The sequence below is a fragment of the Nicotiana sylvestris genome, chromosome 5, assembly GCF_000393655.2.
Source record: "Nicotiana sylvestris chromosome 5, ASM39365v2, whole genome shotgun sequence".
Taxonomy (NCBI): Eukaryota; Viridiplantae; Streptophyta; class Magnoliopsida; order Solanales; family Solanaceae; genus Nicotiana; species Nicotiana sylvestris.
Genome location: NC_091061.1, coordinates 138,366,374 through 138,438,462, shown reverse-complemented (window position 1 = coordinate 138,438,462; position 72,089 = coordinate 138,366,374). Strand labels below are relative to the sequence as shown.

Sequence of the window (72,089 nt, the reverse complement as noted above, 5' to 3'; positions counted from 1 at the left end):
ATTCTCCTGTTTCAATTATCTTTTGATTTCAAATCATGTCTATTCGAAGTGAAATTAATCTGATAGTTCGATCAGTCCATTATACATGAATAGCTTAACAGTCCACTATAAATAAGCTAAAATAAGGAGTTTATCCAAAACGAAATCCTAAACTAATTGCAGCAAATTGAACTAACAACACAGCAAACTTCAACAAGTGTCAAGTGGTGATTTCGTTTCCAGTTTCGTTTGGTGAGATTACATCAAAACAGGCTTGAAAGTGTACCTGGAATTGAATGAACAGCAGAGAATCAAAGGTCAGCAGCAGTAATCAGTAGAAATAGGCGCAATCCAGGAAATTCAGTAGCCCCGAAGTGATTTTAAAAAAAAAACAAAAACTAACAACAAATCTACCAACTAGCGCCAAAATGAACACAAATGGCAACGGCTCCACTTTGACTTCCAGCAATCCAAAAATTTCCAATAGATCCAATTCAAATAGGCCAATAACCACTAGAAATCATCCAACAGACCTTTGTATTCCCAAATTATCAGAACTGAACCAAAACAATAGGAAAACCAGCAACTGGAGGTCGAAATTCACCTTCAGTTTTAATGTAACAGCAGTTTTGATTTTTTTGGATAATTTTCTAAGGAGACTTTGGTTCTGAATTTGAATCTCAGATCTCAAAGCTGGAGCTAAAAGCTAAGGAGACTTTGGTTCTGAATTTGAATCTCATATCTCAAAGCTTAAGGAAGTTGGGGGGATGTTGAGGCTCTCCCAAAAAACTTCCCAATTAAGGCATTGGTGATGCCTTTTTATAGGCAAAGATAAGGGCAGCCCTCAATTTTCTATTTACAAATCAGTCCCTTAATTCTTAACTTGCTCCTCAAGTTAGTACACTACAAATCTGAACTTTTAACTAACACCCCTTCTAGGAGCTTCTAGTAGTTTCTAAATTCAGGCCCCAAGTGAATCCCCCATATTACCCTTCTATTAACTTGAATTTACTAATCCAAACCCTTGTTGACTGACCCTGGTTAAGCAATCATTCAATGAGTTTTAATCAGCAAAAACTAAATTCAAACTCAAATCCTAACCCCAAACTAACTACCGAACTTTGAGTTGCCAATCACCATAAACAACCAAGAAACTAATCAATTGACCATCATAAACTCAACGTGAAATCAAATTGCATGAACTACTCTTAACGACTAAATCAAAATGAAACAATTAATCGACTAAAATGAGAATTGAACCTACTCGGATAACTCTAATCACCTAAAACTAACATGAAATCCACTGAAGTGAACAAACTATACCATCTGAAGTAAACTATTATTAGCAATTAATCTAACAGAATTAAAAACAGAGATTGAGCTGAATCAGAAAATTTAAAAGACACCTACTAATTTAAAGCTAACCAATCAAAACAACAATCAAACTAAGCTCTGAAATAAGATGAACTGGATTCTATTAGACAAATAACTACTGTGATACAACTTGAACCAGATAAAAATGGAAACACACAAAATTAGACTCCGACTAATTACACAACTAATTAACTATAAAAGAAATGTTAAGAACCCTTAAAGAAAATTACCGACTATTTTTCAAAAAAAGATTCGAACGATTCCAGCGGGATTTGAATGTATTTGACCGTGAATTCTTCATGGGGAAGGTCCAAAGACCATGTGGTATCAGTGTGGGAAGATTTTGTGCATCTAGGGTTTTGGCCGGAAAAACTTAAACTGATATTCGAACATATCTGGTGAGATTCGAAGGACGAGGTTTGGAGGGTTTGAAAGAGGAGGCCAAGTCGGTTCCAGGGTGTTAATTTGGTTAGATTTGGAGAGGATGGTGTTCTGGCCGGAAAACATCAATCGAAGATTCGAACTGTTTGGCTATGATTCAGGGGATGCTATGGCCAGATTCGAGATGAGGGAGAAAAGGAGATCCTAGGGTGTTATTTTGGTCCGGATCGGAGTGAGTACCATCGTCACCGCCGGCGAGCTTGACGGAGCGTATAGAAGCGGTGTCTCTGGGGTTTAGGTAGGGGTGAGGTTTGAGAGACGAGATAGGGGGTAACGTTTGGACATTAATATACTCAACGACCCACACTTCTCATCCGTTCGATCAAGAGACCTCGACGGTCCTGATCTGACGCCCCTCGAAACGACGTCATTTCGTTTAGCTGAGGAAATGGATCGGGTCAAGGGGTTTGGGCCTGGGTCGTGGGAAGGAAAAATACGTTGGGCCTGGGTGAATCAATTGCGCATGGCCCAAATCGTGGGCAGCTCTTTCTCTATTCTTTTTGTTTTCTTTTTTCCTTTTCATTTGTTTCTTTTATCTATTTTTTGTATTTCATCTTGTATATTTTTTTGTATTTTTCTGATTTTATAAAATTGCAACAATTAAAATAAAGTCCTAATATATTTCAAAATTAAACTAATTGATTTCTAAAATTATTTTAAAAACTATTTCGGGACGAATTCACAATTAAACAATTAAAAATGCAAAAGTGAACTATTTTTGTTATTTTCTTCATATTTTGTTCTAAAAAAAATTAACCCCTAATTAATACTAAAATATGAAATTAAATCCTAAATGCAAATGTATATTTTTGTATTTTTCATATGAATTAAAACGCACAGATAAAATGCAACAATTAATAGAAAATGACACCAAAATTCACAAAAATTGTAAAATAATAAAGAAATTGTTTTGTTTGAATTTCTGGGAATAATTTGCTTTGGGAAAAAATCACGTGCTCACAACCACAATCATCAATAACGACAATGGCCTAACACGACCAATGACAATAACTAACACAAGAATATGTACACGTACCTTGAGGTTATGACGTCTTAGTCGGATCCATCCTTGGAGGAGGAAATAAGTAGGGATATCTAGACTTCATGTCTTCCTCGGCCTCCCAAGTCATTTTCCACATTGTTGTTCCTCCAAAGTTCTTTCACGGAGGCTACCTTCTTATTTTGTAGTTTGTGGATTTGTTGGTCTAGGATGGCAACCGAAATTTCCTCATAAGATAAGTCCTCTGTAATCTGTACATCATCTGTGGGCACCACTCGGGTAGGATCTGCAATGCACTTCCATAACATATATACGTGAAAAATTGGATGGACAGACTCTAATCCCGAGGGCAATTCTAGCTCATAAGCTACTTGGCCCACTCTCCAAATGATCCTAGAAGGCCCAATATATCGCGGGCTATGTTTACCTTTCTTTCCAAACCTCATCACACCCTTCATAGGTGATACATTTAAGAATACCCAGTCATTAATCCCAAACTCTAAATCTTGTCGCCGCACGTCAGAATATGACTTCTGATGACTCTGAGCTGTCACCAGTCGATCCCGAAAAAGCTTTACTTTTTCTATGGTTTGCTGAACCAGGTCTGGCCCATGTAATCCAGATTCTCCAACATCAAACCACCCTATAGTCAACCTACACTTCCGTCCGTAAAGAGCTATGTATGGAGCCATCTGAATACTGGAATGGTAGCTATTATTATATGCAAACTCACTAAGCGGAAGATAATCATCCCAGCTACCTTTGAAGTCTATTACACAATCTCGTAACATATCCTTCAGTGTCTGAATAGTACGCTCAGCCTGTTTGTCTATCTGGGGATGAAATTATGTACTAAGACTTACCTGAGTCCCCAATCTTTATTGGAAGGACCTCCAGAAGCTAGCTGTAAATTGAGCTCCTCTATCTGAGATAATAGAAATAGAGATACCATGCAGTCGTACTATCTCCATAATATAAAGCCTTGCATAATCCTCTACGTAATAGTAGTCCTAATGAGCAAAAAATGGGCTGACTTTGTAAGCCTATAAATAATCACTCACATCGAGTCGAACTTACGCTAGGTACGAGGTAAGCCTACGATGAAATCCATATTGATTACTTCCCGTTTCCAAGTTGGAATCTCCATAGCCTGCAATAATCCATCGAGTTTCTGATGCTCAATCTTAACCTACTGATATTTAGGACAATAAGCAACAAACTCCACTATATCCTTTTTAAATCCGTCCCACCAATACACTTCCCTGATATCATGATACATCTTTGTCGCTCCTAGATGGACAGAATAATGAGAATAGTGAGTTTCTCCCATAACCTGCTGATGCAGCCCTGCAACATTAGGGACACATAATTGTCCTCGATATGTGAGGACCCCATCTTCTATAATTTCAAACGGTGTCTTCACCTTCTGAGGGGTGGTATCCTTATAATGAACTAGCACAGTGTAACGACCCGATTGGTCATTTTGAGCAATTGCGCCTGATTCGGTAGTTTAAGGTCTCGAGCAGCTTCACATTTTGTATATCGACTTTTGTGCATGGTGGGATTCAGTTTCCAGATGAATCAGAGTTGAACTAGAAGAAGGAACCTAGTTTTGGAAGTTTAAACAATGAAAATTTGACCGAAATTGGACTTTTGAGTAAACTGCCCCGGAATGGGTCGTGGGTGATCTCAACATCTTTATATGGTGATATTAGACTTAGGCGCGCGTCCGGATTCAGATGTGGAGGTCCGTAGGGTAATTTGAGGTTTTTCGGTGAAAGTTGGAAAAGTTAAAGTTTGAAAAATGGATAAGTTTGACCCATAGTTGACTTTTGTGATATCGGGGTCGGAATGCAATTCCGAGAGTTGGAACCGCTCCGTTATGTCATTTTGGACTTGTCTGCAAAATTTGGCGTCATTCTGGGTTGAATTGATAGGTTTTGGCACGAGTTTTGGAAGTTAGAAGGTTTGAAAGTTCCTAAGTTCGATTCTTGGTATGATTCGATGTTCCGACGTTGTTTGATGTGATTTGAGATCTCGAGCGAGTATGTGTTAGGTTATATGACTTGTTTGTGTGTTTGGATGGGGCCTCGGGGGCCTCGAGTGTGTTTCGGATGGGCTACGGGTCATTTTCCCTTGTTTTTGAACTGTTGTTTTCTGCTTCTGGTATCCTCTTTCGCGATCATGAACAGCCTTTCGCGATCGCAAATATCCTTTCGCGTTCACGAAGCTTTGTTGCTGACCACCTGGAAATTCTTCTTTGCGTTCACGCAACATTCCTCGTGTTCGCGAAGCTCTATTTTATCCCTCATCGCGTTCGCGTTCGCGTCCCCGTCACGTGTTCGCATAGTTATGCAATTCCACACTTCGTGTTCACGTACTACTTCACGCATTCGCGAAGAGTAGTCTCTGGGCCATAATATTTTCCTTCTTCGCGTTCGAGTGCGTGCTGTCGCGTTCGCAAAGCACATCTGGGCAGCCTTCATTTTTCTTCTTCGCGAACGCGATACTTCCTCCGCGTTCGCGATGCTTAAATATCTGGGCAGAATATAAGTTTTCCAAATTGAGGGTTAGGCCATTTTAACATTTATTGAGTTCTAGAGCTCAGTTTTGGTCGATTCTTTGTGAGTTTTTCAAGCAAAACGATTGGGTAAGTGTTCTTCACCTAGAATTGATTATATTCCATGAATTGTCTTTATTTTTATCATTTATTTTGTGATTTGGGTTGGGTAAAATGTTGGTTTTTGAAAAAAATTCCTATAATAAAAAATCATGATTTGAGGGATCAAATGTTATCGGAATTTGATAAATCTTGTATGGTTGAACTCATTTTGGAATGGGTGATTGGATTTTGTAAAATTTGACGGGTTCTGAGGTGCGGGCCCGGGGGTCGACTTTTGGGTCGATTTTTATATTCTTGTAAAGATTGAAACTTTATTATTCAGAATAATCCCTTATTCGATTTATGTGTGTTTTGGAGTTATTATAGTTGGATTTGAGCTGTCCGGAGGTCATTTCCTCCGAGAAGTTCATTTTAGAGTACCGAGTTGTCGTCTTTGAGGTAAGTATCTTGCCTAACCTTGTATGGGGGACTTCCCCTTAGGAATTGAGTCTTCTATGCTAATTGTAGTCCATGCATGCAAGGTGACGAGTGTGTGCTCGGACTTATTTGTGAGAAATTTGCTTCTAAGGTTCTTAGGTCCTTATGTGGAAAGTATCCTGTTATGATTGGGTTTCCTAGTTGCTTAAATTGTCTCTATATACTCCATATGATGTTGTTAGCTTTTCTCTAATTCTTACGTGTTACATTGACCCTTAATTGCCTTAATTGAAATGATTGCCTTCCTTATTATTTTGATACTTCTTGATTGTGAGTTCCTCTTTGACTTCGTGCAAATAGGTTACATGTCCAATTGTTGTGGTTGCCGGTGTAGTTACCACGTGCTTATTATGTCCTGTTGTGTAGTTGATATTTCATTGTGAAGTTATTTATTGGTACAAGTTTGGTTATAGTTGATTCCCTTACTGGGACATATTTAATTCTTACTATTGGTTCCCTTGCCGGGACGTGTTTATTCTTGTTGTTGACTCCCTTATCGGGATATTGTTGTTTCCTTATTATTCCCTTGATGGGGTTCTTTCGTGATTGGTGTTGATTTGTATATTGGGATCGGGTTGCATGCCGCAACATCTCTATATGATTTGGATCGGGTTGCACGCCTCAACAATATTATACGATTTGGATTGGGTTGCACGCCGCAACATCATTATATGATTTGGATCGGGTTGCACGCCGCAACATCACTATATGATGTGGATCGGGTTGCACGCCACAACAGTACTATAGGATTGGGATCGGGTTGCACGCTGCAACAAGAAAGAATAAAAGTGGATATTGATTCTTATGGTGAGAACGAGAGTAAAAGCACGAAGGGTGATACCGTGCACTTTCTGCTGCAGTGTTTATTTGTTGTTATCAATTGAAATGTTTAAGCTGTTTAATCCCTTTATTGTTGTGATCCTTTGAGTTAGAACCCACAATGTTTTCAATACCTCACCGTATTTATATATATATATACACACGTTTCAATACTTCAAACTTCAATAATTGTTACATCCTTAATTCAATTAGTTTTTCAATTATATCCCCTTAAACCGTCTGAGGTTGTATCTTTCTTAAAAAGGAAGTTCTACTAAGTTTTAAGTTATTAACTCCCCTGTTAAAGGTAATAATTCTTCCGATGTTGTATTTTAAATTGAAAGGGATACTTTCTTACTCGAATGATTTCTAAAAACAACTTCATCTTTTCTCGCCGATTTTTCCAAATTTATTTAGAAATTGTAATTTAATTTATATTATGTAAATAGGACTTCTTGAACATCTTAAGTGCATTTGTAAGGACATTTTGTATTGTATATCAAGTGGATTTTGTTGTTAAGAGTGAGATGGAAAATATGCGGGCACAAGGTGCCATATGTGCTGAAAGTTCGAAAGTTGAGATTATGATATGAGAAAGCGAGGATTGAAATGATCGGGATGGTGTATTAAACATGATGTGATTGATTGAGTTGACGTTGTTTTCTTTAATTGGATACATTCTTACTTATCTTCGACTCTGTTATGTCAGTGTTGAATTGCTTGGGTTATCTGATTTACTTGGTTTCCGTTCGTTACTTTCCGTGTTCTCCCTTTATTGTTTATACTGCTTGTACTTAGATTTTCTCTCCTTAGTTGATATTACTTCGTTATCTTTATATTGATGTTTTATTACCATATCCTGTTCATTTTATTTAACCAGTAGGTGTCCTGACTGTTCCTCGTCACAACCCCACCGATGATAGTCTTGATACATACTAGGCACCGTCGTGGTCTGCTCATAGTACACTTCTGTACATTTTTGTGTACAGATCCAGGTGGATTGATAGTATCTGTGCGTGTCGTCACGGTGGAGACTCAAGGTAAACCTGCTATAGCATTCGCAGGTCTCGAAGTCACCTTCATTTGTATTTATTTTCATTTGCTCCTTGTTTTGGGGCAGTGATATATTATTTTGTGTAATTACTCTTAGATAGGCTTGTGACTTGTACCACCGATTTTGGAAATTTTGAATTATCATAGTTGGTTAATTTAAGGTTAGTAAGCATCAATGTTATTTCAGTTTATGTTAGGGTTACCTAGTTTAGAGACTAGGTGTCGTCACGACTCCTTCGGAGGGATTTTTGGGTCATGACACACAAGATCCTCGTATTGGCATTCCTTTACTTCAGTTACTAAAGAGGATGGTAATTCCAATATCACCTGAGTGCAGTAACCGAACTCCGAGACTAGCTAGCTAATGAACCTCATGGGCTATTCCCCTCTTTTCTGGTTGTAAATATGACAGGCTACCCATAGATCTACAGCTGAGGTTGTCTGCTACTACGTTTGCCTTCCTCGGATGGTATAAAATATCAACGTCATAATCTTTAAGTAGCTCCAACCATCTCCTTTTACGTAAATTCAATTCCTTTTGCTTGAAGATATACTGGAGGCTCTTATGATCCGTATAGATATCAACATGAATGCCATGCAAGTAGTGCCTCCACATCTTTAGTGCATGAATCACCACGGCTAACTCTAAATTGTGGGTCGGTAGTTCTTCTCGTGCTTTCTTAGTTGTCTAGAAGCATAAGCAGCAACCTTAACATGCTAAATCAACACAAAACCCAACCCAATGCCTGAAGCGTCGTAATAGATAACGTAACCATCGGTCCCTTCTGGGAGGGTTAAAACCGGTGCTGAAGTTAATCTGTCTTTAAACGCCTAGAAACTCCATTCACAAGCATCAGTCCATTGAAACTTTGCTCCCTTCTGAGTCAACTTTGTCAAAGGTACTGAAAGGGAAGAAAATCCCTCTACAAATCTTCTGTAATAACCTGCCAAACCGAGAAAGCTACGAACCTCCGTCGGTGTTGTGGGTCTAGGCCAAGTCTTTACTGCCTCAATCCTTTGTGTATCCACCCGGATGCCTTCACCCTAAATGATATGCCCAAGGAAAGCTACAGAGTTCAACCAGAATTCACATTTAGAAAATTTTGCATACAACTTCCCTTTTTGTAGAACTCTTAGCACAGTATGTAGATGATCTGCATGCTCAGCCTCTAACGAGAATACACCAATATATTGTCGATAAATACAATTACGAACAGATCTAAAAAGAGCCTAAACATACAGTTCATCAAATCCATGAATACTGCTGGGGCATTGGTCAAACCGAACGACATAACACGAAACTCAAAGCGCCCATATCTGGTCCCGAATGTCGTCTTTGGAATATCTTCCTCCTTAACCCTTACCTGATAGTACCCGGACCTCAAGTCTATTTTTGAAAAACACTTGGCACCTAGCAACTAATCAAATAAATCATCAATCCTTGGGAGCGGGTACTTATTCTTGACCATCACCTAATTCACCTGTCTATAATCAATACACATCTGTAAGGAACCATCTTTCTTCCTCACAAATAACACAGGTGTCCCCTACGAGGATGTATTAGGTCTGATAAAGCCTTTTTCAAGCAAGTCCCTTAGTTGTTCCTTTAACTCCTTCAGCTCTGCGGGGGCCATTCTATAGGGAGGAATAGATATTGGATGAGTATCTAGTAGTAGGTCAATGGAAAACTCAATTTCTCGCTATGGTGGAAGACCCGGAAGCTCATTGAAAACTCATTAACCACATGGATGGACTGAATGGTTGGTGACACTACTTCTATATCCTGAACCCGACCTAAGTGATAAATATAGCCCTTACTGATCATCTTCCTTGCCTTGAGATAGGAAATAAATCTACGTCTCGGCGATGCCGTATTACCTTTCCACTCCAAAACAGGCTCCCTTGGAAATTGAAATCGGACTCTTTGATCTGTAATCAATGTTGGCATGACAAGAAGCCAACCAATCCATACCCATTATATCATCAAATTCTACCATATCTAACTCGATTAGGTCTGCTACGGTAGATCGACCATGAACTACTATTATACAACCCATATATACTTGCTTAGCTATCACTGAGTCCTCAACAGGTGTAGACACCTCAAAAGGTTTAACCAATTTAGGTTTTATTTCAAACTTACTAGCAACCGACGGAGTAATGTATGATAAGGTGGAACCTAGGTCAATCAGTGCATATACATCATATAAGGAGACTGATAATATATCTGTAACAACATCAGGCAATGACTCCTGGTCATATCGTCCTGCCAATGCATAAATGCGGTTCTGAGGACTCCTTGAGCTAGATACTCCGCCTCTGCCTCTACCACGACTCATTGGTGCTTGTGGACCTTGACTAGGGGGGTGTACTGATGATGACAAACTAGCTATAGATCTCGCTGGCTGAGCTATGATTGCATCACCTCTCATTGTACAATCCCTCATAATGTGGCCCGGATAACCACAAGTATAACAAATACTTAATCCAATACGACACTTCCCGGTATGTTGCTTACCATATTGACCACATCATGGCAAGGGTGGCCTCATCTAACTTTACTCACCCCTATACTGGGAACCTGAGGCCCTGAAAATCTGACCAGACCCTGAATATGTGGAACGATCAAATCTCTTATCGCCAAACTGAGGGGGCGCACTAGCCGATGGCTGGGCTGGATACCTCGGGTACTGCTGCCTCCAACCACCTCGAAACTTACCAGAAGGACCCGAAGACCTCGCTTTCTTATTCTGGGCCCTATCATGCTCACGGTCGACCCTCTGTTTCTGCTTACACTTCTCTATACCCTGAGCGTATGCCTGAATACGAGAAATATCCATGTCTGGCTGAAGTGAGACCGACATGCAATCGTTAAGCAAGTGAGTCTCTAATCCCATCAGAAACTAGTGCACCCGATCTTCCATCTTAGATACAATAGGGGGAGCATATCTAGCCAACGAATCAAACTGAAGGTTGTACTCCCGAACACTCATGTTACCCTGCCGAAGGGTCAAAAACCTATCAACTCTGGCCCGTCTAAGCTCTGGCAGAAGATAATGACGAAGAAAAGTTTCTGTAAACTCTTGCCATACTGCTGGAGGGGCATCCTCACCTCTGGACAATTCCCAAGACTCGTACCAATTAACTGCAACATCTCGGAGTCTATAGGAACCTAGCTCAACTAACTCAGTCATAGTGGCCTTCATTACCCTTAACGTCCTATGCACTCTATCAATAAATACATTAGGGTCCTCGTTTGGATCTGCCCCAGTAAATACTAGAAGGTCTAAATTAATGAAGTCATGAACCCTCGCACTAACGTACCTATCTGCATGACCAATACCTACTTCCTGACGCCGAGCATGTGCAACTACTAATCGGGTTAATAGCAGAATAGCATCTCTCATCTCCTGACCCGGTGCATCTGGCTAAGGAGCTGGACGTATATGGGCGGGTGCAGGAGCTGGTGCCCTTCGGAACTCTTCAGGAAAGTGCGGGGTAGGTGAAGTCTGAGATGGAATCTCACTATGAGACTCTCCCCGAGCCCCGGTAACTCATGGCGCTCGACTAGTAGTCTCGCCAGCCACGGACTTTCCCTTCTGGGTGGCTGTACTCTTTGGAGGCATCACTGAAAATATAGCATATCATTAGGAACATAAATTCTTATATTGCACGATCTAAGATAAGAAGAGAGGATAACATCCTATATGTCCTGTAGCCTCCTGTCTATAACTGTGGTACACAACACACCTATAAACAAGACTCTGCTAGACACGGTCTGTAGACAACCCTAGGACAGAACTACTTTAATATCACTTTTATCACAACCAAAACCGATGGGTCGTGACGGGTGCCCGAGTCCTACCTGTCAAACACCCCTAAGCATGCGTCTAAGATATAAACTTGAATAACATCTGCTGAATTACGAGAATAATATACATGAAGAAAACCTGCCCAAAAAGGCATACATACATATACGTGCAACATACATAGGGCGAGCCGACAAGGCTGCTATAGACAACTATATATCTCAAAACTGGAAGCCGGCAAAGCCACATATTATCTAACTAGACATACTCTCTGCAGACCTCTAATCAAAATATAACTATACAAAGACGGGACTAAGCCACATCATACCCATATATATATAGAAACATATTGTACCAAGATCAAAAGCAGCTCTGGATCAAGTGGAGCATGCCAACTCTCGCTGATCAAGGATCCTAAGAAGAGGGACCGTTAGCTTGCCTAACTGCACCTGCGGGCATGAAACGTAGGCCCCGTGAAATAGGGCGTCAGTACGAAAAATGTATTGAGTATGTAAGGCATGAATATCAGTACGTAAAAGATATAGATGAAACATAAAATAAAGAAATCCATCTGTAAATCTAAATAACTTTGTAAATTCTGAAACATTTATAATGTCATGCACGTGCATATAAATGTCATGTCATGCATAGGTATAGGTATATATAATATCATCAAGCCTCTGAGGGTATCCCATCATATCACCTCGGCCACTGTGGGCAACATCATCAACATCTACCAACTGATCAGGTGGTGGTGTGTATATAATGTCGTAATCTCTTTCCCATATCCCTTATACATAATATACATATAAATATATGTATATAATGTCGTCTAGTCATGGGTCAATGTACATGCATAAATAAATAAAATGCATGAAAATATGTTAAAAATCTCAGAATTCTTTTCGGATAAACTTTATCAACTATGTATTATTTTGAGACCCATGAACAGAAGATATAATAATATGTCACATAGGGAATCAAGAACACAGAGACCCCTAATATTTCTATGAATAGAGTCATTTATGAAAACTATGTGTTTGTTTGTTTCTTCTGTATAACTTGGATCATGCCAAAAAGAAAGAAGGGATGGCCCAACATACCTGGAGTAGGAAAAACTTCGTATAATATTCTTGAAGATTGCACCGTGCTGTTAGTTTATGTGAGTCCACCAAACTATAGAGTACCTGGTCTTATATAAGATGATGCAGAGAATGCTGTAAAAACTGAAAGTAAAGAAGACAAGGAATTTTTACGTGGAAAAATTCCACACAATGGGATCAAAAAACCACGACATACTCTTGTTCCTTATATGGAATGTCAAAAAAAGATCGGTAAAGTCGAGAAGTAGAGAGAGGCCAAAGATTATATAAGAGCACAAGAGGCAGATTTGATTGGCTTGGTGTAAACCAAAGTGAGGAGTGGAAAGGCAGCCAGAATTACGAGATGCTTGGTGAAAGAATTAAAGTAAATCCATTACTATGGAGAATGAGTAAATAAGTTTGACGAGTGTAAGGGCTAGTAAGACCTACCCGCTTTATTGAGCATTTTCATTCACTGAAGCAACTTGAACAAAATAAAAGTAAAAGAAAGAAATTCATTGACTTCGAAAAGGAGGTCAATTAAATGAGTACTAACTCTCTTCTATTACTTTGTTGTACCGGGTTAATAAGAGCTGACCCTTTGTAGGCTTTTAGCTTTACTAACTTGCAATCTCCCTATTACAAGCCATTTTGCAATAACCCTAATGCAAAGACTTCAACTAACTTGCAATGCACCCATCACAAGCCACTCTATAACTATCCTAGTTAAAAAGGCTTTAAACTTATGACTATTCCTAGTCACAACATAAACTCGGAAGTTTACGAATTTTGGTTTGTTCCTAAGATAAAGCTTCTAAGAAAGAAAACTAGGAAATATAATGAAGAGCAAATAACAAAATTACAACTCAACTACGGATGTACATAAACTCATTAAGAAACTGATCCTTAGTGGAGTTGTCTTCTTGTTCTTGACACACCAGTGACTTTAATGCCGGATGAATACTGTTGTTGCTTGAGAGAATATAACTGAATGCACAAAAATGGTGTGTCTTGCACCAGGTTGTTTTATCACAATAGATAGTGATGTTAACTCTTTGGTGCACGCTTCTTCCCAATGAGAAGTGATTTTTGTACTGTCTGCACAACCACTTCTGTGCAGTTGCGGTCCAGCTGGATAGTCGGCTTGTACTTTTGTCAGAACACACTAACGGACCAGGTCCTAGTTGTGTTCCTCTTCTATGACAGTTGCTAGATGGTCACTTTCTGCTGCTACATTCCAGCTGTACATTTGACTTGTACTTCTGTCAGAGAACTCTAAGGGACCAGGTCCCTGTTGTGTTTTTCTTTATAATGTTTGCATACGGTCACTGTCTTGTGTTTGTGTCGGAGACCCCTGAGGGACCAAGTCACTAGGTCCTTGTTGAATGTCCTCCTTGTGGTCGTTCATTCATTTGTTGTTTCTCATACTTCGACCAGGTCACATGAAATGTATACCCTGTGGGCCAAGATTCTCTATCTGGTTCTTTACAACAAGTTTGTTAGATCATCAAAACATACGAAGCATAAGCCCAAGATATTGAAAACCCATCAATTTCCCCCTTTTTGATGATGACAAACTTAAGCATGAATAGTATTTGTTTAGAGCCGAAATAACCAGATAAGATACCAGAGCTACACATAGTTCCCCCTTAATCTCAGATCTCTTTTTCCTTTTGAATTCCCCACTACACATAATTCCCCCTTAATCTTTCCCCACTACATATAGTTCCCCCTTAATCTCAGAGTTCAGAGCTCCCCCACTCACACACTTGATATTCTTCCCCCTTTTGGCATCATTAAAAAGAGCTCAAGTAGGTAATCAGCATAAAGAAGTCTAACACAACTAGCTTATGCCACATATGTGCATACAACATGACAGAAAATAGAAGCCAGAGGAACACAGCATGTACACGCAAAAGGGAAGCTGTTTTATTAATGTTTACATTGGACTGAGCAAGTTAGGAGCAGTAATGGATAATATCAACATGCCATCACACAAAAACAAAAGCAAACAAAAATAAAACAGCATCCATACAAGATTAAAGCAAAATAATTGGTCACTAAGAGGATCCTAAGGGACACTAGAGGAAGAAGGCTTGGAAGAAGAGACAGCAATGGTTTTGAGAACCAAGTCCAGTCGAGCATTTGCCGACAGTTGTTCTTCAAGTAATTGTGCTCGAAGTTTATCATTTTCCTTTGCCAGTCGTGCAACTTCTTCATTAACAGAATCAGGTCCTTTAGCTGCTTGACTGAGCTGAGTCTCCAATATGGCATTTCAAGCCCTCAACCTTCTGATCTCTTCAGAAGCTACATTTTGAGCGTTGATCAACTGAGAAATGGTCGAGATGCTTCCACCAACTCTTTCTATACATTCACATTCTTCTAAAGTGGTCTTAGTGAAGGTTTGGTTGGTTGTGCCTACTCTGCGATTCCCCAAGGGGACCTTGTAGAATTTGAACACCTGAGTGAGGAGAAAGCCATATGGTAACCCATGATTCCCACCTTTAAAGGTTGCCACCATTTGCATATGATCTATCATGATTGCTGGCAAATTGATTGGGACAAACTCATCAAGCACTTCTATTAAGACCATATCCAATTTTGTAGAAATAGATCGCCTCTCAGAATGAGGTAAGAGCACCTTATTGACCAGTTCAAAGAGAAGCTGATACTCAAGGAGCAATACATTCTTATGCACATGTTCCCCTTGTTGAATAGCTTGCTCCTTCATGATGGACACCTAAAGTTTACACCGCATACACCCTTAACTGAGGAAATACCTACACACGGAATTCTGAGACCCTTTTCCCAATGTTGAAGCGTCTAGTACAATGTCTACTCTATTTACGAACGCACAAATGTGATCCCCCTCAATAGTAAAAAGAGATGCATAAAACGTTTGTATTGCATCTTCATACACCAGAGGCATGTTCCCTTCAAACAAGTGTTCCCATTGTTGAAATTCCACAATCTTAAGAATTTGTCTCATGCCTGCCATATCCGAAATTGCTGGATCAAATATACGACCCCATAACACTTTCTGAGTTCTTAATCTCTGCTGCCAAAGACCACCATCACAGGGCATGGACCTCAGTGCACCAGGTTCTTTAACAGTTTCCCATTTTTGTTTGCTAGACCCTTCAACAACCTTTCCTTTCCAGCTTGCTATCCCAACAGTATTGTCCTCAGACACGGCTAGCTCAGTTTGACTCTGTTTAGACTTGCTATTGTCCTTCACGAATTACCCTTTCTGTTCCTCAATAGTTTCATCAAAGATCTTTTCCATAGACTTTTGAGCTTTCATAGATTGTTGTACTAAGGAACCAGGTTCCCATGGAGCATCTTTGTTAATCCGGTTTACTAACACACTCTTATTAATGACAAAATCCTTTAGATTCATTTTCCTCTTTTTCCATTTCTCGACACTCCTCTTACTTTTCTGCAATGTGGATTCAAAAACGTGGCACAAAGCCACAAGATTAAGAATGACTCTTAGTCATTTATGCAGGTGGCTACCTAAGGTTATATTGTAATTTAACAAGATAAGACTTGTTATAAGTCTTGTTACATTTTTCATTTGGACAAAGAGAATAAAAACATCCCTAAATCCTAAAGCAAGAGACATACTCCATTTTCCTAGTTCAAAATGCTTCAAAAGGCAGAAGCTTAATTTGTTCCTAATACTTCAGAGAACAAAAGATTGATTTGTTCAAGACTTCAAGAACAAAAGCAAAATTCAATCCGATTTTTGGAGCATCTTTGTTAATCCGGTTTACTGACACACTCTTATTAATGACAAAATCCTTTAGATTCATTTTCCTCTTTTTCCATTTCTCGACACTCCTCTTACTTTTCTGCAATATGGATTCAAATCTCTCCTACTGTTGTGACCTAATAGTGGGTGATTTGAGGAATACTCTACGAGTTTGGAGTGATCAGGAGGTGTAGGAGTGGGTTTGCGTGGAAGAGAATCATGTTCATCAGAAGGTTTTTCTGAGAATATCTCATGAGCCAAGGACTCGAGGAGTGTTGTGGTTCTTACATCTCCTAGGAATGGAATTTCTTCCCCCTGGTACTCAGACGAGAGATATGCTCATTCATTCATCAGACTCTCAGCAGCTATAGCCATGATGTTATGTATTGCTTCCTTTTCTGGTGACTCTTTGAGAGTCACTAAGTCCAACATGGAGGAGTTTAGATACTGATCAGGATCATCCTCAGGGGCTTCTGACACTTGAGGAGTAAAACCTCCTAAGTGTTCTTTGATGAGATCATAGGAGTGACAAGACATAGGGTTTTCAAAATGATGGTAAACAGGGTTTATCAGAAAAGGGAAAATTGTAGGAATGGAGGAGGAGCCAGGAGTGGGTAAGGTAGTAGAAGGCGTGAAATAGTGACGCTCTAGGGATGATTTCAAGGATAATAAGGAAGTGGGAGCGGTGTTAATAGTGAGAGAAGGAGACGATTGTTCGATCGCCATTAGAAGACTACTTGGTATACGAGTAGAGTGAGAGAAAGATATGAAGAGAAGATCTCAGCTATACAAAGGAAATGAAGGTTCATGACTTGCCGTGAGAGAGAAAGAAAGTTTTATTGGAAGAGGGGCTAATGATGAGAAGAGAGAGAGAAACAGGTTCTGAATAGTTCTGAAAATGGATGTAGGTTTGTGGGAAAGTGTTACCGTGCAGAGGGGATGAAGGGATTTGAAAGACATGGCATGACATGCAGACTTTGAAAAGTCGGATGATGTGGCAGTTGAGTTAATTTTGTTAAACAAAAAAATTGTTTTGAGAAGGCATGCAGAATAAGCACATTACTACTAACCTGAGGTACAGGAACCTGATGCCAGAACAATCTTTTTTGAAAAAGGTTTTTTAGCAGCTCCTCCCTCGCAGTTTAGAACTGTACCTTTAGCTTCTATGATCGACATGTGTGTTTACCTACAACGGTATCGATGTGAGTTAGGCTTGGTCAAAAAACACTTTAGCTAACTTTACCTGATGGTGTCTTGCATAGCCAGCTGATAGAGGATCAGGTTCTTCATTAGACTCTTATGACCCATCTTTACCTTGTTTGATCCAGAATATTCTCTACTCAAGGCTTTGATACAGATATCTGGAATTTGGTCTTCTGTTCTGCAAGACTTTTCACAGATCAATCCTTTCTTCATATTGACCTTCAGAAAATAATCTCACCCCTCAATGTGCTTGGTCCTCTTGTTTTGAGATTCTTCTTTAGTTGTTGACGAGGCCATTGAGTTTTGCTTCCTTGTCTCCCAAAGAATGAGGCATGAGTCATGACAAGTGAACCGTTCCAGAAGTGTTTTTCCTTTCCATAGAAAAACCTGCATAGTTAACATCATCATACCCAATAGGATTAAAAACACTGTCACCTGAGGGGTAATATAGGACCAGGTCCTGAGTTCCCTTAAGGTATCTCAAACTTTTGTGGGCAGCCTTCAAGTAGGATTCCTACAGACTTACAATTTGGATTCTATTCAGGAGTGGAGATACAGAAGGGACTAAAGAAAAAGATTTTTTTTTAAATACTTATCTAACTCTAGAATAAAAGAAAGTGATGGCTTGTCACGCAGATGGGAGCCTTTGTGTTTCCAATTTGAGACTAAAGTTTGATTGATAGGGGAGATTTGGAGGTTAATCTGATTTTCCCACACTCTGTGTTCTGTTGCTTGTGGAGTGCCATGAGCTGCATCTCTACTCTTCCTTCAGCTTCAGTGGTAGTATGTGATGTACCAGGTTCCTTGTGAGACGTGGAGAATGATGGTGCATTGTCTTTCGCTAGTCTCCTTCATCTTACTCATTTTATCAGCCTCCCTATTTGAAGCCTCAGATATTTCCCAGGGACCAGAGTTGGTTCAACATATTGATCATTACCGTTTCTTCCTTTGCTAGAGGAGGTGACTTGTTGAATACCCCATGAGCATGTCCTTCCATTGAGTGTGCCCTTTGTTGGAGACTTTGAGGCCTTGCTTTGTCGAGAGTACCCCAGAAGGATTCCTTCGCTCGTATTTTGCATTGAACTTCCCAAGCTGATCCTTCCTATTGTCGAGAACATAGCATTTTCAGTCAAGATGGTTCTCAGATGAGTTGTCTTTTAGTCAAGAGGGCATTTTCTTCCGTCTGGCAGCTCATGGTGGGTTTTGATTCAGGAGGGACCTGATCAGACACCTGTTCACCAAGTAGAAAGTAGTATTTACTACTTTTGCCCAGAATTTCTTGGCGATTCCATAGTCGATGAGCATTGTCCATGCCGCCTTTTCCAGTTCCGTTCTTTCTTTCAACAATATCATTTTGCTGTGGAGTCCTTGGTGTTGAGAAATTGTGCGTGATCCCTTATCCTCTTTTTTTATTTTTGCTTGAATCCTTTTGGCAAGAACCATTAACACCTTGAGAGTCTCCTCCTTTGTTTTGTGAACCCGTGTCCAGGTGACTCTTGAGTTTGGCAGACCAAGGATCAGGTCCTGCTGAGTTAATTTATTTAGAGGTGACAAGCTTGCATATATCAATCCTTCATGCCAAGGTTCCAACTTCACCCATCTCATACCACCAGCTTATGGAGATTCATAGTTAATCGGAGTGGATGTTCTTGTTTCCTTTGTCCACTGAGACCACTTGGCCAGTTATCAGATTGGTGACTGTACTTTTCAAGCCATTCAAATAGTACACATTCCCACTTGAGTGCCAAAAGAACCTTTTCAACTTTTCATTCACTGAGAATGTACCCTCTACTTCCTTTTTAAGGATACATTCCTTTCCTGCAGTGCTTTCAGTGAGAAGAGATTCATGATGTTTTTAGTTGCATGCTTTTAAGGATCTACAAACCATAGTCCATCGTAGTCCTCTTCCTCTCACTATTCCCTGCTCATGCAAATCAAGGGTTAGATTTAGGAACCCAAACTAGTTTGGGTCCCTTGTTATGCTAGAAAGGATGAATGAGGGCTTTCCTAGTCCATGCAGGCAACATCCGCTTCTTGCAAGTGGTATTTGGTCCTTTGTTAGCAGTCACTTTATCAGTAAACACTTTTTTTTCTGAGCAGACTGAACCCTGGCCTAGCAATTTTCTTTAAAATTCCCATTGTTCCCACAGTGGGTACATAGCTAGTTATCATGTGCAGTGACATACTTGATGTGAGGGTTGTAAGGAGTTTTTTTCCCTTTGGAACCTGATACCCTGCTTGTTCCCATTATTGTTAAGATACATGGTAGTGACAGCATTTGAGGACCAGGTCCACTTCAGAGATTTCTCAAGATCAATTCTTACTTTCTCCAATTCAGCTTGAAGTTGCTGATTCTTCTCGAGTTCACTATAGAGATTGGTTTTAACAATAGTTAACTCTTTTTCAAGCATGATGTGAGTCTCACTGGCTACTTCCTTCCCTTTCCCAAGACTTACATTCCTATGTTCTCCATTGAGTCCCTCAATGGTTTCCTCTAGATCGGTGCATATTACTAACAGGTCATCCCTTTCTTCTTCAGTAGTGGCATTTTTTTCTTCTAAGGTGTGTTTCTCATTGCTAAGGCCTTCTATTGTTTCTTTTAGATCAACAACTACTACCATCAGATCGTCTCTCTCATTTTCCACACTAGTTATTCTTTCATAAAAGGCTTCCTTTTCTTTTTCAAGATTAGTTATGGTCTCATTTAAGTCCACTACACAGACCACTAGATCATCTCTAGATCGTTCGGCCTCTCCTAGTTCTATGGTCAGGATCTCTTTATCATTTACAAGGCTATAATAGGCATCAATCAGGACATTAGCTAACGACCTTAGCTTCTTAAAAGAGTAGGATTTTAGACTTCTCTACACATCCCTGAAGTTTACCTCATCATCTTCATCTTCTTCATCATTATTAGACAGAGCCATCAGCGCGAATAGTGAATCGTACTTCGTTGCTTCAGTTTCCACTGCCATTATGGAACTGTTTTCTGCATCTGGTTCCCTTTCGGATTTACTAGAGGAGTCTCCCCAAGCAACAAGAGACTATTTAACAATATTGTCAACAACACTTTTTCGATTGAATCATTTATCTGGAACCAGGTTCCTTTTGCTGCTTTGTCAGGATTTTGCTTATATTGCTCCTATTTTGCGAGTGAGCAGTCTTTGATGAAATACCCTGACTTTCCACATCTGTGACAAAGATCGTCGTTCCTTGTTTTACTTGAACTGTCCCACTTTGGTATACCACCATTTCTTCGAACTATCTTTTGAAATCTCTTAGTAAGATAGGCCATGTCACTATCTTCATCACTTGAGTCGCTGCTTTCAGCTTTGAGTACCTGGTTCTTTTCCTTCTTGGGCTCTCTTCTTTCACTGTCTTTCTTTCTTTTCATCTCCCATGTCTTCAGATTACCAATCAACTCATCCATGGTCAGAGTTTGTAGATCATTAGCTTCAGTGATGGCATTTACCTTACTTTCCCAAGAACCAAGTAGAACACTGAGGATTTTCCTTACAAACTTGTTTCTGGGAATGACATTTCCAAGTGAGTAAAGCTCATTTATGATGGAGGTGAATATGGTGTGCATATCTTGTATAGACTCATCATCCTACATCCGAAAGAGCTCATATTCAGTGGTGAGCATGTCGATCTTGGATTATTTGACCTGAGTAGTTCCTTCGTGTGCGGTTTGTAGAGATTCCCAAATTTCTTTGGCAGTATCACAAGCTGAGACTCTGTTGTACTCATCAGGTCCTATGCCACACATCAAGATTTTCTTGGCACGATAGTTCTTTTATACAGCTTTTCTGTCAATGTCGTTGTACTCTTTTCTGTCTTTCGGCACCATTGGTCCTGTTTCTTCAAGCTTCTTCATAGGAACATGTGGACCATCACAAATGATGTCCCATAGTTCTAAATCTTCTGCCATCATAAAATCATGCATACGGGTCTTCGGCAGCCATAGTACTGACCATTGAATCTGGGAGGTCTATAGGTTGATTGTCCTTCCTCAAAGTTGGGTGGAGCAGCCATTGAGATCCTTTCTAGGTGTTAACCTTTTAGAAAGAACCTGCTCTGATACCAATTGTTAGTTTATGTGAGTCCACCAAACTATAGAATACCTGGTCCTATATGAGATGATGCTGAGAATGCTGTAAAAACTGAAAGTAAAGAAGACAAGGAATTTTTACATGAAAAAATCCCACACAATGGGATCAAAAAACCACGACCTACTATTGTAGGTTTTTAACTTCACTAACTTGCAATCTCCCTATTACAAGCCACTTTGCAAAAACTCTATTGCAAAGACTTCAACTAACTTGTGATGCACCCACCACAAGTCACTCTATAACTATCCTAGTTACAAAGGCTTTAAACTTATGATTATTCCTAGTCACAACATAAACTCAGAAGTTTACGAATTTTGGTTTGTTCCTAAGACAAAGCTTCTAAGAAAGCAAACTAGGAAATACAATGAAAAGCAAATAACAAGATTACAACTCAACTACGGATGTACATAAACTCATTAAGAAACTAATCCTTAGTGGAGTTGTCTTCTTGTTCTTGACATACCAATGACTTCAATACCGGAGAATACTATTGTTGCTTGAGAGAATATCACTGAATGCACAAAAATAGTGTGTCTTGCACTAGGTTGTTTTATCACAATAGATAGTGATGTCAACTCTTTGTTGCACGCTTCTTCCTAATGAGAAGTGACTGTTGTACTATCTGCACAGCCATTTCTGTGCAGTTGTGTTCCAGCTGGATAGTCAGCTTGTACTTTTGTCAGAACACACCAACGGAGCAGGTCCTAGTTGTGTTCCTCTTCTGTGATAGTTGCTAGATGGTCACTTTCTGCTACTACGTTCCAGCTGTACATTTGACTTGTACTTCTGTCAGAGAACCCTATGGGACCAGGTCCCTGTTGTGTTTCTCTTTATAATGTCTGCGTAGAGTCACTGTCTTGTGTTTGTGTCGGAGACCCCTGAGGGATCAAGTCTCCAGGTCCCTGTTGAATGTCATCCCTGTGGTCGTTCATTCATTTGCTGATTTTCAGACTTCGACCAGGTCACATGAAATGTATACCCTGTGGGCCAAGAATCTCTATCTGGTTCTTCACAACAAGTTTGTTAGATCATCAAAACATACGAAGCATAAGGCCAAGATATTGAAAACCCATCACGTACTCTTTTAGAACCGCAAAATTTTTCACTGCTACGATTCTAACAATTTTCGTTGGAAACCTTTGTGGATTGAATTTAGAACCCCAAAAATCGGATTGAATTTTGCTTTTGTTCTTGAAGTCTTGAACAAATCAATCTTTTGTTCTCTGAAGTATTAGGAACGAATTAAGCTTCTGCCTTTTGAAGCATTTTGAACTAGGAAAATGGAGTATGTCTCTTGCTTTAGGATTTAGGGATGTTTTTATTCTCTTTGTCCAAATGAAAAATGTAACAAGACTTATAACAAGTCTTATCTTGTTAAATTACAATATAACCTTAGGTAGCCACCTGCATAAATGACTAAGAGTCATTCTTAATCTTGTGGCTTTGTGCCACGTTTTTGGGGGGTGTATTTTACTAATTTTTATCCATATATTAGTTAACTGGGTAATATCTTGTTACCCTGTAATTAACTAATTATCCGCATAATTTAAAAATTGCCTCAAATTACTTAAAATTCTACTTATTTTTAATATACTTTATATATATTTTATACATTATACTACCGTGGTCATATGGTACCTTGCATGGTACTAGTTCATAATTATCGGGTATTATCGCTCGACCCGTATTTTTTCCCAAATTGGCCACTTTCAACGAAACTCATTTTTTTTAATTTCTGTACCCTTTATCCTTCATGACACTTATTTATCGCTTGTTATAAATTGCGTAAATACGTTAACCTCAAGATAATATCATCCCCGAGTCTACGTCGATTAACTGAAGATGAAACTTTTAACGTACAAAAATGTGAGATGTAACAAATTATCCCCAGGTAGCACATATAATACCTTGCCCGAAAAACCCATTTGGGACAAAAATCGATCTAAGGGAAAAAGAGTACAACGCGTGTTTTAAACCTAAAGTCTTTGTGTTGAAGAATTTCCTGCTGTCTTCGATCGAACACCTGTAATAGGTTAGTGTAGAATATAAATGAAAAAGGGAGAGAGTCATACCTTAGCAATAGTATCGTTTGAGGAGTGATATGTTCTAATTATTTGGTAGTTGTTCGCTATTCATCGTGCCAAGCTTGTAAGATCCCTTTCTGATGACATCGAGGACCTGATATGGTCCTTCCCAATTTGGGCCAAGTTTCCCCTCGTTTGGATCTCGAGTGTTGAAGGTTACTTTTCTCATAACTAAGTTCCCTATTTTGAAGTGTCGAAGATTGGCTCTTCGATTGTAGTATCTTTTGATTCGCTGTTTCTGGGCAGCCACTCGAATGAGGGCGGCTTCCCGTTTTTTGTCTAGCAATTCGAGGCTTATGTTCATAGCCTCGTGATTTGATTCTTCTGTTGTGTGTCGAAACCTAACGCTTGGTTTCCCAACTTCGATCGAGATCAGGGCTTCAGCGCCATGTAATAAGGAGAACAGTGTTTCCCCCGTACTGAATTTTGTCGTTGTCCGTTATGCCCAAAGAACTTCAGGCAAAATTTCTCTCCATTTCCCCTTAGCGTTGTTCAACCTTTTCTTTAGGTTCTGAATGATGGTTTTATTTGTTGATTCGGCCTGTTCGTTCTAACTAGGATGATACGGCATCGACAATATCCTTTTTATTTTGTGATCTTCGAGGAACTTGATTATTTTGTTGCCGATAGATTGTTTTCCATTGTCGCACACTATCTCGGCGGGTATCCCGAATCGGCATATGATGTGATCCTAGATGAAGTTTATAACTTCTTTCTCTCTGACTTTCTCGAAAGCCTGTGCTTCAACCTATTTAGAGAAATAGTCAGTCACAAATAAAATGAATTTAGCTTTACTTGGGGCCGATGGCAGAAGACCAACGATGTCCATCCCCTATTTCATGAATGGCCACGGGGATAGAACTGAATGAAGTTGCTCTCCGGGTTGGTGTATCATCGGCGCATGCCTTTGGCATTTGTCACATTTTTTAACGAACTCCTTAGTATCTTTTTCCATACTACCCCAATAATATCCTGCTCTGATGAATTTGTGAACAAGTGATTCGGCACCAAAATGGTTCCTGCAAGTGCCCTCGTGAATTTCTCGTAGGACGTCGTCGGTGTCTCTCGGACCCAAGCATATTGCCAACGGCCCATTGAATATCCTTCTGTACAATGTTCCATCTTCGGCTAATGTAAATCGTGGTCTCTGCTTCACCTAAAGTTCGGCTAACGTAGTAAATAGGAAATTGCGTACCTTGCTCTTCTCGAACTAGGACACCACTTACTGCGACCTCCGAGACTACCAAATATAAATAAAGTTGCTCGTTTACTTTCGGATTATGAAGCAATGGTGGGATCGAAAGATATCACTTTAATTCTTCCAATGCTTGCTGGCATTCCGGGGTCCAAGTGAAATTGTTCTTTTTTTTGAGCAGTGAGAAGAACCTGTGACTTTGGTTCGAAGATCTCGAAATGAACCGGCCTAAAGCGGCTATTCGTCCTATTAACTTTTGTACGCCTTAACACTGCCCGCGAATGTGATGTCTTCGATTGCCTTGATTTTATTGGGGTTGATCTCAATTCCCTGATTTGACACCATAAAGCCGAGGAACTTCCCTGAACCGATCCCGAATGTGCATTTTTCGGGGTTGAGCTTCATGTTGTATTTTCTCAATATGTCAAAACTTTCCTGCAAATGTGTCAAATGGCCCCTGCGCGTAGGGACTTAACTACCATGTCATCAATATAAACCTCCATTGATTTACCTATTTGTTCTTCGAACATTCGATTTACTAGGCGTTGATAAGTAGCACCAGCATTTTTTAGCCCAAATGGCATTACATTATAGCAATAAATACCGTACTTAGTGATAAATGAAGTCTTTTCCTGATCTTCCGGGTTCATTTATATTTGGTTGTACCCGGAGTAGGCATCAAGAAAGCTGAGGATCTCGTAGCCAGCCGTGGCATCGATCATACGATCGATATTCGGCAGTGGAAAAGAGTCCTTAGGGCATGCTTTGTTTAAGTCTTTGTAATATACACACATTCTAAGTTTATTCCCCTTCTTGGGGATTACAACTACATTTACTAACCACTCGGGATATTTTACTTCTTGGATGGATCCTATTTTGAGAAGTTTGGTTACCTCATCTTTGATAAATGCACGATTTACCTCGGATTGTGGCCTTCTCTTTTGCTTTACCAGTCTGAACTTCGGGTCCAAACTCAGTCGATGAGTGGTGATTTCCGATGGGATCCCTGTCATGTCAAGGTGGGACCAAGCAAAACAATCTATATTTTTAATAAGGAATTTAATGAGTTTTTCCATGAGCTCGGGAGTTAACTCCGTGTCTAGGTATACCTTTCGATCGGGCAGATGCTCGATCAGTATGACTTGCTCCAGCTCTTCGACCATCGACTTTGTGGTGTCAGAATCATCAGGGATTATGAAGGTTCGAGGTATCATACAATCATCATCCTTGATAATCTCCTATTGTTCCGATTTGGTCGAGGCCAGTTACTATGGATGCTATTTGACATCCTGTTTTTCCTTTGATTCTGGTCCCTTTGTTGATGTTAGTGCCGACACAGATATTACTTCATCAATTGCAAACATCTCTTTGGCTGCTAGTTGCTTTTCGTACACCGTTTTGTCTCCTTTCAGTTTTGGGAATTTCAATACTTGATAAAGCGTTGAAGGTACTGCCCTCATATTATGGATCCAAGGTCTTCCGAGCAGCGCATTGTACCTCATATCTCCTTTGATCATGTGGAACTTTGTTTCCTGGATAGTCCTGGCCACGTTTACTGGAAACATGATTTTCCCTATGGTTGTTTCACTTGCCATGTTGAAACCGTTGAGCACCCGAGCTGCAGGCATGATCTGATCCTGAAGGCCAAGTTGCTCCACGACCCTTGATCGAATAATATTTGTCGAGCTACCTGGATCAACCAACACACGTTTAACATGAATCTTATTCATAAGGATAAATATTACCAATGCGTCGTTGTGAGGCTGTTCTATCCCTTTTGCATCCTCATCATTGAAGGATAAGGTATATTCTAGTAAGTAGTCCCAGGTATGCTCCTCCCTTGTGATTGTGACTTTGGTGTGCTTAAATGTCTGGCCCTGAGGGATATCGACCCTACCGATGATCATATGAATTATGTATTGTGGTTCCTCCTATTCGTTTTTCCTATTTACATCCCTGTCTGTGAAGTGATTTTTTGCGCGGTCACTCAAGAACTCTCGAAGATGATCTTCGTTGAATAAATGAGCTACCTCTTCCCTTAATTGCCTGCAGTCCTCGATTCTGTGACCATGGGTTCCATGGTACTTTCATATTTGACTCGGATTTCTTTGAGTTGGATCGATTTGCAGGGGTCTGGGCCACCTAGTATCCTTGATCCGTCCAATAGCTGACACAATACCTGAAGCATCGATGCTGAAGTTGTATTCCGATAACCGTGGTGCTTCCTTAGGCTCGATGTGTTTATCGAAGACATCTTACTCATGAGCCCTCGAGAATTTTGACCTCGATCATTCCTTCGATAATTTCAAACAGGATTACGTCCCAATCCGTTGTTTCATCGATCTGCGCTATATGGTTGGTATCGATTTTTGTTCGATCGGGGCTCTCTGTCGATGTCTCTTTGAATCCTGCCTCCGGATTGTTTGGGTAAACAAAACCGGATGGAGCTCCCAACTGATCATCCTCGACTCTAATCTTTGATTGGTATTGATTGTGCACATCGGCCCAGGTCACCGCTAGATATTCAATAAAATTCTGCTTTAGTTGACGTGACACTATTGAACTTCGCTCGTTCAAAGCTTGAGTAAAGACTTAGACAGCCCAATCATCAGTAATTGGGGGTAGGTCCATGCATTCCATCTGAAATCGAGATACGAATTCCCTTAGCATTTCCTTGTCCTTTTGTCTCACTTTGAAGAGGTCTGACTTCCTAGTCGCGACCTTTATCGCTTCGGTGTGTGCTTTTACGAACGAATCGGCGAGCATGGCAAAAGAATTGATGGAATTGGGAGGCAAATTGTGGTACCATATCATTCCCCCTTCAATAAAGTTTCTCCAAAAAATTTCAACAATACGGGTTCAATCTCATCATCTTCTAAGTCATTTCCCTTTATTCTGCATGTGTACGAAGTGATGTGTTCATTAGGATTGGTGGTCCCGTTGTACTTGGGGATGTCCGGCATACGGAACTTCTTGGGAATGAGCTTCAAAGCAGCACTTTGAGGCAAAGACTTCTGCACAAACTTCTTCGAATCCAAACGCTTTAGGATCGAGGGTGCCCCCCGTATTTGGTCAACTCGTGAGTTGTACGTTTCTACCTTTTTGTCATTAGCCTCGATTTTCTTTTCACCCAAGTCTATCCATTTAGTGAGTTCCTCGAGCATTTTCATGATGGCGAGATCAGTTCTTGATCCACTATCGTTCATTTGTTCCTGCACGGGCTCGACCCTATGGGCAACTTCCTGTGATGTATCGAGTTCGATTCCTTGGGGCTCGATTCTGATTTTGGAGTTGCGGTATCGCGGCCTACTGAGTTTGTAGCATGTCAAATATCATTCGAAGGCTAATTCTGCTTTCTTTACCATTTTGTCCGCTCTGATCGGCTGCCCGGGCGTCTCTGCGGACACTATTTTTAGGGTCGGCGCCTAAATCTCCACGAATGGCGACATCACAAATTGACATCAACCGGATCGACGGCCTGTGGTGCGTCGAGATTGATTGGAGGCACTCCGTTTCCCGGGGCAACTACGTGTTTGTTTTCACCATGAAGACCAAGGCCGGTGTCAGTGTGAGTGGGTACTGCTTGAAAGTTTGACATATTGATTCTTGAAATCAAAAACACTTACAAGAACAAGTGTAAAAAGAGTGTGTGTTATGAAGGCTAAAATATTAAGCAATCATTATTATCCTTAGCCCCGCGATGGGCACCAAACTATTTACCCCAAAAATTGAGTAACAATTAAACTTGTAATGTGGTTTTAAGGATACGTGACTTCACTTAATACCAATTGATTAGTTTAGAGATAAATGATGAGAATTGACAAGAATATAAAACAAACCGATACTTAGACAGTGCTCTCGAGCTGATGAACCCTCAAGAGTAGTAAAGTAAGAACAGTTAAAGAACAATAAGTTGATGAACAATAGAGAAATATTATATTGCCTTGATCTGTATGAATGTAAGGTCCTTACAAATGATGGGATCCCCCTTTATATACTAGAGGAATCCTAATTATAGTACACTTCTAATTGTAGACATGTGATTTTTGACCCTCCCTAAGATTTTTCATATTTTAGCACATAAATATTTAATTTAGGCCTAACATAGCTATTTCAACTAATTTTTACTCTTTTACTTTATGTTATTACAAGAAAACGAAAACTACAAAAAAATAGGTTTATTAATGTTTTGTAGTCATTTTTTAATCTTCAAAAATATAAAAAATAATTTTGTTTTAACGGACAGTCTTATTTTATTGGTTATTTTACTTAAGTAGGATTAATTAATAAATGAGATCGTATTTTTAGGCTCGTTCGCGGAGAAAGAATAAAATTTGGATTCAAACGACCCATTTTTAGGCCTAATTTTCGGACCTAGCTCATAATTCCAAAGCCCATAATTTCCAAACCCATAATTCCTAGGCTCATACCCCTAACCTAATTTCTACCCCTATATAATAGTACATAATTCCTAAATAAGAGCGGACACCTAAAATAGACTAACGCCAAAAAAGACCTAAAGACTGACAAAAAGTTGCGCCGCAATTCAGCAAAACCAAGAAAAAAAACCCTGGTCGTCATCTTCTTCAAGAGGACCTCCCCGACATTCTCTTTCTTAATCAACCAAACGAAGAGGCCCCTCAACTGTTACCTTCTTCAACAAAGGACACAAAATACAAAGGGAACGATAGAGCTGGAGCTTAAAGAACAACAGTCATAGATCTTTAAAAAAAAGAAACTTCTTCTTCTTCAACCTAAGCAGAATCGACACCCAGCAATAGCCATAAAACTCTAGCTCAAAACCTTCAAAAACCTCCATTAAAATATCATGAAAATGTAGCTTAAACTCAGCTGAAATCCACCACCAAACCTCCATTATCACCACCACTAAAGCTCCCCGAAAACCATCCGCAAGCTAGCAAAAATGCCGCAGCAGCTTTGCGAGAAATCAAATGTAAAATTCCATGAGCGTGAGCTGAAACTCAGTTGAAATCTCCATTTTTATGCTCAAAACTAGCTCCCAAAACACCATTAGAACCCATGCTTTAGTTGAGTTTGAGGTTGAGGGCAAGTCGAGGTCGTCAATTCTACTGCCTATGGTCGCCGTCGAGGCATTCTGAGGTTCATCGGGCTTTCTTGTTTCGCGGTTTCTAGTTGCGTTATGGTTGTTTTTGCAGAGTCGTGTTACCGGGTCTCTGTTCTAAACTCCTATAGTTTAATATCAAAGGAGAAGTGTTTAATAAAAGGTTCAGTTCTCTTACCTTTTCTTATTCAATAATAAATACCATGCTTTATTATTATTTTTATAATGTTTAAATATGCTTGGTAGATTTACTTTGCTTGGACTTTGGATTGATGGATTTTTATATTGAGAATGAATAAATCGATAATGGGGACTTTAAATCAAAGCAGGCTAGGTGACAGTTTGTTCCCCTTTATTTTCTCGTGAGATTTGTTGATGTAATGCTTAATTAATTATTTCGTCTTCTTATTTAAATGGAATAAGTGTTACTTAAATTAGTTTTATCAAGTTGTATATAGTTGGTATGTAAATAGTAAAGTTCAAAATATGTTTATTATTTATTATTTATTAACAAGGATAAATAATCATCATAGCTACGGGTACGGTTCCCGTGATGTAGTTGTGATGCTTAATTTCCAAATGCGGGGGTACATTTATGTGACCCGACCGCAATTTAATCTTTTTAAATAAAATAAGCACGTTGTGGATCGTGGGTATGGTTCCCATGACATGATTCGCAAACGTGCAATCAATAATTAGTTGTATAATAATTGGATTATTAAAAGCGGTTTTAAAAAGAATAAAATGCACTTAGGTTTCAAAGATGTTTTTAAAATCAAATAAATAAGCCAATAATAATAGTTGAGTGACCGAGTTAAAACCAGGGAACCCAGGAATGTCTAACACCTTCTCCCGGGTTAACAGAATTCCTTACCCGAATTTCTGTGTTCGCGGACTATAAGACAGAGTCAATCTTTCCTCGATTCGAGATTTTACACCGGTGACTTGGGACACCATAAATTATCCCAAGTGGCGACTCTGAATCTAATAAATAATCTCATTTCGATTGTCACTTAAATTGAAAAAACTCTCTTGCCCCTTCCCGGGGTAGTAAAAAAGAGGTGTGACAGCTCTGGCGACTCTGCTGGGGAAAAGAACTCGGAACTTCTGGTTCAGGGTTCAAGAATTCGAGCTTAGAATAATTGTTGTATTTGGCTTTGTTTATTAACTGACTTTATTCCATGTTTGGGCCTAATGTTCTAAAGGTTGCTTTTACCGCTTTGATATTATCTAAACTGTATATAAACTGCCACGAAACCCTTCTCTTCTCTCTTCTGAGGAGTGCTCGCTGGCGTGACTTCTTTCTGTTAGTGTCATATCTCAAATTAGAACGAGGTTCGGACAAGTTGCAAAGCCGGATGATCTTTTGGTTACCGGTACGCTGCCCCCCCCCCCTCGGCTCTAGTTGTTCGCTCGGGTAAGTCAGGTCTAGAACAATACACCCAGGTTTTAAACCTAGAATAACTCAGCCTCATGCTGGATCCCTAGTAGGAGCGCTTGTTTGCATCATGTGCATTTGACCTTGGGGACTCAACACAGGGGTTGGGTCCGTCTAGGATAGGTGTACCCTTAAAAATAAAAGACCATTCTGATGCATCCTATATGCTACATTTTGCAATCTTCAAGGGTAAAAGGGGTCATTTGGCGGACCAATGATGGTTGAGGATAAATGAAATAAAGGGGTGAAGTGTAAAAAATAAAGCAAGTATGGCCCAGTTATGTTTTTCTTTCACATTTGTTTTAAGAAAAGACCAAAAAAATGAAAATGGAAAATCCAAAAAGATTTTGCACTTTCCCATTATTTTTTCAAAACAAATCCAAAAAAAAAAGAGGATACCTGAATTAGTTTCATCATTTTTCAAAACAAAAGACAAAAAATATGTTTTCTCTAAATTAGTTGTTTTTTAATGCTCGCCCTTATCCAACTACGCATACCTGATTCTTGTCTTTCAGGGCGGGATACGTAGGCAACCCATATAGGGTCCGGTCTTTCTAGTGAATCTTAGGTTCTTGGCTTTGCGGGGTCTTAGCCAAATCTTGCATTTTTAGCCACATTTAGCCACATAGGTTAATTTTAAAAAAATAGTCACAATCATGTCTTGCATGTCTCCAACAGAAAAGGTTATTGTCTCACATAGCGTTCTAGGTCTTTAACTTATTTGGTTGTAATTTTCTCATACAGGTGTGGATTTACTTACCGGAGTTTGAGCATGACATAGCCCTAGGACCATCTAGTCAGGATCGCTCATTCAGGAGTGGATTAAAAGAAGATTTTTTTTTATGTTTTGAGTCCGTTTTTCTTTTTATGTCGTCTTTTACCTTCTAGTTTTGTATAGTAATGTCGAGTTTTTATTATTATTGCACTCTCTATTTTGCATTTGAAAAAGTGTGTTATAAATCAAAAATGAAAAAAAAAAAGAGATTTTGCGTTTTTATATTTCCGTTAGATGTCTTCTTTAGAATACTAATTCTAGGAATTAAAAAAAATTCATTTGAGGTAGTTTTTCCTTTAGGCAATTAATATCTAGAACTTAAAATAAAAATTGCTATTATATTTCCTTTTAGTACATTAAGACTAAAAATTCAAAAAAAAAAGAGAATTTTCTTTTAGTACCTCTTTAAAAGTTTTATTTAAGATTTTAGTTCCAAAAATCCAAAAAAGATTTTCTTTGGAGGTGCTTCTTTGGGAAATTGATGAAAAATGGAAAACAAAAACATTTTCTTATTTTCATTAGAACTTTAGGATATTGTACATAGAATAAAAAAACATACTTTTTCTTTGGTTTATTTTCAGAGTTTCTTCCTTAGGTAATCAAAAATTCAAATCCAAAAATAGTTTTTATCTTTTTCATTTCATGTTTCGAAATCTTTTCTTCAGGATATCAAGTGAAAATTCAAAATATTTTTCTTTGGTTTATTTTTTAGATTTCCTTCCTAAAAATAAAAAGAAAGAATCAAAAATATTTTTCTCTTGTAGAGTTTTTTCCTTAATAATTTCCCATAGATTATTTGTTTCAAAAAAAAAAAAGAAAAAAAAGACATGCTCGTTAAGCTTGAGTTTAGAGTAGGTTATAGAACATTCAGTCTAGAAAAAGATTTGCTTCTTTTATTTCTCTTTTCTCATCAGAGTAGTCATTAAGGTAAAAAAGAAAAAAAAAAGAATGTTAGTTTGTTTACTTTATTTCAGATCTTCCCGAACTACGCAAAGATCTGATTCATGCGGCGTCATGATACGTAGGCAACCTACATAGGGTTCGATCGAATTATTTTTTTATTATTAAAAGAAAAAATGAAAAAAGGAAAAAAGAAGAAAAAAAAAGTGGTGAAATTATGGGACGTGAGAAATGAGAGGAAAGAAAAGAGTGATAATTAGAAAAAAAAAAAAGAAAAAAAAGGAAAGAAAATGAGCAAGCAAGTACTAGAAAAGCAAAGAAACGAGAGGATTGAAATCAACAAATTGGGATGATGTCAACTGACCTTCGTACCCTTGATTAGAACCGATAACTGTGGCTAGGTGCATTGCACATAAAGTCAGATTATCTTAATTTAAATGCCCTAACGCTAACGTGATGACTTCATCTTCATAGCAGAAAGGTGGTTGGTTTGTGGTTCCTAAAGTGTTAACTCTTCTCTACAACATAAGGTCGAAAGGCAATGGCAGACAACAACAGAACTGAGTTGGTTGATACGGGTGCCCAAAAGCAATTGGCTGAACAGGACACCGATTTGGCTGATGAGGTAAGGATGTTAAGACAACACATGACGGACATGTATCAGGCCTGGATGACTGGTAAGGCACCACCTCCGCCGCCACCAAGCTTCCTAGATGCTGCCCTTACCCAGACTCCGGACACAGTGCCAGATGATCCCCCAAACTCTCCAGATCCACTCGCTTATCACAGCTTTCCTAACCCCCCTAGTAGCTCCATCACTTGTCCTCCAATTACCTTTCCCCAAAATTGCCCTCCTGTCATATCCACTATCCCCAACAATGAATACCCACTCAAAGCTCGTGATGTCCAATATTACCCATCAGAGGTTGCCCACAAGGTTCTTGACTCATACAAGCAGAGCCCTCAGAATGAGCCTCATGCTGAAAATGAAAAGGCCACAGGAAAAGAAGGGCAAGATGAAATATCCAGGAAGCTGAAAGGTATAGAACAGTCCTTAAGGAGCATGCAAGGGATGAGAAATCAGATTCATATGTTCCCTGATGTTCACCTGCCTGCGGGGTTTAAAGTGCCAAAGTTCAATTTGTATGAGGGGCGTGGAGATCTGGTAGCCCATCTGAGGGTTTATTGCAGTGAAATGAGAAGTGTTGGCGATAAAGATGATTTGTTGATGGCGTATTTCAGTGAGAGCTTGACTGGGGCAGCTTTGGAATGGCATAATCGTCAAGATGTTGGTAAGTGGTGTACATTGGGCGACATGGCTCAAGATTTTGTTCGACACTTTCAATACAAATTAGACATTACCCAAGACCGCTCCTCCCTATCTATGATGGAAAAGAAACCAGAGGAAAGCTATAGGGAGTTTGGGCTCTGATGGAGGGAGCAAGCTGCTCGAGTCAGTCCCCCCATTGGTGAAGAAGAAATGGTTGAGCTTTTCCTACAAGCCCAGGGGCCCACCTACTTCAGTCATTTGATTCCGACCTTGGGTAAACCTTTCAATGATGTGGTAAAAATGGGGGAGATGGTAGAAGAGGAAATCAGGTTAGGCAAAATCATGAGTTATTCGGCATTGAAAGATACTACGGAAGATATTCAGAACATTCCAGTAAGTTTGGGTGGAAGAAAGAGAAATAGAAAAGATGATCCGCTGGGCATTCCTACTCAACGCTTTAGCCTCGACATCGACCCCATAGATCTCCTTGTGCGCCAAATGATCCTCCCCAATGCTACTTCTCTCCACGTAACCCCCAAAGTCGTACATCACTTTCCCAGTACCCTATCCACAAGGCACCACCATATGCTCCACACCCACGAGGCACGCGATGGCCCGCACCACTTCCCCAAATGTCTTACCCACCTTCTCAAGCATATCATCCACCTACCCGCAAAAGGTTCCAGTCGAGGCCAGAATGCAAACTGAAAAGACTACTGAAAAAAGAAAAGGCTTTCACCCTTATTGGAGAATCATATGCCAGTTTGTTCCAAAGGTTGAGGCAATTAGACATGTTGAAGCCGATTCAGATAAAAATGCCAAACCCTCTGCCAAAGAAGTTTGATTTTTCTCAAAGGTGCGCATATTGCTCTGATGCCCCGGGTCACAGTACAGAAAAGTGTTGGCACCTGAAAAATACAATTTAGAAGCATATTGATACAGGTGACATTGTCGTGCAAAATCCAGATGCAGCAAACACTAGCCAAAGTCCATCGCCTGTTCGTAATGAGACGCATATGGTGAGTATGGTTGTTTTGAAAAGGAATATGAGAATTCTTTTGAGATCCTAGGAGGTCCACGCGCTGTAAAGCTTTCAGCGCTATCAGAGGTTGATCTTAAGAATGAGCCAGCAAAGGGAACCCAAAAGCAATTTGTTAAGAACAATGTGATGAAAACTTGTGAAGGTACTAGTATTGTTGATGCAGAATTCAGTGGCTAAGATGTTGAGCTTGGTGATTGGAAAGATGATCCTTTCTTGGTTGGCTAGTGATGAGTATTAGTGGTTTATTTTGTTGTCATTTATGTTGTCCGGTTTATTTCAGGGTTGTAATCCGGATATTGTCTTGTTACTCAAACTCTTCTATCCTTTTATTTTGCCTAGTTTTATTTAGTCGTAGTATCTCGTCTAGTATTGTCTGGTTTTGTTTTAGGGTTGTACCCCAGTTTATTTTGTTTGTCTTGTTGTTCAAACCCTTTTCATCGTCTGTCTGATGCAATTTTCTGTTTTCTATTATTTCTAGTCATTTCTGTTTAGTTCTTTTCTCCTTTTATAGTTCTCTTCATGCTGGTTCTGGTGACATGACATGCACGCATAATTCTAGGCCTGGTCTTAAAGATTAGTTTAATCATGAAGCAATAAAACAATTGTGAAGATGATAGGGACATTTGAAGAAAATAAGTAAAGGCATTTAGAGATCATTTGAAGCCCGAACTGTGTGAAACTGGGGTAGATAATTGGGAAAGTTAATGGGGTGACAAGAATTCGTTAAAGGAGAGTGCATCCCAGACAGTTTGAAGAAAACAACTTTGAGTTCAAGTGCATCTCAAGTTACAAGATAAAGTCAAGAAAGTTGTCTCCGAATTGACGGAGGATATCCTTTGTGAAGAGGGGATCACCCAACGAGGGTTCTGTACTTGACAAGGCACAAAAACAAAAGTGGAAAGCATATCACTGATATCAATGTCAAAGCTATAAAAGAAACATTGTGCGTGCTATTCCTTTTTCATTTCAAGTTGCATGTGTTGTACTTGGCATTTTCAGGGATTGGGAGGCCCTCTTTCAACTACCCAAACACTTATACCATTTGATACCCTCTTGAGCATGTACTGATTTCTTTAACCTTCCATCTTTTGGAATCAAGTTAGAGTCATACGAAAAAGAGAGTTCATGTCCCCGTAGGTTTATTTTAGAAAATTCATTCCAAAAGGAAAATTTTAAAAATAAGAGAAAAATAGAGATAAAGAAAAAAAAAGAAAAAAAGAGAGAAAAAGAAAAGAAAAGAAAAGAAAAATAGTAACAAAAGTAGTGTTGTGAACTACGTTCGACCTGATTATTGTCACCACAAGATACGTAGACAGCCTCACAGTTCGGTCGCACCAAATAAAATATTTCATAATCCCACGAAGTCGAGAGTGGGGTAGTCTTTCTTAGAAATTCCATTTAAAAAAAAAAGAAAAAAGAGAATCAAATTCCATTATTTTAGAAATTGGGGCAAAGTTTTTACAATGGATTCCAAAAGTTGTAAATAAATTAACCCCATTGTCATAGTTATTTTTGAGCCTTTATGATATCCTTTCTTTCTAATCCTGTCCGAAAGTCACATTACAGTGTAAAAAAGACCTCCCAGATAATCTTTGAGAGTGTTGAGTTAGCCATGCTAGGAGCATATGATGTTTTTACTATGGTCAATGCCTTGTCATCTACAGAAAAGAGAAAAACAAAAGCAAAATGAGAGAGTCTTATTGGTGAAAACCTTTACAGGCACCATAAGGCGACGGTGAGTCGAGAGAAATAATAAAATGAGAGAGGCTTGATAGTGAAAACCCTTCGGGCACTACAAGTCGAATAAGGATCAGGAATCGGATTGGATAATCGGAGCATTGAAGCCCAGTTTCACGGCTTAGGGGGTATAATAAGAGTTGAACATCAGACTTGCTTGACAGATTAGGCCACTTAACCCAAAGGTGCATGTTATGGTCATTAGATTTGGGATCCACATCTGATAGGTTTTTACTTGTAGTTTCTTGTTAAGAATCATCCCTTTCCATTGTCTTTTACTCTGGTCCTTTTGTCTTGTTTGCTTCCTCTTCTTGAGTTTGTTTGGTCAGAACAAGTGAGAAATGACTACAAAATTTGCTACCAGCTTTCCAATTGCACAAAATAGGATCTGGCTAGCACATCAAAGTGTCATAAATTAGGAAAGAACAGCAAGCGCACTGAGTTGGTAACAATCAACGTGCTTTGAGATTTATGTGAAACACAAAGGATCGGTATATGTCAATTCACAAACAATGTAACAGATAGAGGGTGTTAGGTTGGAACAGATCAAAGGTATTTTCTATGATAAGATTGACAAAGAAAGTGGTTAACCAGCGACAAGCAAGGTCTTCCAAGCGGAAATTAAAGTTATCATGGCAAGTAAAGAAGCAATAGACCTCAAAGCCAAGACAAGTGTTTTAAGTCAGGAAAGAACAGCATGTGCATTGAGTGGATGGAAATTGATGTGCTTTGGGATTCATGTGAAACACAAAGGTTCAGTACATGTCAATGCAAGATCACAATGCAACAGATGAATGGAATTGGGTTTGAATGGATCAGAGGTATTTTCCCGTGATAAGGGTGACAGAGAAAGTAGTTAATCAATAAACAAGCAAGGTCTTTCGAGTGGAAATCAAAGTTATCATAGGAAGTAAAGGAGCAATCGCCTTCAAAGTCAAGGATACAAACCAACCACCATATTTATAAACTCACAAGTTCTCTTTGTTTGAAACAGGAACGAAAATTGTGTCCAAATCAAAGCTTGGAAGTTTGAATTTTTTCAAGTGTCGTGCCCAAATTTTGTCAGCACAAAGGCAGTTTGAGAAGGGGAAAGAAAAATTTGTTCGATCTACAGGAACCCTCCATGAGGAAAAGCGTGGTTCATGGGCAAGGAATTTTGTTCGGTCTACAGAGATCCTCCAGGAAGAGAGCGCGGTTCAGGTAAGTGTGTTCTCGGCTTTTTAGGATCCTCTTGGATAATGGGACTTAATTTAAAATTTTCAGGACCGTTATAGATAATGGGATTTAATTTAATGTTCTCAGGACCCGGATAATGGGTTAGTTTTAAGTTTTTAAGACTTTCATAGACAATAAGATTTAGCGTAAGTTTTACCTTTAGGAAATAGAATTTAGCCTTGAAGTTGTCACTATTAAGATGAGATTTAATTTTAAATTTTCAGGACCCTCCTGAATAATGGGATTTAGCTTTTAAATTCTTAGAGATTTTTGGTACTATGATTCGATTAACACACATAGATGTTCCCGATATCAAACTGGGGAAAAAAATTTCTTTTGTTTTGTTATAATCAGGTTCACAAGCAGCAGTTTTCAAAGGAAGATAGCAATTAGGAGCCCACCTGAAAAATGAAGGGAAGCAGCAATGTTCAAAGGAAGACAGCAATCAGGAGCCCACCTGGAGAACAAAGGGAAAGCAGCGAGGTTCGAAGGAGTTCAGCAATCAGGAGCCCATCTGAAGAACAAAGGGAAGCAGTTCATGTTTTAAGAAAAAGCGGTGCAAGTGTTGGTAATCAGGAGCCCACCTGGAGAACGAAGGGAAGCAGCAATGGTTAAAGGAAGACAGCAGTTAGGAGCCCACCTGGAGAATGAAGGGAAACAGCAATGTTTAAAGGAAGACAGCAATCAGGAGCCCACCTGAAGAACGAAAGGAAGTAGCAATGTTCAAAGGAAGACAACAATCAGGAGCCCACCTGGAGAACAAAGGGAAGCAGGAGGTTCAAAGGAGTTCAGCAATCAGGAGCCCACCTGAAGAACAAAAGGAAGTAGTTCAAGTTTCGAGGAAAAGCAGCGCAAGTGTTGGTAATCAGGAGCCTACCTGGAGAATGAAGGGAAGAAGCAATGTTCAAAGGAAGATAGCAATCAGGAGCCCGCCTAGAGAACAAATGGAAGCAACAAGGTTTAAAGAAAGTTTGGCAATCAGGAGCCCACCTAGAGAACAAAGGGAGAACAAGGCAAGTTTTGGAGGAAAGGAAGATAATTCAAATGCTTGAAATCAGGAGCCTACCCAGAGAACAAAGGGAAGGAAACAGTGGCCAAAGGAAGACGGTTCAAGTTCAGCAATCAGGCGCCTACCTGGAGAAAAAGAGAATTCACTTCAGAATACAATTCAAGTTAGCAACAAAAGAAGCTCGCGGCAAGAATGCGAGTCAACAGTCCGAGGTGATCAACAGAAGTTAGTCACAATAAAGAAAAAAAAAGAAAGGTAAGAAGTTAATCCAAATGCAGAAGTTGATGAAAGATGTGGGCTACTCAAGACATGGCCGAGGTCACAAGCACTGCATGCCTGGTCTTGATCCGAAAAGCTGAAGAAGGATGAACTAGCACCTGCAACTAGCAAGCGTCAAGGTTCAAATCTAAAGTCTGCATGAAGAACCATTCAAGACTCAAGATCAAGCTTCAGAAGACTTATAGATAGGAATCTTGTAACTCATAGTTGACAGGTTTAGTTAGTCTTTTTCATTTTTGATTTTTGATGTAATAATAGGACCACGGACCGGAACCTCGGCAGAACGGCACCCCGATCGGCTCTCCACCTCGGTATACTCCATCACTGTTCCTACTTCTGAACTACACGTGGCCTGATTCCTTTATAGCCGAGGATATGTAGGCAACTCAGATACCAGGGCTCGGTCACATTCTCCTTCCCCTAGTTTTAGTCTCTCCAAATAAGGGTCGGGTCAAAAAACTGTCTAGTCGTTCTTTGTCTGAAAACTCTTCGCGTTTCCAGTCAAAGAGGGGCAGCTGTAGACATGTGATTTTTTACCCTCCCTAAAATTTTTCATATTTTAGCACGTAAATATTTAATTTAGGCCTAATATATCTATTTCAATAATTTTTACTCTTTTACTTTATGTTATTACAAGAAAACGAAAACTACAAAAAAAATAGGTTCATTAATGTTTTGTAGTCATTTTTTAATCTTGAAAAATACCAAAAATAGTTTTGTTTTAACAGTCAGTCTTATATTATTGGTTATTTTACTTAAGTAATATTAATTAATAAATGAGATCGTATTTTTAGGCTCGTTCGCGGAGAGAATAAAATTTGGATTCAAACGACCTAGTTTTAGGCCTAATTTTCGGAATTATTGCTCTCACCTATCACGATGCCACCTCAGCAGCTGAGATCCTAACCTAATTCTTACCCCTATATAATAGTACCTAATTCTTATATAAGAGTGGACACCTAAAATAGACTAACCTCGAAAAAGACCTAAAGACTGACAAAAAGCTGCGCCGCAATTCAGCAAAACCAAGAAAAAAAACCCTGGTCGTCGTCTTCTTCAAGAGGACCTCCCCGCCATTCTCTTTCTTCATCAACCAAACGAAGAGGCCCCTCAGCTGTTACCTTCTTCAAAAAAGGACACAAAATACAAAGGGAACGATAGAGCTGGAGCTTAAAGAACAGCAGTCATAGATCTTAAAAAAAAAGCTCTTTCTTCTTCAACCTAAGCAGAATCGATACCCAGCAATAGCCATGTAACTCTAGCTCAAAACCTTCAAAAACCTCCATTAAAATATCATGAAAATGCAGCTTAAACTCAGCTGAAATATACCACCAAACCTCCATTAGCACCACCACTAAAGCTCCTCGAAAACCATCCGCAAGCTAGCGAAAAAGCCGCAACAGCTTTGCAAGAAATCAAATGAAAAATTCCATGAACATGAGCTGAAATTACTGGGAACTCAGTTAAAATCTACCTTTTAACGCTCAAAACTAGCTCCCAAAACACCATTATAACCCATGCTTTAGTCGAGTTTGAGGTTGAGGGCAAGTCGAGGTCGTCAATTCTACTGCTTGTGGTCGTTGTCGAGGCATTTTGAGGTTCATCGGGCTTTCTTGTTTCGCGGTTTCTAGTTGCGTTCTGGTTGTTTTCGCGGAGTCGTGTTACCGGGTCTCTGTTCTAAACTCCTATAGTTCAATATCAAAGGAGAAGTGTTTAATAAAAGGTTCAGTTCTCTTACCTTTTCTTATTCAATAATAAATACCATGCTTTATTATTATTTTTATAATGTTTAAATATGCTTGGTAGATTTACTTTGCTTGGACTTTGGATTGATGGATTTTTATATTGAGAATAAATAAATCGATAATGTGGACTTTAAATCAAAGCAGGCTAGGTGACAGTTTGTTCCCCTTTATTTTCTCGTGAGATTTGTTGATGTAATGCTTAATTAATTATTTTGTCTTCTTATTTAAATAGAATAAGTGTTACTTAAATTAGTTTTGTCAAGTTGCATATAGTTGGTATGTAAATAGTAAAGTTCAAAATATGTTTATTATTTATTATTTATTAGCAAGGATAAATAATCACCATAGCTACGGGTACGGTTCTCATGACGTAGTTGTGATGCTTAATTTCCAAATTCGGGGGTACATTTATGTGACCCGACCACAATTTAATCTTTTTAAATAAAATAAGCATGTTGTGGATCGTGGGTATGGTTCCCGTGACATGATTTGCAAACGTGCAAGCAATAATTAGTTGTATAACAATTGGATTATTAAAAGCGGTTTTAAAAAGAATAAAATGCACATAGGTTTTAAAGATGTTTTTAAAATCAAATAAATAAGCCAATAATAATAGTTGAGCGACCGTGCTAAAACCAAGGAACCCGGGAATGCCTAACACCTTCTCCCGCGTTAACAGAATTACTTACCCGGATTTCTGTGTTCGCGGACTGTAGACAGAGTCAATCTTTCCTCGATTCGGGATTTTAAATCGGTGACTTGGGACACCATAATTATCCCAAGTGGCGACTCTGAATCTAATAAATAATCCCGTTTCGATTGTCACTTAAATTGAAAAAAACTCTCTTGCCCCTTCCCGGGGTAGTAAAAAAGAGGTGTGACACTAATTACGGAAGTAAATCTCATGATTGGTACAAATAACTGCCCTTGATTTGATCTGTTCCGAGAATTCCGTCGTGATCTTCGACCAGCTACAAATATCTCGCATTCTGTTATTGCAATTCACTCGAAGTCAGCCATACTTAATCTTGACTGCTGCTGGCCTCGACCTCAACGGACACTTCGATCTTCCGTCGTGATCTTCGACCAGCTACAAATATCTCGCATTCTGTTATTGCAATTCACTCGAAGTCAGCCATACTTAATCTTGACTGCTGCTGGCCTCGACCTCAACGGACACTTCGATCTTCAGACTTGATGCCTCGTCTTCGAGCTCGGTTCTGATTCATTACGAGGCAACCCCCGATGCAACTCCCTTGTCTTGATCAAATAGTAAAATCGTGTAGGCCCGATTTTGACCGTATACATCTAAAACTCTAAAAGAACAAAAGATTTATTATATTTAAACTTATGTAAAACTATTGATATTTATTGCTTTAATATCTTTTTGATTGACACGATCAACATTCATCATCTTCAGATTCATTTTATAACTTAAGATAGATTTTAAATAAATGTCACTCATTGAAGGAGGGTACATACGCATCGTGCAACCTTAAAATTAACTAACATTTTACTTATTAAATTTATCTTTCTTTGAACTATATAAAATATCCTAATATTTAGAACCTTTAAAACATTACAAGCTTACCTTATATAAAATTTATACTTAAATTATGTAAAAATAATTTAAAAAAATAAATAAAGAGAAGAATTATAGATATCAAACAAAGAGGAAGTACGAGGATCTTGAATAATAACGTAGGTGGTCCACTTTTTAATAAATAATTTTACGTTTTAATTTATTATATTAAGATATTTCAAAATATACAAGACTATTTCACTAATAATATTATTATGTATTATATCTTTAGCTTTTAAAAGTTTTAAATTAATTATTATATGTATTCAGAATGTTGAGAAGAAATCAATGATAAACTCAGAAATTAGATCAGTTATTCCAATAAGATAATTTATGAAATCTGTTAAATTTTTTGAATAATAATAAACTTGAGCTAAATATGCATTGATTTCTTGACCAAAAAATTATTATGGTTCTAAAAGGGTATTCGAATTATAGATCTTTTCTTGTATATAGTGATTCTAATTCATTGAGATTAAAAAAAAAAAAAAAAAAAAAAGGGTCCCTTTGCTTCTTTTTTTTCCGGAACATGTCTGCATAGATGATTTCCACCCATTCGATCTTTTAACTATTCGAAAAAGAAAAAAATATTATCCATTTACCAAAAAAAAAAAAAAAAAATTATTTGAACAAGAGAATTGTCACTAAACAGAAATCTAATTCCAATTGATTATTTAAAATTCTGTATGAGTTAACACTAAGAATTTGAAAAAAACAAAAAATTATTTCTTTTTCAAATCCATGACGTACGTAAAATTAATTCACAGTTGACACAAGATTAAACTTAGGGTATATAAATTCAATTTATTTTCACGAAAAGACCACAGAGATGAAATAAATTTAAAAAATAGAGCAAACCACTTATAGTAATGTATTAAGAGTTAAATTAATTAAATTCCAAACTTGAATAAACGAGGACAAAATAATAGAAGACAAAATGTATTAAAATCAGTTGACGTTAAATTCAATTTCGTTTTTCGTTAATTCCAATAATTGGCTCTCAACAACTTTTATATATACCAGTTTTAGGATACGCGCTTTGCGCGTGTACCTTAAGTCATAAATATAAAAAGTAAAAATCATATAAATATTACTAAACTATGTATGCCTAACGTGCAATTATTAGATACATATTTGTAAGTATTTTTAGAATTTAATGTTGAATCAAAGAGTATAGTAATTTTAAATATTGAGATATTTTATATCCAATTATAATGTTTCTTAGAGTATGTATTTACATTTTCGTACTTAAACTTTATAAAATAAGTGTTCGATTAAAAAGTAATGGACATAATATTGTATACCTAGAAAAGCAAAAATAATTTTTACAAATTATTATTTTCTATTCAAGTTTTAACACTTCAATAATTAGACGTGATCACGCAATTCATCCGAGATGTATTATTTAAGAAAGCTTACTTGAGTTCAAACACTTAAATAGTTAGTAAACGAAGTTACAATTTATCCAACACGAAGTCATATACTTAAAAAGAATATACATTAATTAGTAATCATATATTTATAACTAATATTGTAAAAATAATTTATATAATATTTTTAAATTAATAATATTTTTAAAAATGTACGTTTTGTACGAACATCATGGAATTCATGTTTGATAAAATAAATTAATATTTATAAATATATTGTCATAATAGTATTTAAATGTTTGACAAAACTAATCTGTCAATTCTAACTAAAATATGAACAATATGCAATATGAGCCAATACTATAAAAACAAGCAAATTGGAACCATGAATATAACACAATTTTAAAATTCCAAAAAAAAAAATAGCTTAACATATGTCATATTCCAACATAATAATAGTAAGTTTCACTGCAACTTAAGATTAGGAAATATGGTAAGTTTATAACCACATTCAACAACGAAATTTCACTTTAAATGCATCACTCATTATATGCCAAGTTTATTAATGACTCATTATTTCTAATATTAGGAGGTGTAGTTTCAAAAAAATAGAATAAAAAATAAATAATAAATAAAATATAAGCAATTACATGAAATCGCAAGAAGTAAAGATAGAGAAATAAAATATAAATAATGTACAAAGAAAAATATATTTTAAAATTTCAAAAGAAATTAAAAAGTAAAAATAAAATTAAAATAATAGAAATAAAAAGTTATAAAGAAAATAAATTAAAATAAAAACAAAAAGGAAAGAAACTAAAAAGCAACCTTATAATTACACAATGTAATTACTACCAATTCTCACCTCTCCCTTGAGAATTAGAGAGTGTAATTACACCCAATTCCATGTTGGCCAAGTAATTACTTGGCCAAACAAACATGCCAAACTGTGTAATTACATCCAATTTCACCCAAATCCATTTTCAAGCTGGCTTTCCAAACATGCACTAAATCAAGTTGCAGATTTTATTTTATTTTTTGCTATAGTTAGTGGGTAATGCGGAATTTTGCATCTAACACACGTATTTATTAATATGTGCAATGACATTTTTGTACATAAACTTCTTATAAACACAAGAATACTGAAACATATAAAAGAATTTATTACTGTTTTAGTGTTAATTTGCATATCTATAGTCTTAATTCAGTGGGATGAGTAAATTTATCATCCTATTGCAATCAACTCCTCCATTTGTCAAATAAATTTTCGAAATGACTAATTCTGTTACGTAAACTGAGCTCAATAAAAATAGAGTCTTCAATATATTAACTATTCTTGCCTTAGGAATATTATCAAGGTTTGAATGGTTGATAATATAAGTTAAAATAACTTCTCAATCGAGCAATTTTTTTAGGACATGGATGTTGGTTCTTACGGATTAAAAATTAGAAAACTAAAATTTTTAGGCAAAATCAAGATTAAAGTAAAAAAGGAATAATGAAATCTCGTGAATTTCTTTTAATAACTACACTTTTTTGGATAAAAAATAATAAATGTACTTTAAGATTGTGATGACCTTTGTCATCACTTATTTTAGAACTAAATTTTGTGTTCCGAGGCCTTAAAAACCTCTTTTTGTCTCACCTTAATTTGCGTCACAGTTCGGGCGCGTATCCGAAAAGCCATTATGTGAAAACCTATGAAAAATAATAAATTTTGCTTTTAAAATGAATTTAAGTTGACTTCGGTCAATATTTTGGGTAAACGGACCCGGACCCGTGATTTGACGGTCCCGGAGGGTCCGTAAAAAAATATGGGACTTGGGCATATGCCCGGAATCGATTTCCGAGGTCCCAAGCTTGAGAAATGAATTTTTAAAGAAAATTATTTTCAAGAATATATATGAGTTTTTTGGAAATGAAATATGTTTAAATTTGATGGTATCGGGCCCGTATTTTGGTTTCGGAGCCCGGTACATGTCTTATATGTGATTTAAGTTGAGCCTGTAAAATTTGGTAAGAAACAAAGGTCATATGACGTGATTTGGAACTTAGTTGTAAAATTTGAAACTTTGAAAGTTCTTGAGATTTTCTTTGATTGATTTTGATGCTAAATTCATGGTTGTTGATATTATTTTGATGATTTAATTGTAGAGCAAGTCTGTATGATGTTTTTAAGTTGGTGTACAGGTTTGGTTTGGAGCCCTGAGGGCTCGGGTGAGTTTTGGATAGGCCATGGAGTGAAATTTGGACTTAGGAAATTGCTGGTGTGTTGCAGGCCTGCAGGCTTCCCAAATGCGAAGCCTGGCTCGCAAATACGAACAATGTGTCGCAAATGCGAACTATAGCCTGGGCTGCCTTGGTCGCAAATGCAATGTATTTATCGCAAATGCGACAGCCGCATCGCAAATGCGAAGAGAACAGGAATCCTCAGGGTTCGCAAATGCGAACCCTTGTTCGCAAATGCGAGGAAAGCAGGTTTCTTAAGGGTTCGCAATTGGGAACTCTGGTCGCAATTGCGACATCTACGACCAGTTTATTTGGACTTAGACGCATTTTTCTTCATTTTTCAAACTCTCTCAAACCCTAAGCTCTCTTGGGCGATTTTCTAAAGAAAAGTTCTTCTCTGAATCAGTTGTAACTCGTTTCTAACTCATTTTCTTTAATCTATAGCATCTTTTCACATGATTTCAATTCAAAATCAAGGGTTTTCACGGGGGATATTGGTTGTTTTGGGTAGAACTTAGGATTTTTAAATTTTGGGAATTTGGACCTCGATTTGAGGTCCGATTTCAAAACAAATTATATATTTGAGTTCGTGGGGGAATGGGTGATCCGGTTTTGGTTTGAACCTCGTGTTTTGACCATGTGGGCCCGGGGTCGATATTTTTACTTTTTGGGGAAATCATTGGAAAATCTATTTTCATGCATTAAAATTGATTCATTTAGCATTTATTGATATCGTTAAGTAAATTGTGGCTAGGTACAAGCGAATTGGTGGTCGAAACAAGAGGTAAAACGATAGTTGAGGCTTGAATTGTGTTCATGGCATTGAGGTAAGTGTTTGGTCTAATCTTAGCTTGAGGGATTAGGAGTTCTGTCCTATTTGCTATGTGTTAATTGTTGAGTATGGTGTATAGGCATGGTGACGAGTATCTATACGTTGGTGTCAAGCATGCCCGTGAGTCTTATGCTATGATTAATATGACTCCGTTTTGTATTGTTCATGCCTTATGTGATATTTTTATTGTTGAACAAGGCTTGTGGAAGAAATTTTGGTAATTGAACATTGAAGAGCGTTGGCTCAAATTGTGAAATGACTTGTGGAATTATTGTTGGAAATTGAACATTATAGAGCGTTGGCTCAAGTTGTGAATTGAGTTGTGAAGTAAATGTGAAAAAGAGAAAAGGATTATTATATTTTCTCCCTTGCCATGATGTTGTTGCTTTTAATGTTATCTCCCTTGCCGGGATGTTGATGCTTTTGATATTGTTCCCTTACCGAGATTTGATTATTGTACTATTGTTCCCTTGCCGGAATTTTATTGTGATTTTATTTATTTTCTTGACCTTATTGCTTGTGATTGTTGTTTGGGTAAGGAAGAGTGTTAAAGCACGAAAGGTGATGCCGTGTATGATTTTCGTGAGAGAATGTTAATGCAGAAGGGTGATGACGTGCCGCACGATGTACCATTACGTGCCCTTATATGAGTGATAATGCACGAAGGATCATTCTGTGCCATGATTTTGTAAGGTAAAAGAACAAAGGGTGATGTCGTGCCATTTATATTGATTTTATGGTGAGGACGAGAGTAAAATCACGAAGGGTGATGCCGTGCACTTGTCTTTGATTTTCCTGATTTCTATTGACAATTGAGTTACAGTGTTCTTTACATTTAACTATTGGTTTCTGTTGCTATTTGTTGCCCCTGCAGCATGACTTCCCTTCCTATCTTTAATTGTAAAGTTTTGTTTTTATTTTTCGTTGTATATGATTTAACTGCACAGGTTTATTTGGTAGTCTGGTCCTAGCCTCATCACTACTTCGCCGAGGTTAGGCTAGGCACTTAGCAGCACATGGGGTCGGTTGTGCTGATACGACACTCTGCACTGTGTGCAGATCCTAGTACTGGAGCATACGGACCGTAGCTTTGGGTTGCTGCCTTCAGTCCATTCGGAGATCCGAGGTAGTCCTGCAGGCGTCCGCAGGCCTTAACGTCTCCTCCTATCCTTTTATTTTGTTTCTTTTATATACTTCAGGGACAGTGTTGTAATAAATCTTTCGGAACTTTATTTGTAGTAATCCTAGACAGTCTGTGGAATTGTGACATAAGTTCTGGGTAGTTTATGTATGGATTGGTATTGGCATCTTTATTAAAGTATTACATTTCAGTCTTCCGCTTATTAAATTCCGCTGTTTATCTAATGTTAGTTATTAATTATTAAAGGATTAAAATGGGAAAAAGATAAATAATTCGAATGGTTAGTTTGCCTAGCTTTCACTAGTAGGAGTCATCACGACTCCCAATGGTGGAAAATCTGGGTCGTGACAAAGATATACTAAAAATATTATATGTTGACTTGGACTCAATAAGGAATACAAATTTTCCACACGTGAACATAATTCTTTTTTAAAAAAAATAAATTAGATACCATCAAAGTCTTTAATTGAAATCCTAAATATTAGGACTTTTTACATAGTTCAAAAAAGGAAAGATATAAAACTCTAAATTTTAATTGATTTGAAGTACTAAATAGTTAGAAAAATAATTTAATTACGATTTTGTCTAAAGTAAAATTTGTTAAAAGGTAAAAAAGACGAACGACATTTCTTTAAGGATCTTCGTGCTTTTAATATAGTATAGATTAAGTTATTTTTGTAAAATATTCACTCAATAGTAGCCACTTTCAAATTTTGCATTATCAGTCAATTATCCATTTTTTTCAACGAACTATATGACCAACGTTTCTTTCCATATCTCTAAAAGAAAGATTTATTTTTTAAAATTTGTGATGATGTGATGACTCTTTGAAAAATCGTGATTAAAACATATAACAAATATTTGGTCATTTTAGATTCAGTATCACTATTGTGTCACAAGTAGTGACTATAATTTTCATTAAAAAAATTCCAGAGAATATGTCCTTCAATTTAATATGAAATACATCTGTTCCAACGCCTTAAAATAGATTTCACATTGGAAAGAGCTAATCATTTTCAATTATTTAGACGTTGTCCAATACTAGAATCATTTAAATACTAATTCCACTTGAAAACCAAATATACATTTTCAGTTCTAATTCTAACTAGTTATTCTCTTAAGTAAATATGCCACGGATGAGCCATCATTCAGTTTTAAATTCTCTCACTAGTTTGCTTTTCTATCCTTTTTGATGTCTTTTTCGGGCTGTTATTGCACTTTGATTTTTGTGATCACATGAAATTCATAGATTATTAGTTGTACTCACATGTTTTAAGTTCTAGCCTTTAGCACTATTTAGGGTTTTAAGTTGCTATGTGTTCTTCCTCAAATAAAAAAAGAAGTTGACAACTTGTGATATTAAGTTTTAAGATTATAAAATGGAAATAAATTTTAAGTTGAACTATTATTGATGAATGAGAATTTCTATGAGATAGTTTCTTTCTTTATTTAATTAGTTATAAATGATCGACATTCATAATCATCTTCAGGAACTTACAATTTTATTTTATAATTCAAATACAAATTTTAAATAAATTTACTTATCGAGATAGAGTACTCGTGCATCACGCGTACCTTGAGATTAGTAAATATAAAAAACAAAAAACTCAAAACATCATAATCAAATTTATAAGAAAGTTTTAAACTAACGAAGAGTCTTTACAATTTACCCCTCCCCCCCCCCCCCAACCCCACCCCATAACGATGGAAAAGGAAAAGTCAATGTTTCATGAGAAAGGTCCAGTATAAATATAAATGGTTTTGCAGCAACTTAAACATCTAGGATCCGTGGCGCAATGGTAGCGCGTCTGACTCCAGATCAGAAGGTTGCGTGTTCGATTCACGTCGGGTTCAATCTGTTCGATTCAATTTCGGATTAACTCCTCTTTTTATTTTGCAAATAGTTAAGACTAACGCAGAGGGGACGAGACTATTCTAGTTCTACCGTCTAACAAAGAACTTTGTTCATAAATCAATAAGAAGTATAAAAATATCTAATAAATGAACATCAGACAATATTACTAAAGAAAATCAAGTATAATGGAGTTAGGTTGGGAAAGAGAAATATGGTAGAAGGGCAAACCATCCGTCATTCTGTGTTAAAGAGTTCATCATGTGCTCTTGTCGGAGATGATTAAGTCAAAATTTATAGTGAAAACTAATACTATGTACTTTATTACTACTAATTAACTACTATAATTTAGTGATTATATATATATATATATATATATATATATATATATATATATATATATATATATATATAGAGAGAGAGAGAGAGAGAGAGAGAGAGAGAGAGAGAGACGTATTGTGTATTCAATGATTGGTATAAACCTCGGATGCTACTGGAAACATACGCGAAGAAATTTATCCTCTTTTGTCCGCTCCTAGCTAATTGTCACAGGGGTGATTTATGTCACTCGAATTTTGCCCGAGGTTCATCTCCGTGCGGCAGTCAAGCCCAGCCTTGACTTCAGCCTTTCCAACACTTAGTTTTATTTTTATGGGCGTTTGCACTTAGAATGAAAATAGGCAGCAAAAACTGCAAATAAAGGCACACACGATATACAAGAATTTCTTCCCAACTCGTATTAACATGTGAATACAAGAACACAATAGCCAACCCTATGGCCAAGACAAAGAATTCCCTAATTCCCTGCCCCAAAATGATTTTCCCACCCTTAGAAAATGACTTAGACGAATTTGGCTTCACAATGCCTTAGACTAAGTTTTTCTGCCCCGTTTTGGACATCCTAGGCAAGTATTTATAAGGCTACAATCAGTTGACAAGCCCCAACTGATGGGAAAACAAGTTAAGACAAAGTACAAAAACGTGGGCACACTTTTAGGCCGTGATCAGCATGTCTTGGAAGAGGTTTCAATTGCCAACTGCTTCCCATGTGCTTGGCACATGTTTTTCCAACTGCTGCTTGTGCACAGCTTGGTCCAAATTTCGCCCAGCTGCTTCGTGCCAAGGCTGGCATTGCGCCCAACCTTGTCTTTGACACTGCTCCGCGCCAATGTCATTGTCACAGCTCGCCAACCACTGACTTAGCCGCACACGTTCATTGTCAAAGCTGCCCGCCCATGTCAAATCGCCCCCGACTTGATCAAATCTGTCCGTATCATTTGCCTTTGCTTGTCCCGCCTTGCCTTGCCTTGTCTTTGCCCCTGCTTGACATGGCATTGCCTTGCCTTGCCATGTCTTTGCCCCTGCTTGACATGGCATTGCCTTGCCATTGTTTTGCCAACCCGCACATCTAAGTAAAATGCCCCTTGCTTCCGTTCAAGGTGCGTTTGTCCAACCCCGCATTGTCCGTCATGCCGAGCAGCCCTTCATGATGTTGCCCCATTTTCAGGTTGTGTGCCAAGGCCATCATGAAAATCCTTGCCACAACCCACACCTGCCGAGGACCTTTGTCAGGGGGTTAACAAACCACCCCCACCAGAAGAATTCGTCGTCCTCGACGAAGTAGCTTCCGCATTTTTCAGCACCACCATAGGTCCCAAATATGCTGTTGCTTGAACATGATCTTCTTCGTTTTGTTCATCTTCACTCTTTTCTTCTTCAAACAACGCTGAAAGCTTTTCAATTCTCGGACAATCCCTCGCCATGTGTGGTCCTTTGCAAATAAAACAGCCATCAAATTTGCTGTTTTGTCCCTTATTTGTTGAAGGTCCAGCACATTGCTTTCCCTTCTCATTGCCATTGCCCTCAATAGCATTTCCCTTTTCATTTCCGTTTTTCCTCCACTCTTTTCCCTTGTCCTTGTTCCCGTTTTTGGACTTTAAAGTAGTAGAGAAATCAGAACCATCTTGTCCCAACCGGAAATCACCCAACGCATCCGCAGTAGCAATGGCACTAGGAAGATCTTTCACATTTTGCCTTCGGAGTTCCATTTGCGCCCACGACTGCAACCCGTAAAGGAAATTATGCAACTTGTCCTCCTCAGACATGTTGCTAATATCCAGCATCAAAGAACTAAAATCCTTGACGTAATCCCTGACCGTTCCAGTTTGTTTCAACTTCTTCAAACGATCTCTAGCAATCCAGCCCGCATTGCTAGGAAAGAATTGATCCTTCAACTCTTTCTTCAGCCCTTCCCTAGAGTCAATCTTCGGCCTACCAGCACTTACATCATCTACCACGCGCGTACGCCACCACAACTTTGCATCGTCCACCAAGTACATAGTCGTAATGGGGACCTTGTCTTCATCTTGCACTTTGGCAGCATGGAAGTACTGTTCCATATCCCACAGGAAGTTTTCGAGTTTCTTGGCACTCCTTCCGCCATTAAACTCTTTAGGCTCCGGAATTATGACCTTGGTACGATCTGCCCCACGCTGTGCTTCATCATTGCCAACAGCACGACGCAACAACCCATTTTCTGTTTTCAGATCTGTGCACTCCTGGCTCAGCCTGTTCATCTCGGCCTCAAGATAGGCGAGACGAGTCACGATAGTCAGAAATTGATCCCCATCAATAGTTCCGACGAGTGCCTCTAATGCAGCAACCTTTTCCCTCAGTTCTGCGTTGCCACCAGCCATTCTTCACAAAATTCAACCACTGAACGGTGTGTCTTCACCTCGATCCAACCACGCTCTGATACCAGTTGTCACAGGGGTGATTTATGTCACTCGAATTTTGCCCGAGGTTCACCTCCGTGCGGCAGTCTAGCCCAGCCTTGACTTCATCCTTTCCAACACTTAGTTTTATTTTTAGGGACGTTTGCACTTAGAATGAAAATAGGCAGCAAAAACAGTAAATAAAGGCACACACGATATACAGGAATTTCTTCCCAACTCGTATTAACATGTGAATACAAGAACACAATAGCCAACTCTATGGCTAAGACAAAGAATTCCCTAATTCCCTGCCCCAAAATGATTTTCCCACCCTTAGAAAATGACTTAGACGAATTTGGCTTCACAATGCCTTAGACTAAGTTTTTCTGCCCCGATTTGGACATCCTAGGCAAGTATTTATAAGGCTACAATCAGTTGACAAGCCCCAACTGATGGGCAAACAAGTTAAGATAAAGTACAAAAATGTGGGCACACTTTTAGGCCATGATCAACATGTCTTGGAAGAGGTTGCAATTGCCAACTGCTTTCCATGTGCTTTGCACATGTTTTCTAACTGCTGCTTATGCACAGCATGTGCCTGATTTTTGCCCAGCTGCTTTGTGCCAAGTCTGGCATTGCGTCCAACCTTGCCTTTGACACTGCTCCACGCCAATGTCATTGCCACAGCTCGCCGCCCGTTGACTTAGTCGCACACGTTCATTGTCACAGCTCCCCGCTAATGTCAAGTCGCCCCCGACTTGATCAAATCTTCCCGTATCATTTGTCATTGCTTGGCCCGCCTTGCCTTGCCATGTCTTTGCCCCTGCTTGACATGGCTTCTCCTTGCCATTGTTTGCCAACCCGAACATCCAAGTTAAATGCGCCTTGCTTCCGTTCAAGGTGCGTTTGTCGAACCCTGCATTGTCCGTCATGCCGAGCAGCCCATCATGATTTTGCCCAATTTTCAGGTTGTGTGCCAAGGCCATCATGAAAATCCTTGTCACAACCCACACCTGCCGAGGACCTTTGTCAAGGGGCTAACACTAATCCACAAACCAGACAACACCTAAAAATTTAAAATTCTCCAGCTTGCCGTAATAATTAGCATAGAATAATTTAAACCTTATCAACGTCATCATCTTTAGCATGGTCTCTTTATATATCTATGATTCTAAAATCAGAGATTAGTAACTTACATCGTAGCTTCAAGGTACAAGTGTTTTTTTTCCTTTGCATCATAAGCCTACGCCACTTCAGGGGGTGGTTTCTCTCCTTTTTTGTTTTTCTATTTGGAATTAGAAAGAGCCCGAGTCATAATTATTTAGCAAACTCATAGAAACGTCATCATCGTTACCCTGGCTTTTTGAATCTCTCAATCCAAAAGCATTTTTCTTCAAAACTAAAAGACACCTACCGTCTTTTCCAAGAAATACAAGACTAATACGAGCATTATGACCAAAACAAGGATAAAATATGAAGATTTTGGAGGAAAATAAGAGGAAATGTGTGTGTGCGTACGGGTAGGGAGGAGGCAAGGATAAAGTCTGCGTACACTCTATCCTCCCCGTACCTCACTTGTGGGACTACGCTGGGTTTGTTGTTGTTGTGCGTCTTTCTTTGTGAACCCTTGAAGTTTTCTATGCTTTGTAGCTCTACCTACTTCCTCTCTTGTATAAAATCATTTCACAGCTTGTACAAACAAGCTCGAGCCAAAGTTACGCAAAAGTGCAAAAAACAAAGAAAAGATTGAACAAATGAAAAAGGATTTTCTTCAAATTGACACCTCATATATTCACAAAACAATGCCCTTGCCTTCACTACAAAAACTTTTACCCAGAGCAACGCCCTACCATTCCATCTTCTCTGGTAGATATATACCAAGCTTATGACTTCTATTCTAAATTGTAGAGCCTAAAAAATAACTTACCTGAAGGCATAAGCCTTGTACTACGATCTTTCTTGCATCTCTATGGGGACTCATCGAGCAAAATTCACAGCTCGGAGCCCTCAGCTGAGTACTAACCTATGTCTAACCACTGTTCAAGTCACCAATCACCAGGAAAAAGAAACCCACCTACTAGTCCGTCCTTGCTCTTCCAAGTTCGCGAAATGACCTCAATCTGCATTTACATCAGTCCTGAGAACTTCTAAAACTGTTGCATTGCAAAAGAAGCATCTCTCACAATTCAGGAGGTGTCTGGAAATGCAGCCTAAGCAAGAAACATGAGAACATGGCACAAATTGAGCATTTGCTTGACATGCATAACAGATGCAGCAGATGCTGTCATCATAATCTGTTTCGCCCCCATATCCTATTCTCTCAAGTTCTACCACCTCTGACTGACAGATTAGCAGACTTGAAAATTTCTCCAGTTGCCTGATTTTCTTCAGATAATCATCTCCCCTGAATAAGCTAGCCTGGAGTTCGTGAAAACAAAGTTAGAATACAGATGAAGCAACCCACATATAAGCATATTCATCTCTCCCTTGGTTTTCTGCTTTTTAATCAAAAACCATAGTACCTAGGAAAAGTAAAAAATGGAAGCAATTTCGTTGGTATAGAAAATAAATTTGGGTCGAGGAAATAAAATCAAGACCGAAAAATATCGCAACAATCGTAGCATTTGATTTCAAATATTTGAGTGTTACAATCTCTGTGAATCCTCTAATTCTTCTTTCCAATAGTAAATATATTCAAGGGTTTTCGAGCTTGATCTTGAATCTATATTTGTTGCCACGAACGATGATCTTGAATTCAACTAGCACGAACTTTGATTTGAAGTCGTACTCCTTAAACCTTGATTTGTTCTCCGTTCTTGAGCTTGAACTTGATTTGTTCTTCGTTCTTGAGCTTGAACTTGATTTTTTGAACTTGAACTTGATTGCTTGATGCTTGAAACTTGTGGAGGAATTTGCAGCATTTGATCCACGAGCTCTTTCTCTCTTCTTGTTATAACTTATGGTGTTCGATTTGCAGGAGAAAGAGATGAAGGGCATAACTAGTCCCATTGGGCGTGCCAATTTGTTTGCAACTAATTTTCAACATATGTGTAATGACCCGGCCGGTCGTTGCGAGAGTTATAGCCCTGTTTCCCCATTTCTGCTTCTTTTTGTTCTTCAGCTATATTATGATGTGTTAGGTCAGTTGGTTCGGGTCTGGAGTGGTTTCGGAGAGGATTTGAGACACTTAGTCTTTTTTGTGAAGGCTTAAGTTGATAAAGTTGACTGGATGTCGACTTATGTGTAAACAACCTTGGATTTGAATTTTGATGGTTCTATTAGCTCCGTTAGGTGATTTTGGACTTAGAAGCTCGTCCGGAATGGGATTTGGAGGTCCGTGGTAGAATTAGACATGAATTGGCGAAAGTTGGAATTTTGGCGATTTTGGTTGGCTGTGAAAATTTTGATATCGGGGTCGGAATGAAATTCTGAAAGTTGGAGTAGGTTCGTGGTGTCATTTTTGACGTGTGTGCAAAATTTCAGGTCATTCGGAGGTGATTTGATATGTTTCGGCATCGTTTGCCGAATTTGGAAGTTTAGAAGTTCTTAGGCTTGAATCTGAGGGTAAATTGGTGTTTTGAGTGTTCCGAAGATTTGACTAAGTTTGTATGTTGATATATGACCTGTTGGTATGTTTGGTAGAGGTCCCGAGGGCCTCGGGTTGATTTTGGATGATTGACGGAACAAGTTTGGAATTGGAGGAATGCTGAAGTTGAACTCAGCTGTCATAACCGCACCTGCGGAAAGGGAACCGCATGTGCGAGTCAAGCAGAAGCGAAGAAGGAGCCGCAGATGCGGCCAAGGTTGAGGTAGGTAGGAGCCACATGTGCGATGGATGGGTCGCATCTGTGAGCCCACAGATGCGTCATTCTGACTGCAGAAACGGATTTTGAGGGAGTAAATGGGATCCGCACCTGCGATGGATTTTCCGCAGGTGCGGCGTCGCAGAAGCGACAGTTGGACCGCCGATCTGGAATCTCTGGGCAGAAAGTATAAATTTCACACTTTGTGAATTTTGGTCCATTCTTCACCATTTTTAGTCAGTTTTGAAGCTTTTGGGAGTGATTTTGAATAGGGATTCAAGGGATTATCAGTGAGGTAAGTTGCTTGAGCCCTAATACTCGTATATTTGGTGATTTCCCGTTGTTTAATCATGTAATTAGTGAAGATTAGTGGTGAAAATGAGGGGTTAGGGCTTGGGATTTTGGAGAGTTTGATTTGAGGATTTGAGGGGCCAAATAGAGTCGGATTTTGGTGAATTTCGTATGTATGGACTCGTGAGTTCATGGGCTTTCTAGTTTTGTGATTTTTGTCGGATTCCGAGACGTGATTCCGGGTTTGGGTGAATTTCGTGATTTGTGTCCAATTAAGTAAATTTTCATGTGGAATTGGTTCCTTGGCCTATATTGATTGCATTGTATTGCTTTTGGCTAGATTCAGGACGTTTGGAGGCTGATTCGAGAGGCAAGGGCGTCGCAGAGTAGGATTTTGGCTTGATTGAGGTAAGTAACGCTTCCAAACTTGGTTCTGAGGGTTCAAAACCCCGAACTATGTGTTATGTGTTTAGTATTGAGGTGACGCACATGCCAAGTGACGGGCGTGCTAGCGTGCACCATGAGAATCGGACCTAGTTTATTCCATGGCACCGTTTAGCGACTCTTTCTTGCTAATATTCGTGTTTCCATCATGTAATTAAGTAAATGAGCTGTAAATCATGCTAGATATCATGTTATGACTTACGCCGATACTATTGGGACCCATGTGATCTTTTCTTGCTGTCATCTCACTAGTTTCATTGATATTCTGTACTCAATCTTATTCATGCATTTCACATCATGTCTCAGTCTTTGTTGTTATTCATCGGCACATCATATCATTGTTCCGGGCTAGTTTTCATGGCATTGTGAGCCTGTGTGTGAGATTGGAGAGTGATGACTGAGTGAGTCTAAGAGCCTAATTGTGAGTGATAGTTATGAGATCGGGTTGTGATCGGCTCCAACCCTGCACCACTATATAATGGCGAGGAGTGGTCGGTGCAGATTTTACCTGAAAGTTGGGATCGATATCCACAGGGAGTTAATATTGGTTGGGAGTTGAGTTTCTATCTAATCTAGCTATGCGTGTTGCTTTTAATTGCACTTCTAACTATGCTTGGATTTGTTTCTATTCTACGTTTAATGCTATTGATTGCTGAAAATAATCTAAGTACAATGTTTTTGTAGGAGTTTTCTCAATTGATAAAAAAAAAAAAGCACTAGGGAAGTGACTTACACTTAGGCGAGTATCTAATGGGGTCTAGAATTTAGGACAACCTAGCAGTTCAAAAATAAGAGAAAATGACTCTGTAGCCCATCCGAAACATACCGAGGCCCCCGGGACCCCGTCTAAACACACAAAAAGTCTTATAACCTAACACAGACTCGCTCGAAGTCTCAAATCACATCAAACAACGCCGAAACGATGAATCACACCATGAATCGAACTTATGAGCTTTCCAATCTTCCAACTTCTAAAACTCGTGTCGAAACCTATCAAACCAATCCGGAATGACGTCAAATTTTGCAGACAAGTCTCAAATGACATAACGGAGCTGTTCCAACTCTCGGATTCGCGTTCCGATCCGGATATCACAAAAGTCAACTATTGGTCAAACTCTTCCATCTTCCAAACTTCAACTTTTCCAACTTTCGCCGAATGGCTTCAATTCAACCCACGGACTTCCAAATCCAATTCCGGACGCGCGCCTAAGTCCAAAATCACCACCTGAGCCTATCAGAACCATCGAAACTCCAATCCGAGGTCAAATACTCAAAAGTCAAATCTTGGTCAATTCTTTCAACTTCAAGCTTCTCAAATGAAAGTCACTTCTAAAAATCCTTTTCGAACTTCTCAAAAATCCAAACCGCTGATGCACGCAAGTCATTAGGGGTGTACATAGGTCGGGTTGGTTCAGATTTTACAATTACTAAATCAAACCAATTGTGTCGGGCTATTAAATCTAAAGACCAAACCAAACCAATAAAACTCGGGTTTTTCAATCTCAGTTTTTCTCGGGTTTTTCAGATTTTTTTTCCCGGTAAAATCTTCGTAGAACAAAACATATAATTTGTGCTCAAAATATTTCTTTAATCCTAGTAAGATACAACTATATAAAGTATTTTTCAAGAAAATAACGCAAAATAAGAGATATATCATGGCATTATTCTAAAATATTCAACAATAAAGACAATAAAATTATGTAATATAAATATTGCTAATTAAAAAGCCATAATAAAAAAACACAATCTAAATGTATTCATGCTAAAATACGTAGACTAATAAGGGAGTATTAATTACATAACTAAACGCTAAAGAAAAAATAAAAATAGGTTATGCATTTTTATTTAAATTATTGCAAAACAAAAAATAGATATTCAATACATTCTCATTCGTAGTATTGAACTGAATGTCTTTTGTTAGCATTAGTATTGATTTGATTTTGGTTTCGGCTTTTGTTAGTATTATTTAATGTACTAATATTAATGGCTATAAAACTTATTGGAATATTCAAAAGTTCTAAGTCCAACCTTAAAATAATAACTTAAAAGATAAAATTATGAAATTTTTTAAGAAATATTTATAATAAATATATTTATATAGTATTAAATATATCTAAAATTTCTACATATGTAATGTTGGGTTGGTTTGGTTTTGGTTTGACTTTCTTTAGTTAAAACCAAACCAAACCAATTGTGGTCGGATTTTTTTTTTCCAACAATAAACCAAATCAAACCAAACCATAGTCGGATTTTTTTTTCTCGATTTGACTCGGATTATCGGGTTGGTGCGGTTTGTCGGTTTCCTCTGTACCCACCTAGAAGTCATAATACACTGTGTGAAGCTACTTGTGACCTCAAACTACCGAATCGGACGTAATTTCTCAAAACAACCAATCGGATCGTTACAGGTTAGCCCATGAAACAAGTTAACCAAACATCTAGCCTTTGAGCCGCCTACAAGTTGGTAATTCATCAAAACATTTACCTACTCGAATCCTACCCCCACTATCACCACGATTTGCTAGGGCCGTCAACCTCGCCACTAATTTCAAACCTACTATATCATGAAATACATTCTCATGAAGAGAGACAGAACATATAACTGATCTGACAATCCAGCACATAAAACATGAAATTCGACTTCTGTTCTTCACCCTCAAGCAGTAACTATCAAATTCACATATGACATCTTAACTAGGGGGGGACAACAGAGATAGATGAGATTGTAAGATCTAATAATAATTCCCAAGAAGCAAGCTCTAATTTAAAAACTCTAATCACTTGCGTTGAACGATAAATACTTGCTTGTATCGGATGTTTACTATACCAAACTATATTAATTTACTATTAGTAAATGAAACAAATGAAAATGCATATAATTAACCATGGTTAAATGCTTGAAATTCATGTATAAAGCATATCATACGGTGTAAACATCGAGTAGAATAAATTTTACGCTCCTAGGATACAGCAAATCAGTTCTAATAACATATCCACTCTAAAATATGCTTCAAATATATACTCATCGCCTAATTTAAGATTAGAAGATCTAATAATTATTACTAGGAGCTCTAATTGCAGAATTGTAATCATTTGCGTTGGATGAAAGAAGCCATGCGCTTGATGAGATATTTAGATTTCTCAGCTTCAGGATTAGCAGCCTGAAAGCAATGACCTTCACCTTCAATCTCAATAAAATCTAATTCACCTTTCCATCCACTGTTCTTCACAGCTACAGCGAATCGACTCACAATTTCACTGGGGACAAGCTCATCTTTATCTCCTGCACACAAGAAAAGCCTTGAGCAACCCAACTCTGACAAGCTCGGGCCATTTTCTGAAACTGGACTAACCACTGGGCTATTAATTCCCTGTTCAGATGGTGGACAAATAGTATTCCAAAGCTTGTAAATCAAAGACCCCTCAATGTTTTCGACTGATGGGATCAAGAAGAAAGGGAAATCAAAGATAGCACCAACGAGTTTCACGCATCCAATTAAGCTCTCTTTACCAGCTCTCATGGTCATGTTAAAGACAATATTACCACCAGCACTATCCCCGGCTATGAATAATCTGTTAAAATTTCCATGGTTTGCTATCCATGGTTCGGCATCATTATCGGCGGCGTGTGAAGCGACCCACTGAAGGGCATCCCAGCAGTCTTGGTAAAGTGTTTTGGACTTTAAGCCATTGAGCTTTAAAGTGGAAAAAGTGTGAATTGAAAATGGAGGGAAATAAAATGGAGGGAAAATGAAAATTTGAAAAAGTGAACTTTTGTCTTGTACTTTGTTCCTCATTGGTGAGGGACAATCACATTTGTATGCTTATATATAGATTCACTTCTTAAAGCTCTTAAAAGGAGTTGAAGAGAATGAACTCTCGCGCCGTCGTCGTCGCTCGCTCGACTTCGGATTTGTCAAATGATCGATAAGATTACTTTTTGGACAAAATTTATTTAATTATTTAATAATTAATTAAATGCCAAATCACTGCTAAAAATACGCCAGAACCCTGCTGAAAGTTCAGAGGGCCTCGCTGGCCACGGTTCTGCCGCGACCGCAGTAGAATCGCGGCAGTCAGATTCAGAGAGCCTCTCTGGCCACGTATTTTCTGAAAAGGCACCTTTCCAGACACCTCTTCTGATATTTTCCTATAAATTCTGAGGCAAGACTGCATCTTCCATATACGAAAAACACTCCAGAACTTCTTTCTTTCTGAATATACTGCATCCTAATTCGCAGTCTCTCTCTCAAATTCGTAAGTGTGATTTTGCTCCGTTCTTTGAGTTCGTTGGTATCCTGCAGTTTGTATTGCCACTGTTGCAGGAAGGTTTATTTCGTTTTATCCTGGTAGGATTTAATCCATTACCTTGGCAACGTGTGAGGGAGTTAAAATTCCTTAAGGACGCACAAGAAAAATTGTGGACTCAGAATATTTCTGATTCTTTACTATTTTATACATTTCTTTATTCTTCTAACAGTTTTCTGATTTTTGTTTTAACACAATTACGCTCACAAACTTAAGGAATTTTAATTTACTAACGTTTCTGTGTTGATTATTAAACTGTTCTCTATATACTTTGTTGGAGACTAAAGCCTTGTTGCTTTCTACTCCTATAATTGTTTCTGTCCGGTTTAAAGTACATACAAACTTTGTCGGAATAATAAACATACGGATTTGAAGTATATAAAAACTTCACCATTGTTACGTGTTCTATGTTTGGTTTGGTATTCAGTTTGAAGATATCAAAACTTCACTGATTTAACAAGTTCTGTATTATTTTCAACTTTACAGAAATATGACGAATGAAAACCAAACTAATGGAAGTGTTGAGGGAACGGGTGCTACTGTTACGAGTGCTGCTGCCTCTTCAAGCCGTTCTACTCCTGCTCATGCTATGGCACCGGCAGAAAAACCCGGAAAGTTTTCCGGTATTGACTTCAAACGCTGGCAAATGAAGATGCTCTTCTATCTTACTACGTTGAGTTTGCAACGTTTCATCAAGGAGGATCCTCCGGTCATGGCTGAGAATACTCCGGATGATGAACGACTTGTTGTAACTAAAGCATGGAAACATTCTGATTTCTTGTGCAAAAACTACATATTGAGTTGTTTGGAAGATGGCTTGTACAATGTCTATAGTGTCATGGAAACTTCAAAAGCGTTATGGAATGCACTTGAGAAGAAGTACAAGACTGAGGATGCCGGACTTAAGAAGTTCGTGGCTGCAAGATTTTTGGATTTCAAGATGATTGACACTAGGTCAGTCATAACCCAAGTCCAAGAATTACAAGTCATTGTGCATGACCTCCTTGCTGAAGGTATGACCCGAGTCAATAATTTTATTAATAAGATTTATCTTATTACTAATTATGAGTTTGTTATTGAAGGTATGGTCATAAATGAGGCCTTTCAAGTCGCTGCTTTCATTGAGAAATTACCTCCGTTGTGGAAGGATTTTAAGAACTATCTTAAACACAAGCGGAAGGAAATGACACTAGAAGACTTGATTGTTCGTCTGAGGATAGAAGAAGACAACAAAAATGTTGAAAAGAAGTCACGTGGAAACTCAACAATTGTGGGGGCAAACATTGTTGAGGAGGCACCACAAAATAAGAAAAGGAAGAAGGCTTCTGGACAAAAGAATTACCCAAGCAAGAAGAAGTTCAAGGGTAATTGCCACAATTGTGGAAAAACTTGGCATAAGGCAGTGGATTGTCATGCGCTAAAGACTGATAAGAAGAAAAAGAATCAAGCCAACATGGTTAAAGATGAAATGGAAGACTTGTGTGCCATGTTGTCTGAATGCAACTTGGTAGGAAATCTGAAAGAATGGTGGATAGATTCTAGAGCCACTCGCCATGTGTGTGCTAACAAGGAGTTATTTTCTTCTTATGCCCCCGCAGGTCCCGACGAGACAATCTTCATGGGAAATTCATCTACGGCCAAAATTGAAGGAGTTGGCAAGATTGCGTTGAAGATGACATCGGGAAAAATAGTGACTCTAAACCAAGTCCTCCATGTTCCAGAAATTCGCAAGAATCTTGTGTCTACCTCACTTCTTGTCAAGAATGGATTCAAATGTATTTTTGTTTCTAATAGTGTTGTTCTTAGTAAGAACGATGTATATGTAGGAAAAAGGTTACCTAAACGAGGGCCTTTTTAAGCTAAATGTAATAGCAGTTCCTATCAATAAAGTGAATGTTTCTTCTTACTTACTTGAGTCAAACACTTTATGGCATTCGCGTTTAGGTCACGTAAACTTCAAAACATTGCGGAAGATGATAAATCTAGAAGTATTGCCAAAATTTGATTGCATTAATTCCAAATGTCAAATATGTGTGGAATCAAAGTATGCTAAGCATCCTTATAAGTCCGTTGAAAGGAATTCAAGTCCTTTAGACTTAATTCACACAGATATTTGCGACATGAAGTCAACACCATCTCGCGGTGGGAAAAAGTATTTTATTACTTTTATTGACGATAGCACGAGATACTGTTATGTTTATTTACTTAATAGTAAAGATGAGGCAATTGATGCTTTCAAACAATACAAGAGTGAAGTTGAAACGCAACTAAACAAAAAGATCAAAATGATAAGAAGTGATAGGGTTGACGAATATGAATCTCCTTTTGAAGAAATTTGTTTGGAAAATGGCATTATTCACCAAACAACTGCCCCTTACTCTCCATAATCTAATGGAATTGCGGAGAGGAAGAATCAAACGTTAGAAGAAGATGATGAATGCATTGCTAATAAATTCTGGCTTACCACAGAACTTGTGGGGGAAGCTATACTTACAGCTAACCGAATAATCAACCGTGTACCTCATAGTAAAACACAGTCCATTCCTTATGAGAAGTGGAAAGGAAGGAAGCCTAGCTTGAAATACTTCAAAGTGTGGGGGTGTTTAGCTAAGGTACAAGTACCTAAACCTAAAAGGGTTAAGATAGGTCCAAAAACGGTTGATTGTGTGTTTATTGGATATGTAACTAATAGCAAGGCATATCGTTTTCTGGTTCATAAATCAGAAAATCTTGAGATTCACATTAATACGATAATAGAATCAGACAATGCTGAATTCTTTGAAACTATTTATCCATATAAAAAGGAAAGTGAAGTGACCTGCCAAAAGTCAAAACGACCTCGGGAGGAAACAACAGATGGTATGCCTAATGAGGAAAATCCGAGAAGAAGTAAACGTCAAAGGACATCTACTTCATTCGGTCCAGATTTTCTGACTTTCTTGTTAGAAAATGAGCCTCGTACCTTCAAGGAAGCAATGTCTTCCTCAGAGGCACAATATTGGAAAGAAGTTGTCAATAGTAAAATAGAATCCATATTGAGCAATCATACTTGGGAATTGGTTGATCTTCCTCCGGGTAACAAAACGTTGGGTTCTAAATGGATTTTCAAGAAGAAAATGAAAGACGATGGTACTATTGACAAATACAAGGCAAGACTTGTTGTCAAAGGATTTAGACAACGAGAAGGTCTTGACTATTTTGACACATACTCGCCGGTAACAAGAATTACATCTATTCGGATGCTAATAGCGTTAGCCGCCTTGTATGGTCTTCAAATCCATCAAATGGATGTAAAAACAGCCTTCTTAAATGGTGATCTTGAGGAAGAAATTTACATGAACCAACCTGAAGGGTTTGTGGTTCCGGGAGAAGAAAAGAAGGTGTGTAGACTTGTTAAGTCTCTTTATGGACTAAAACAAGCACCCAAACAATGGCATGCGAAATTTGACCAAACAATGTTGTCAAATGGTTTTAAGATTAATGAATGTGATAAATGTGTTTACATTAAGAACGTTCAAAATCATGTAGTCATTGTTTGCTTATATGTTGATGATATGCTAATAATGAGCAAAGACATTGCCGACATTCAAGCTACTAAGCGTATGCTTGCTAGTAAGTTTGATATGAAAGACTTAGGAGTTGCCGATGTAATTCTAGGAATTAAAATCCAGAGGACTCCTCAAGGTCTAGCTTTGTCTCAATCACATTACGTGAAAATGGTACTTGAAAAATTCAAACACTTGGAATTTAGAAGTGCAAGGACTCCAATTGACTTAAACCATCATCTTATGAAGAATAAAGGCGAAAGTACGTCTCAATTGGAGTATGCTCGTGTGTTGGGAAGTCTAATGTACATCATGAACTGTACATGACCCGATATAGCTTTTGCAATAAGTAAACTTAGTCGATTCACAAGTAATACCAACAAGCATCACTGGGTGGCTATGAAACGAGTTCTAGGATATTTGGAGTATACCCAAGACTACGCTTTGCACTACAATAAATATACTATGGTTATTGAAGGATATAGTGATGCTAATTGGATAACCGGATCATCAGAAACAAAGTCCACAAGTGGATATGTGTTTACTGTTGGTGGAGGAGCAGTATCTTGGAAGTCTTCCAAACAGACATGTATCGCTCGCTCTACAATGGAATCAGAGTTTATAGCATTGGATAAAGCCGGTGAAGAAGCTGAATGGCTTCGGAATTTTTTAGAAGACATTCCGTTCTGGCCAAAACCTTTGGCTCCTATTTGCATACATTGCGATAGTGAGGCTGCAATAGGACGGGCAGGGAGCGTTATGTATAACGGAAAGTCTCGTCATATACGACGAAGACATAATACCATTAGACAACTACTTTCTAGTGGAATTATCACTATTGATTATGTAAGATCAAAGGATAATGTTGCGGACTAGAGAGGGAGTTGAGAAATCATCTAAGGGAATGGGACTATGGCCGAGGACAAGTCAACATGGCGGTAACTCTACCTAGAATTTTGGTTGTTCCGAGATCTAGGTTCTAGGAGCTCAAACAAAGTTATGATTAACCGGTTCAACATTGTCAAAATAAAAACTTTGGTCCATTCTCGTGATGAAGACAATGTTCAGTAACAAGGATAGAACTTTACACGTTCTTTAATGATTACCTAAGTTTGATGAGGTATTTATCAAATAGTGTCAATCTAAAGGATTACACGTTTAGGAATCACCTATGTAAGTGTGAAGTGGAAGCCGCTTCAATGAGAATTCTGTAAGGCCAATTCTCTACGCACTTATGAAACCAGGCGGTGTTCATGGCTAAAACGAACACAACAATGAGAACCAAAAAATGGTTCAGGGTTGGTTGTGTGTCATATGGTTGTCTAGGTATACACTAAAGTTCGACGGTTCAAAGATATCAAATCTACCGATTGATCGAGTATATCTGACATATGTTCACTACGGAAAGTTCAAAGGGAAACCTACTTATCCAGATGCAATTAATCCTTACTTGCAAAATCACATAGCTTTCATCTATGATCTTTCTTGATACAGTCATTCCCATTCATGTGAGGGATTGTTGGACTTTAAGCCATTGGGCTTTAAAGTGGAAGAAGTGTGAATTGGAAATGGAAGGAAGTAAAATGGAGGGAAAATGAAAATTTGAAGAAGTGAACTTTTGTCTTGTACTTTGTCCCTCATTGGTGAGGGACAATCACATTTGTGTGCTTTTATATAGATTCACTTCTTAAATCTCTTAAAAGGAGTTGAAGAGAATGAACCCTCGCGCCGTCGTCGTCGCTCGCTCGGCTCGGCTTCGGCTTTGAATTTGGATTTGTCAAATGATCGATCGATAAGATTAATTTTTGGACAAAATTTATTTAATTATTTAATAATTAATTAAATGCCAAATTACTGCTAAAAATACGCCAGAACCCTGCTGAAAGTTCAGAGGGCCTCGCTGGCCGCGGTTCTGCCACGACCGCGGTAGAATCGCGACAGTCAGATTCAGAGAGCCTCTCTGGCCGCGGTTCTGCCGCGATCGCGGTAGAACCGCGGCAGGCCGCATATTTTCTAAAAAGGCACCTTCCCAAATACCTCTTCTGATATTTGCCTATAAATTCTGAGGCAAGACTGCATCTTCCATATACGAAAAACACTCCAGAACTTCTTTCTTTCTGAATATACTGCATCCTAATTCGCAGTCTCTCTCTCAAATTCGTAAGTGTGATTTTGCTCCGTTCTTTGAGTTCGTTGGTATCCTGCAGTTTGTATTGCCACTGTAGGTTTATTCCATTTTATCCTGGGAGGATTTAATCCATTACCTTGGCAACGTGTGAGGGGGTTAAAATTCCTTAAGGACGCACTAGAAAAATTGTGGACTCGGAATATTTCTGATTCTTTACTATTTTACACATTTCTTTATTCTTCTAACAGTTTTCTGATTTTTGTTTTAACACAGTTACGTTCACAAAGTGTCGGCAGGTCATGTTCTGGGGCAAGCCGATAATTCACAGAAATAGCAATGCAATTTGATTCAGAAACCAAATGGTTGAGGTAACGGCGCTCGATTTGGAAGAAGGCAGAATCGGCAACTAGTCCTCCGCCGTTATACTAAACTAAGACGGGTAGCTTTTGATCGGCGACAGTGTTTTTGGGAAGGTAAAGTCTGGCGGAGATATGAGGGGAAATGGTCATGTCTTTGGATGAAACGCCGGTGTCTGGATCTTCTAACGATGGAGGAACTTCAACTATGCCGTAAAGTTCGTAAAAATGATGGACTCGGCCATTTTTATAGACTCGGTAGTAAGGGTGGAAATCAGTGATCACCTCCTCATCGTCGTTTTCGGAAAACGTCATATTATGGGAATGAAATGTTAGGAACATAACAGAGTATACACAAAGAGATTATGGGAATGTTAGGCCTTGTGTTGCAGATTGAATAGTGTGTTTGTGGATTTATATGTAAGCATAAACTATAATTCTACCAGGATTTTGAACATGATAATCTTACAAGTAATCATCATAGAAAACATACCTGAATCATGAGCCATCATCATGAAGCGGAAGCGTTAATTCAAAACTGATTTCTCGCCCCTTGCCCTAACTTTATGTTACCGCCGCCTTTAGATATGGAAGAGAGAATAAAAATACGGTAACCCTAATGGGTGGGGAGAGGACCAATTTATAGAGGTTCTCACTTAATCCGGTACGTCCATCAAGTAACCGATCGGACGGATGAAATTTGCTCATTAATTAAATATTAATTATGGGCCTAATCTTATTGGGCCACATACACGTAAGAAAATAGTTTACATTCTCCCACTTGGCTCAATAATCACATAATATTAATATTTAATATAGGAACATTAGTTGCGCATAAACAAATCTCTTCTATAATGTCCATCATAAATACCATAATACGATAAACTACTAAATGTGAGTTATGGCGGTTATATATAATTTATCTACATACTCCCTTCCATATACTACAACATTAGCAACTCATCGTATCAGGTCCATAAGCTATAAAATATTATGGTCCACAATAATATCTCATTGAGACTTATCCTGTAATATCTCAAAACAATAATGTGTACACCATTATGAGAAACAGGAAATTATCAATGTATATCAGAAACATATAAATGAGCTCAGAGTGTCAAAACATCATAAATACATCAATCATAAATACAGCCAAGACCCATTCTATGTACGTATTCTTTAAATATCTTTGGCTGTAAACCTTTCGTTAATGGATCTGCAATCATGAGATCAGTTCTAATATGCTCAAGTGACACTCTTTGTTTCTGAACTTCCTCCTTGACGGTAAAGTACTTTAATTCCATATGTTTGGCACCTTTGGAGTACTTATCGTTCTTGGAGAAGAATACTGCTGCAGAATTATCACAGTAAATTTTTAGCGGCTTGGTAATGGTGTCGACAACCCCAAGTCCTGAAATAAAGTTTCGCAACCATAATACATGAATTGTGGCTTCAAAACATGCCACAAATTTTGCTTCCATCGTGGATGTAGTAATAACAGACTGTTTGGCACTCTTCCACGATATTGCTCCTTCAGTTAATTGGAACAAATAACCAAACATGGATTTTCTAGTGTCAATACATCCAGCGAAATCTGAATCCGAGTATCCAACAACTTCCAAATGCTTGGATCTCCTATACATGAGCATGTAATCCTTCGTTCCTTTCAGGTACCTCAAAACTTTCTTTGTAGCTTTCCAATGATCAATTCCTGGGTTACTCTGATATCTTCCTAGCATTCCGACCGCAAAACTAATATCCGGTCTTGTGCAAGTCTGAGCATACATCAGACTACCAACAATTGAAGAGTAAGGAATTGATTCCATTTCCTTTCGTTCTACATCATTCTTAGGGCATTGCATGAGACTAAATTTGTCCCCTTTTTGAATTGGAACAATTCCTGCTGAACAATTATTCATGTTAAATCTCTCTAGAACTCTTTCGATATAGCCTTTCTGAGACAATCCCAATAATCCTTGTGATCTATCACGGAATATTTCTATTCCTATCACATAGGATGCCTCACCCATATCTTTCATTTCAAAATTCTTAGAGAGAAAATCTTTAGTCTCACGTAATATGCCTAAATCATTAGCAGCAAGTAGAATATCATCAACATATAGGACTAAAAATATAAACTTGCTCCCACTGATCTTTTGGTATATACACCGATCAACGGTATTTTCCACAAATCCAAAAGATGTTATGGTATCATTAAACTTTATATACCATTGTCGTGAGGCTTGTTTAAGTCCATATATTGACTTCTTCAGTTTACACACCATTTGACCTTTTCCTTTAGTTTCGAAACCCTCTGGTTGGTCCATATAAACTTCTTCCTCGAGGTCTCTATTAAGAAAGGCAGTTTTCACATCCATTTGGTGTAACTCTAAATCATAATGAGCCACCAAAGCCATAATAATTCTTAACGAGTCTTTCTTTGAGACCGGCAAAAAGGTCTCTTTATAATCAATGCCTCCTTTTTGAGTATGACCCTTGGCAACAAGTCTGGCTTTGTATCTCTCAATATTGCCATTTGAATCGCGTTTGGTCTTAAAGACCCATCTACACCCGATTCTTTTAGAACTTTTTGGCAATTCAACAAGATCCCAGACTTTATTGTATTCCATGGATTTTAACTCTTCCTTCATGGCATCAATCCATTTGTCAGACTCATTACTTTCTATGGCTTGTGAAAATGAAATTGGATCCTTATTAAGACCAATGTCAAAATCTGACTCTTGCAAATAAACCACGTAATCATCCGAAATAGCCAATTTTCTAACTCTTTGAGATTTTCTTAATGGCATTTCTTGTGGTTCATTTGTGTCAGATATTTGTGAGTTTGTTTCTTCATGAAGTGTTTCATCCAAATGTTGCTCTGTGTTGTCAAAGCGTTCTTCAACAACTGGAACAATATTTGGTATTTATGTGGAAGTAGGCACATTTCTGGGTAATAGAATATTGACCCTCGCCTCTTTAATTTCCACACTTTGCTTTTCAACACTCCCACTAACTTCACCATTCTCAATGAATCTTGCATTACCGGTTTCAACAATTCTCGAACTATGGTTTGGACAGTAAAACACATACCCTTTAGATTTCTCTGGGTAACCAATAAAGTAACCACTTACTGTTCGAGAATCTAATTTCTTTTCTTGTGGATTATAAACTCTAGCTTCCGCTGGGCAACCCCAAATATGCAGGTGCCTTAAACTAGGTTTCCTTCATGTCCACAGTTCAAAAGGGGTCTTTGGAACTGCCTTACTAGGAACCCTATTTAATAAATATACAGCGGTTTTAAGAGCATACATCCACAATGATTTGGGTAATGAGGAATTACTTATCATGCTCCTAACCATATCCATAAGTGTTCGATTGCGCCTTTCTGCAACACCATTTTGTTGAGATGTTCCTGGCATAGTATACTGTGCACATATGCCACGTTCCTCGAGGAACTTTGCAAATGGACCTGGACATTGTCCCGATTCATTATATTTTCCATAATATTCACCACCTCTATCTGACCTAATGATTTTCACCTTTTTATCTAATTGCCTTTCAACCTCATTAACAAACACTTTGAGAGTATCTGCTGCTTGAGATTTTTCTTTCAGCAAATAGATGTATCCATAACGTGAAAAATCATCGATAAAAGTGATAAAATATTTCTCTCCACCAAAAGATGGAACATCAAAGGGTCCACAAATATCGGTGTGTATAATTTCAAGAAGCTGGGTGCTTCTTGTGGCACCTTTCTTACTATGCTTGGTTTGCTTTCCCTTAATGCAATCCAAACACATAGTAAAATCAGTAAAATTTAGATTCGGAAGAATCTCATTTTTTACTAATCTTTCTAACCTTTCTTTGGATATATGACCCAAACGTCTATGCCATAAGTAAGCAGAACTTTCATCTAGTGAACTACGTTTAATTCCAATATTATGTTGAACAGTAAGAAGGGATTCAGAAAAACCAATATCGAGTTTCAATTTA

At 38.3% G+C, this 72,089-nt stretch overlaps 1 protein-coding gene, 1 non-coding gene and 1 pseudogene across 2 annotated transcripts; 2 read left to right on the top strand and 1 right to left on the bottom strand.

Annotated features, from left to right (window-relative positions):
* Positions 1-33,742: 33,742 nt before the first annotated feature.
* On the top strand, positions 33,743-34,633 carry LOC138869371 (uncharacterized). The gene has a single exon (XM_070146984.1). The coding sequence runs from the start codon at positions 33,743-33,745 to the stop codon at positions 34,631-34,633; it is 891 nt and encodes a 296-aa protein (XP_070003085.1).
* A 15,801-nt stretch (positions 34,634-50,434) lies between these two features.
* Positions 50,435-50,506, top strand: TRNAW-CCA (transfer RNA tryptophan (anticodon CCA)). The gene has a single exon. It is a non-coding gene; the product is annotated as a tRNA-Trp (tRNA).
* A 10,129-nt stretch (positions 50,507-60,635) lies between these two features.
* Positions 60,636-68,408, bottom strand: LOC104230474 (2-hydroxyisoflavanone dehydratase-like; annotated as a pseudogene).
* Positions 68,409-72,089: the final 3,681 nt, after the last annotated feature.

Excerpts from the sequence above, each read along its gene's own strand:
- LOC138869371 (XM_070146984.1), top strand. The coding sequence starts at position 33,743 with ATGGCAGACAACAACAGAACTGAGTTGGTTGATACGGGTGCCCAAAAG.